The sequence below is a fragment of the Photinus pyralis genome, unplaced genomic scaffold (assembly GCF_008802855.1).
Source record: "Photinus pyralis isolate 1611_PpyrPB1 unplaced genomic scaffold, Ppyr1.3 Ppyr1.4_LG1, whole genome shotgun sequence".
Taxonomy (NCBI): domain Eukaryota; kingdom Metazoa; phylum Arthropoda; class Insecta; order Coleoptera; family Lampyridae; genus Photinus; species Photinus pyralis.
The window spans coordinates 44,763,292-44,835,380 of NW_022170249.1; the positions used below are offsets into that span (position 1 = coordinate 44,763,292).

At 35.5% G+C, this 72,089-nt stretch overlaps 4 protein-coding genes and 1 long non-coding RNA gene across 5 annotated transcripts in view; 1 reads left to right on the plus strand and 4 right to left on the minus strand.

Moving 5' to 3' along the window:
- Positions 1 to 12,246: 12,246 nt before the first annotated feature.
- LOC116174618 (tubulin beta-1 chain-like) lies at positions 12,247 to 17,175 on the minus strand. The gene is made up of 2 exons (XM_031492561.1): positions 16,968 to 17,175; positions 12,247 to 13,657 (listed from the first exon to the last, which is right to left on the minus strand). Exons 1-2 carry the CDS (start codon positions 17,022 to 17,024, stop codon positions 12,371 to 12,373), a joined length of 1,344 nt encoding a protein of 447 aa, XP_031348421.1. The 5' UTR covers positions 17,025 to 17,175; the 3' UTR covers positions 12,247 to 12,370.
- A 16,331-nt stretch (positions 17,176 to 33,506) lies between these two features.
- LOC116179064 lies at positions 33,507 to 43,088 on the minus strand. Its single transcript, XM_031498774.1, has 5 exons — positions 43,000 to 43,088; positions 35,724 to 35,778; positions 35,402 to 35,674; positions 34,231 to 35,333; positions 33,507 to 34,116 (listed from the first exon to the last, which is right to left on the minus strand). The coding sequence occupies exons 1-5, from the start codon at positions 43,042 to 43,044 to the stop codon at positions 33,721 to 33,723; spliced, it is 1,872 nt and encodes a 623-aa protein (XP_031354634.1). The 5' UTR covers positions 43,045 to 43,088; the 3' UTR covers positions 33,507 to 33,720.
- An 18,991-nt stretch (positions 43,089 to 62,079) lies between these two features.
- On the plus strand, positions 62,080 to 64,168 carry LOC116159556 (nucleolar protein 9). Its single transcript, XM_031472562.1, has 5 exons — positions 62,080 to 62,394; positions 62,441 to 63,240; positions 63,292 to 63,420; positions 63,474 to 63,806; positions 63,858 to 64,168. The coding sequence occupies exons 1-5, from the start codon at positions 62,205 to 62,207 to the stop codon at positions 64,128 to 64,130; spliced, it is 1,725 nt and encodes a 574-aa protein (XP_031328422.1). The 5' UTR covers positions 62,080 to 62,204; the 3' UTR covers positions 64,131 to 64,168.
- A 2,309-nt stretch (positions 64,169 to 66,477) lies between these two features.
- LOC116159901 lies at positions 66,478 to 68,370 on the minus strand. Its single transcript, XR_004143088.1, has 8 exons — positions 68,283 to 68,370; positions 68,103 to 68,231; positions 67,716 to 68,047; positions 67,309 to 67,663; positions 67,165 to 67,238; positions 67,067 to 67,116; positions 66,912 to 67,009; positions 66,478 to 66,862 (listed from the first exon to the last, which is right to left on the minus strand). It is a non-coding gene; the product is annotated as an uncharacterized LOC116159901 (long non-coding RNA).
- Positions 68,371 to 68,722: 352 nt separating this feature from the next.
- LOC116159994 (protein CBFA2T1) overlaps positions 68,723 to 72,089 on the minus strand; it is a 75,072-nt gene continuing 71,705 nt past the window's right edge. Inside the window, exons 6-8 of the mRNA XM_031473105.1 lie at positions 69,416 to 70,014; positions 69,272 to 69,369; positions 68,723 to 69,226 (exon numbers count right to left, since the gene is read on the minus strand). Coding sequence (XP_031328965.1) covers positions 69,023 to 69,226; positions 69,272 to 69,369; positions 69,416 to 70,014 — 901 coding nt within the window. The 3' untranslated portion in view covers positions 68,723 to 69,022. The remainder of the gene's footprint in view (positions 69,227 to 69,271; positions 69,370 to 69,415; positions 70,015 to 72,089) is intronic.

The window sequence follows — 72,089 nt, forward strand, 5'->3', positions numbered from 1 at the left end:
ATGTGTATTGTGTTACATACTGAGTGTTATGGACATAAAACTCTTCAATTCAAATATTTATATATGGTTTAACTTTTAACTGATACCCAACCCATTATGCAGAAATTACATTTTCCATGGTATTTTCAGACTATAGACGGTAAAATGTTTGCTTTTTTACTATTTTATAATTCTTAAAGCTTTTTTAAGAAAATTTGTGTATTTTTTATAGTTTCTTTATTTAACTTTCAAACATTTAATGGGCAATGCGTGTAATACTTCTATTTTACATTAATTACATTTATTTTATAGTGGGCGGAGTCTTAGCTAATAGCTACTTTCGTCTCTACATCCACTTTACAATCACAAATTCAACGGGGTTACGTAGAACAGCAAATAATGTCCTTTATTTTCTACAAAACTCCTTACCGAGATAGACATGGGCAAATATACAGTATACAATTATAAGAATTTAATCTGCTGACCGTGATATGCTAATACGATTCAAAAATTAAGCAAATTAATTGCTGGCCTTGATGCAAAGAAGAACAGCAGATCAGTACATATCAAAATGGCTTATTCGCAGATAAGGGGTCGAGAAGGACTATGGTTGGTAGAAATTGATTTCCTTCTTTGAGAACTTTCATTAGAGTACTATGAAGGATAAAACCAGTTCCACTCCCCCTTTCCCCCTCCCGCTGTTTTGATAAGGAGTCAGAAAGAAGGGCAGTAATTGATAGAAATCGGTTTTTTTCGTTGACAGATAAAATTAATTTCTACCCCCTCCCCCTCCTCCTAGGGCCCCGTCACTCGCTGATCTCATAAAAGAGTCGCACGGGAAAGTTATAAATTGTTACACACCAACTTATTTCGATGAGACCTTTCATTAGAATACTGGGCTTCACTAAAGGCATGCGTGTGCAAAATCTGAGATTGGTTACTGTATGTAAAAGTTATGCACGTTTTACTATCAAAAACAGCACCTCAGGTAAAAAATTCATGCCCCTCCCCTCCCCCCTTCCCTTAAGACAGCGAAATTTGATCAACACAACACATTCAAAGCTACCTATTGAACAAAAATCCAGGACTCCACGACCAGAGTTGGACTGGGTCAAGCATAGAGTGACCCAGTGACCCGGTGACCCAGTTAGTTTACTGACCCAGTGACCCGGTGACCCAGTTGACCCGGTGACCCAGTTTGACCCGGTGACCCAGCTTGACCCGGTGACCCAGCTTGACCCAGTGACCCAGCTTGACCCGGTGACCCAGCTTGACCCGGTGACCCAGCTTGACCCAGTGACCCATCTTGACCCAGCTTTACTTAGTGACCCATCTTGACCCTGTGACCCAGTAATTAAATTCTTGTTAGGTATCATCCAAAACAATTTCAAGTAACTTTTAATTTTAAAAAAAACTTCCTCAATAATATTCGCCAACAAGCACGTAGCCCAATTTCATTCAAGAGAACTAATACCTAAAAAAATCAAATGCATTTGTTTATAGTTTGTAGTCAAGTAGTCAATGAAAGTATTTAGAGAAAAGATTTATTTGGATTAAGCTAACTAGTAGAAGAAAATTAAATGTGAATGAACACCTGTAAGCAAACTGGTAAGCGCTGAAACAAAGAAATGAAGGAGGGAACTGTTTAGAAATAACATTATTCTAATACAATTCGGGACATGGAAAGTTTTTTACGGCAGTATTAAAGCAAACATCACAGAAATGGCAGTTGTCAAGCAATCGAGTATTATTTTCAACAAACCAGCATTTCATTTATTTCATAATCTGTACACTTGAACCGAGGGCACTGACTTAACTGCGTTATTCGATCAAACTAGGTGACTGGGTCGAATTGGGTCCCCGGGTGAAATTGGGTCGCTGGGTCAAACTGAAGTTCTTCAAAACGGCAGAAGTGGGTCCGGACAGACGAACGGACAGACAACACGCAAAAATAGCACATTTATTTTTAATTCTTACAAAAATGCGCTAAAAATAGGAGTCTTAGTGATTTTTCTAGCCGGATAATGCTTTCACTGCTGTCAGACTATCTTCGCCTTAAAATTGCATACGCAAATGTCTCGAAATTTTTTGGAAATCCGCTATGAACTATCTCAAAATAGCTTCATTTTGTTTTCGATGCGGTGTCCTGTATTTTAATGTTTTATGTTTTCTATACAGTGACCGTTGGTGGCGCTACCGAGAGTTGTAATTTGCTAGGAAACGAAGTAGGTAGGTATACTTGGAACTTCCGTGATACTGATATGGGTCTTCATGGTGTGTTGAAGCTCGTCTCAGGTGAGGAAGGATGTGGCGTCCTATAGCCACTTCTTTAGCTTTGGCGAAAGATTGAAGTTACTCACAGCACTAGGTCGCAGCTGTAAGCGAGATGATCAAAAATCTCCCACTAAAACCTCTCAAGCAGCTCGCGCCTGGAATGTTTCAAAGAGAAATGTTTGGCCATCCATGTCGAGATAATCTCCCCTTATCCCAAAGTAAAAGGGATGGCTAGGAGGGCAGTCCTTCCTAACCTGAGATGAGCTTCAAAACACCGTGAAGACCAATATCAATTCACTGGCGGCTGCGATCTTTGGAGTTGAAGAGGATATTGGAAAGCTTGTCCATCGACCATCGGTATATGACAAATGCCTCAATCAAACCGGTAATTACGTTAAAAACTAACCGAAAGTGTATGTAACTAAATTAATTTTATTCTACACATTACTTTCATTTTTATACCCTATTGAAAGTTAAAAAAAATACCCCTTTTACATCGATTCTGCATTGTTCAACGAAAAAATGCGCCCCGACGTCTATGTCTATGGTCAAAAGACTACGACAGTGTGACTATACGTTTGCAGCATGGCCAAAGGTGAATTAACCATAAGCAAGGGTAATTGCAGAAATATGGGGAACATATAACAATGCATGCCATTTTTAATCCTAAGGGTTTAATCTTTTAGTATTGCAGGTGGTGAAATTAATTCTCTTGCTGAATATTACCATGCTAAGTGTGTAGCTTTTATTACCACATAATGTGTACCGCCTAACAACACTTGTAGTTCAGGACATGATTTTTTTCTTTTATAGTTTATAATTTTCGTGTTCTTTTCTAAAATAAAGATGTAATTCTGTGACTATGTTTATAACGGGAAATACGTACCGACGCCTCCCCTCCGGCCTTCAGTGAGTAAGCGAAAGCATGGGACATAATAACAGAAAAGATTACTGAACGTCATCAGGAACTCCCCCTCAAATCATGTTGGGAAGGTAAAATGTCCCACTAAATCTTCAAATGTGCCAATAATGAATATGAAGCAGTTGAGTAGGTAGATGACAGTATCAGTTGATAACCTTCTGAATTAAATAAGCTGGATTGTATCTAATTAAGTTAAAATCGTATGACTATTTACTATGCCACTTCTGTCCAAAAACGTCGAATACTCTGGTTTGCTATTGGCTCTCTGGTGTATAGCAAAGAAATTGTTACAATCAAGTGACAAATCCGCACTTTAACCTGCAAGACAAGACAAGAACGGCATGAGAAAAAAATAACCATGAAATTATTTAAATCAGTCGTCATGTGAATATGCTAACAAATTCTAGTCTGCCAAATTTTGTAGAGACAAGAGCGAAAGAAATGGGTAGTTGCTCGAAAAGGAAAGTTGTTATTTAACAATATCCAGCGACTGCGAGAAATCCATGTAAGGTAATGGACTAGTGGAAATCTTTAAAAAACAAATAGCGTACGTCTATTCCTACCCACGTTTCTGAGATCGATGAGTCAACAAACCGCATAAATAATTATGGATTCGATTATTCCTATTAGAGCCACGCAACTAAGTTGGAATAGCAAGTAAAGGTTCGGCATTTTTTTTATTATAGGTAGTGTTAGGGGTGAATTTTCAAGTCGGTACAGTTTGCACTCGTTCGTCTACCCTGAACTTGTAATTTATTAAGGCTAATCTATCGTAAAGGTAAACGTGCTAGAATACGTAAGTTCACATTCTTAATATAGACGTAATCGTGAAAGTATTTTTATTGCATCAACGTAACAACGGAAATCAACCCTAATACGCTGACCCAACCATTTTTATACATGTGCAGAGATATATGGATGCCGTGATACGATGAAATCAAACCAAAATGTGATTGAATAAATGGATCATTTCTACACAGTCTCACGAGAATTTCATTAGAGGGAAGTTGTTTAATTTTGATCCACTAATTAAGATCAAAAATTTATTTGTAGCAGCAGCCCGTTCTTATGTTACATACGGTTCCTAGAGCTTTGTCCATATAATGGATTTTTAGCTCTCGAAATGCCAGTCAGTTTATTACCACCTGTTTCAATTTGGGCATTTTTTCCAAAAGACGTTATTGAAACCAAAATAGCCTTCGTGTGGCTTTTTCTGCATAGGCAGTTTACAAAACCGAATCGACGGGGTGAGTCAACGATGACAAAGTTCTACTTTAGGGATGCTCGTAACCTTTTTGTGGGCTTTATTTACAAATCGTGAATTGTGTATTGATCGATGAAACGGTTATTAAAAGATATTAGGCCAATGAGAATAAATACAGCTATCTCCCCTATTCACCAACAAGGAGTTGAATGTCAATGTAACTGGAAACCACCTCCGCTTTGGACTTTTCGAGGACAAAAACTATTCTGGTCGGTTAAAAATTAATCGCTACTGTCTAACACCCTGGCAACGTTGAAAGTTTTATCGAATTGAAGGGAAGTCAATTATATAATACATGATTCATATTAAATGTGTAGGAAGAATATAAACTTTCAATAGTGTATTTAAAGGTACAACCTAGGTGTGCGGAGTCGTCCTACACGCATAAAATAATGGTTTACCAATTCTGAATCGATAGCGAAATTATTACGCAACCGATGTGGATCAATGCGGATTTGCAATCCAAATCGCAAACACACTAAAACTTACTTTTCGTATAGAATCCTGTCAAGTTCTTTAATCTAAATGTTAAATTATTCAATTTCATGGGAGTCAACTTATAAATTCATTAGTTCTACGAAAAGTTTGCTTGGGTTTCTAAGAACGTACAACATTTATTATGTCACCTTGGTACACTTTTAAACTACAATTGACTTTTTAACGTAGATCACGTTAACAATTGCCACTGCATGTAAACCTTCAACATCTTTAGGTAAACATTTTAATGATAGTACTCATTAAGCAGTTATATTTAAATTTATGATCTACTATTTACATTGAAACTATTCCTTTATAGAAAAATATGAAATATGAATTAGGAGTGATTTTTAGATTCAAATATGAAACCCAAACCTGTACAGAGGCCAGAGCTCGAATAGTGTAAAGCAATCCCACTTTTTAATGCGTCATTTGGAAACTGCTTTAGTCCAGGAAGAATTTGGCAAGTTTTCCAGTAAGCTACTGTGATAACACAAGCATTGCCCATAACAATCGGCAATGGTTCTTCTAAATAGGGTAGCAAATGGTCTCCGAAGCACAAAAGAAAACTGTCCTTTTTCAATTTTCCCATGATAATCTGGATTATTGTTTTTGAAGCAAACATTAAAGATGCTACAGTAATAAAACCATTCACGTTTTCGGCATGTAAAACCACATATCTTAAATAGTTATATAAGATGATATTGTTCTGATCAATATTCAATACCAGTATGGTACCTGCGTCCCTCGGGTTTAATTTTTCTAACGCTTTTTGTACTGTCGACGTCGTCTTGTCATGACTTACATTTTCAAATACCCACGTTTCATCCAAAAAGACACATTGGCATCCATTTTCAGATTGCATACTTTTTACATGCGCATCTAAAAAATAAATTCTTGATAGTGAAATATTTGGTAACTCCATTAAACCTTTTCTTAGATTACCTTTTTGGTAGCGGAAACCAATATTCGCAACAACTTTTCTTAAGGAACTTTTGGGCCCATTAAATACGTCTTGCTCTTTTATAACTTGCAAAAGGGATTGAAGCGTAAGATGTTTTAAAATACAAACGCAAAAGATGACTAGTCAGACTGAATGTTGCCATATCATCCCTTATTACCGTGCAAGTAGATTACAGAGGGACGTTTCTAATGAAAGGTGAGGTTACACTGTTACATTAGTAATAAGCACTGACCAACATTGACCTTATTTAAGTAACTACTTCCAGATGCAGGAAGAGCCTGGCTTCACCTTTATCCCTTGGTTTTCATATTATCAAATCGGCAAAACCTTAATCTCAAAATCGGTAATGTAATCGTAATCGAGATAACAAATTCATCGACACATCTCTCTCCAATAAAACCAAATCGTTTAAACTAGCCACCCAATTTTCTAACCGCCCCTCTTTAGTCAACCCACCCTTCACTTCTCACCGCTTACAACATGCAATATTGCAGGAGGATTATTCTTTCAGACCCAAATACACCTGAACGTAACAACAAAATAGATAAAAGATAAAAAAAGAGCTAAATTCGTTTGAACTTATAGTGCATTATGCCAAGGTTTATAAAAGAGTGGAATGTAGGTAACCAGTTTCTTGGGTGGTGTATTAAAACACGACAGGAATTCACAATTGACAAATTGCTGTTCTTAATTTTGTGAAATCCTATAAACTACAAGGCAATATTAATAGCAATACTGTTATTTATAAATTTATTACAAACATTTATGGTATAATTGCCTGTCTTCATATAGGAAATATTAAATTTAAATAAAGTAGGTACTTTCCAAAATCTTAGTTGTCATTGGGGTCATATCTTATTTTGATTTTAATAGTCCTTTTAAATATCTTAGTTTCAAATTAGTGGAATAAAAATCGGTTATTTTTAGATGAAACAACTTTTTCGACTTCCTTATGCCCAACGAAGTGTAAATAAGCATGTCAACTATATTTAATGCAAGCCAGTGCTGACGTATGTTTAGAGTTCATCTGCGTTCGATGCAGTTCTAAATTCGCTAATATAATAATCGCCATTGAACTATATGTATACCTAATAAGACGCGGGAGCAAAATAAATCCAAATTTTCCGATACAAGCTTAACTTCATTTGACATACGAAAAATTGACGATTGATTTGACGCAATGACAAAGAAATAGGGTCAATTTCCAAAAGTAATTAAAAGAAGAGGTTTAACTTAATTACCTACTCTACTGAAGCGACTAATTACGTGAGAAACTCTTTATAATTGTTGCCGGCAAAACTATTTGTATTCTTCAACTTTACGTCTTATTGTATCAGTGCATCTTTCATCAAACTTAATTCAACTACACGTTACAGGTTGCTATAATCAATAAAAATACTTGGACTACCATACCAAGATCATCGCATATGAAAGTAAAAATAAACAAATATAATAACAAACAGTTCACATACATAGATAATTGTATAGTAATTGCAGTGTGAGCGTAGACCCAGACTATTAACTATTAAGACGCGTTGTGTATATTCTGATCACGTAACTACCTCAAAATAATTTGCATCAAAGGAAACTAATCTAAAGGTATTGAGGTCATCCACTCGATCACCGGATGAGAGAAAAACTACAGGATAATTAGAAATAATGAATGCATTTGCGAGTATGTCTTGTGGAGGATTATTCCCTAGATATACACTGTGTTCAAGATAAGAATGTCTACCATGGCAATCTCCGAAATCATAGAAGGTACGACGATGGTCAAATTAGAGAAAAGTTGCGCAATGAAAGAGTTCGAGTTAAAGAAAATCAAAAACGTTGGAAATTGTTGGTTTCAACAGGATGGTGCACTCGCACACAACGCCATGATCCTGCGACAATACCTATTGGTCATATTTCCTGGAAAATTTCTCTTACAGGTACGAATATGGCATTGTGAACGGGTATACCATCCTGTTGAAACCAACAGTTTCAAACTTTTTTTATATGCCGTGCATCGTTGTATTCATATTAAAAAATGCTACTCAATACAAGTATGTACTTTTTTTATAGATCATATAAAAAATCAAACGAAACGTTGTATTGAAAGCTCTCAACGGTGTCTTGTAAAGCTCAAAAAGTGGTAACGGGGAATTTTAATTTTTTGTATCTGCTCATCAGAAAAAAATAAAAAACCAAATCGGTGAATTTCGGTTTTTTGGCATATCTTCGGAACTAATCGGAATTTTCTAGTTTTCGTCACAAAGTTACTAAGTGGCCAAAGAAGAAGCCCGAGAAGAAGTGTCGGACTTGAAAGATGCGACGAAGCCCAAGCCAGAAGAACTCGAAGAAGCAGATATCGAAATAATAATAAATAACAAAGTAAAGTAAGGATGCTAAAGAATATCTGATGCTCCCTTAGAAAAAGAAAAAGAGGAAGCCTAAAGAGCAAAGAAATCTGAGGAATCGGAAGAAGTGAACTAAGTAAAAGAAGACTCGTTGTTATATTAGATGGATTCGATTGAAGGAATTTTGTTTTGGAGTATGTGCTTTCTGATTTTGCAAACATTTTTCCATTTCACGATGTTTGATCTCTCAATATCACTGAAAACGAAAATAACTAAACCAAAATTAATTTCCAGCTGCAATATTATTTTGACTTGCGTATACGCAACCCCTTTTGCGGTGGTCTATTTCAATATTCTTAAGGAATTTCGGCAATTTTTTTGAAAAAACGCATGAAGAAGCTATTCCGTCATTAAATACATAGTGTTCCCGCCAAATCTTGACGTGAAATATCGTGGAGCTGGAAATTAGATTTTTTCTCCCCCGTTGAGGATTTTACGAAGAGATTATTTTCTCATTTTTATTGAATTAGAAACATTAAACACCCTGTGTAATTTTTATTTTACTTACTGGTGTATCGTCGAAATTTTAATTCATTGTTTGGTTAATATTGTATTGTTATCAGATTGTTGATAGCTAACAACAAAGCAAGACTTTGATAACATAGGTACTAGTACAACAATTAATTCTATACCTTGCGCTATCGCATTCAACCTATGTTTGTACCCTTAACCTAGATACCCATACATAGATCTCAAAAGTAAATCAGTGTAGGTAGATGTGATTAATTCGATAGGCGAAATAATGTGGATTCATTCATGGAAACACAATCAAATCGAATACTATATCTATTTATTAAAATAATTAATCATGATCTGCTACGGTTTGTCGATCGGATGCAAAAGTATAGTTAATCTTAATATCAATAATTATTAATTAATGCACAGCTTGTTAAATAGTTCAATGAATAAACGCCAACTTGCAAGGTTATGGTAATTGTAACCTACAAATCGTACCAATAAAGTAGGTGTACAAGTTAATATTTGCTGACGTTAAAACTATACCTACATGTGAGTAAGCTGTATATAATAGGTCACCTACAATTAACACCCATCGTAAACATAGGTAATCCAAATATTATGAATTCAAGGGAGGAGATTTCCAAATGTTATTAGCTTATTACAGCGTATAGCAGCTTCGGGCCTCGCAAAGTGTAATTTGGTTCCATAATTAAACTATGCGTGTGCAAAAATTCAGGATAGGTATCTAATTCTGAAATGTGGTAATCTCGATTAAAAATCTGACCGGCCCGGGTATAAAATGAAAGACCAAACATGCACGCGCGTTTCCGAAAAATTGGCTGAGTAATTTTCATGTACGTAAAATTGCGTTTTTTCAGAAAATTAAAAATAAGACACCAAAACCGAATTGACATTCTACTTCTAACTTGTAAATGAATTATAGAGCATTAAGGAAATTGACTAATAAATTTGCTGGTTAGGAAATGACATAATTTAGCCAGGAAGATACAAACAAGAACTAAGTTTAACTAAACTATACAAACTTGTACCTACACAATCTTACAGCACGACAATAATATAAGGAAACTGTTTATTATAAAGTGAGTTCAAATTGTTGTTAAACACGCGCAATTAATTTATTGTTGGGGAGTAGGTATAAATATAAACTTACCGATTTCACCAACCAAGAGTGAATTGGGTCTTTTGCATTTATGTCATGCCCAAATCTGAATTGAATGTATTTTATCAGCACTCTCACTCGACACATCACTGTGGGATGTACGCAATAATTGTCATTATAACACATGTATAAAAATAACCAATATTAGTGGATAACAACAAAATATAAAATTATAGCATTTCGAAATAATATAATAGTTGCGAGTATTTATATGTAAAGTAGTTGGGTGCGATATTGCAGCCTCTTTCTTATTGTCCGTCCGTCCGGCCGTCCGTCCGAGGCCTTAGCTACTCCTACAGGTTCTTTTGATTCTTCAGTTGTATTCAATTGTTCTGTTTCTTAAGGTTTGCCTGATTATCCATTGTGATCCATATAGTTTTTTGTATTGTGATCAATTTTAGGTGTTGAGTTTTTCGAATTTTTCAATGTTAGTGTAAAGTGCAAAGATATAAATCCATAAAGTAGGATCTTAATTTCTTAGATTTCTGATATATTTGTTCCGTAATAACGAATGCCACCCAGACGAAATTTGGCTCAACGCCACCACAGTATGCCAAATTACGGTTTTGTATTCAAATCATCCTAATTCTTTACATTCTTCAAATTTATTCAGAAAACCACTCCAAACGTTCTTTCAATTCTCCATATGCTTTGGATTTGGATTTTTCGTAGCTTTCACACTTTTGCGATTCTTCGTTTTTTTTATAGAGATAATTCTTCGAGTTCTTTTAAGATAAAAGTTTAGAGGCCTACGGATTCTTCAGTCCTATTTGCTCCACGTGAAACTAATTGGCGTTTTGCTAGCTATTACCTATAACTTCAGCTTGCATATCCAACTTTGAAAGTCTCTGGGTTGGTTGGTTTCTTCGAATCTTTCAATCGCTCCCTTTAGATTTTTCTTTTTTTTTACAGATTCTTTAGATTCCGAAGATTATTCCGTTTCTTCAAATTCTTTCGATTTTTCAATGTTTCAGAGGTTGAGATTGTTCAGACTTATTCCCCTTTTTCAAATTAAACATTAACATTAAAATCCTTCAAATTGATCACGTTCTTAAAATTCTTCCAATTCTGCAGATTACTGCCATTCCCCCATTTGGTGGGTAGGCATTCAAAATCGTCAAATGCTTTACTGCCGTTTCTTTGAATCCTCTGGATTATTTAGTGCTACAGATTTTTCAATTCCTTCGTTGAGACCGTTCCGCATTTCCTACTTATATATCCACTGCAAACTGTTTCATAGACATACGAAATGCTGGATATATTATAGATATTATTTAAACTCTAATTTACTGGTCTCTAAATAGGTACCGATTGCGATTTAAGCGTAGGCCGAGATAAATTCGCCACTAAATACATTATTATTTTGTATTTGCAATAGCGTCAAATTGGTCATACGTGATCACATGGTGTTTCGCGTATCTGCCTTTTGGTCCAGCGACTTTCTTCCTCGATCCCTGCAAGCTTGTGGACTATATTGAACAAATTAATGAAGGTATTTCGATCCTTTTTACGATAAACGCTTGATAATGACAGCCAACGAAAATCAGTCGCAATAGCCACATGTTTGTTTATAATTAACATTGGTAAAAGAAAAGACAAATGTATAGCATCTATAAGTTGTGGGTAATATTCACATGATACTAATGCGAAAGCGTAAAACGGAGTACCTACGTCATTAGAGGGAGGCTAATTATTATCTGTGATTGGTGATCGTTTCAAATTTCACATTATCGCATCTCAAATCTAATGATTACCTTCTGAAAATAATATTTATATTTTTTTTCTTGAAGAGTTACCAGTTACATGCGATCCGTCACTCAATTGAAGTAGAAAAACTCATAACGTACTCAATAGATAGGTATTGAATTTGAACGTTGACCATTAATCGCCCTCGGCGATAAAATTTAAGTGTTATCACACTGTGCACTATTTTTTCAATTATTGAAAATCTGATTTCTTCAATTCTGGGGGATTCTGGGGTTAAAAAATTTCTTCCATCAAGACATCCATTTGAAGAACTACAAAATCGCTTATGTTAATGCAAAATGGCAATGGAAGTTTAAACTTAATGATGACATATCATATTGTGCAGTCATAGCAACATTTTAAGGATGGAGAGATAAAAAACATTGATTTTCTTTAAAAACAGATTAAACCAGTAGACCTTGGAGTGGAAAAATTAGGAATAACTTAATTTAGAGCCCATATAAATTAACGAGTAGGAGCAATTTCGTAAAATGGAAGTCGTTTAAAATTTTAATGCAATTTTCATATCGGAAAAATTACAAAAAAGTTACTATTATGAAGTAGTATAAAAGCAACATAACGTCAGTCTTGAATTAAGTTATAATTTGTATGTATAGTGTCTACACATGAAGAAGGAATGTAAATATTACCAAAACATGCGCGTACAAAAATAGTAAAAAGCGATTTCAGATAAAGTGCAGGACTTTTAATTCTCATCGACTTCACCTTCTTGTTCTTCATCAAATTCGGCATCTTCGTCGGCGGTTGCTTCCTGATATTGTTGGTATTCCGAAACCAAATCGTTCATGTTGGATTCCGCCTCAGTGAATTCCATTTCGTCCATACCTTCGCCCGTGTACCAATGCAAGAAAGCTTTACGCCTGAACATAGCTGTGAATTGTTCGGAGATACGTTTGAATAGTTCTTGAATGGCGGTCGAGTTTCCGGTGAAGGTGGCGGACATTTTTAGTCCTCTGGGTGGAATGTCGCAAACGGCGGTTTTGACGTTATTAGGGATCCACTCGACGAAGTAGCTGCTGTTTTTGTTTTGGATGTTGAGCATTTGTTCGTCGACCTCTTTCATCGACATGCGTCCTCTGAAGATGGCCGCTACGGTGAGGTAACGTCCGTGTCTGGGGTCGCAGGCGGCCATCATGTTTTTGGCGTCAAACATTTGTTGGGTAAGTTCAGGTACGGTTAAAGCTCTGTACTGTTGGCTGCCTCTGGAGGTGAGTGGTGCAAAACCGGGCATAAAGAAGTGAAGTCGCGGGAAAGGAACCATGTTTACTGCAAGCTTTCGAAGATCTGCGTTCAGCTGACCTGGGAATCTAAGGCAAGTGGTAACGCCGGACATTGTGAGTGAAACAAGATGATTTAAATCTCCGTATGTTGGTGTGGTAAGTTTGAGTGTTCTAAAGCAGATGTCGTATAAGGCTTCGTTATCAATGCAGTAAGTTTCGTCGGTGTTTTCTACAAGTTGGTGTACTGAAAGGGTGGCGTTGTATGGTTCTACAACTGTGTCGGATACTTTTGGCGAGGGTACAACGGAAAATGTGTTCATAATTCTATCGGGATATTCTTCGCGTATTTTCGAGATAAGCAGCGTACCCATACCGGAACCGGTACCGCCACCAAGGGAATGTGTCAATTGGAAACCTTGCAAACAATCACATGATTCAGCTTCTTTTCGTACGACGTCAAGTACCGAATCTACCAATTCGGCGCCTTCTGTGTAATGTCCTTTTGCCCAGTTATTTCCAGCGCCTGACTGACCGAATACGAAATTGTCAGGGCGGAAAAGCTGTCCGAATGGTCCTGACCGTACGGAATCCATCGTCCCAGGTTCAAGGTCGACTAGAATGGCACGTGGAACGTATTTGCCTCCGGAGGCTTCATTGTAGTATACATTGATGCGCTCCAGTTGAAGGTCCGAATCTCCATGGTATGCGCCGGTTGGGTCGATTCCGTGCTCGTCAGAGATTATTTCCCAGAACTGAAAGCAATAGTTAACTGTATTATATGTAAAAATGATAGATACAAAACACAAATGCAAAAACACAAAAGGCGCGATAGTGGTTTTTGTATGAAAACGTGGCTATTAGCAATTCGTATTGTACGGAGTCAAAAAGTAATATTTGTTATTGGAAGAGATAGGCCAAATAAAATAGGACCGCGGCGAAATGGAAAATTTAGTTGATTTAGTCGACTAACGGACAAAAAATCATTACAGAAATAAGCTATTGGCATCTGGATTAAAGTAGTAAAAAAAATTGCTATGGCTAGCACAGATACCACCCGCACCCCGCATGCGCGATTCAGCCGTTTTATGAATATGTGTACCAAATTTGGTTCCAATCGGTTCAGCCGTTTAGTCGGAAATGAGAGTACAGATGAACGGACAGACCGGCATCATCGAGATTTTGTTTGATTTGGATTCCTGGTAGTTCAAAACGTGTATTTCCATAAAAAGTGGGAGGTCATTTTTACCCCAATGCAATACCTCCCTTACAAACGTGCGGGTGGTAAAAGGACTCGGTGAATCGAAATGGGGAAAAATTGTTATTTGAATACATTAGCAACTGTAGACATTATATGAAATTACATACGATACGTGGAGCAATATTCTCTACAACAAAATTTTGTTCTACGCCAAAAATTCGCTATGAAGTCCAGTGAACCTAAATACTAGGATTTAAAACTAACTCAAAAATCGAAGGTTCGACAGAACATTCATAATAATTTACTAAAAAAAAACAGGCAAATGCCATGGGGTGTAGTTTAAAATTGTACTCTTGACACTTTTCTGATGAAGAAGTCGCCCATAAAATTGGTTTACAACGATCCTCTATGCGCCGTTTCGAAAACGCGGAAGCTATTGCGGAGACTGCTCCTGCATCCACTCCTTAAACTGTTTTTTGACAGAAAAAAAATAGATCAAGGTTTTGGTAAAAGATAACATAAAGAGTATCTTGCATGATAAAATATTGCCACCTTCCCGGTCCCTCATCTGTCTTTTATACATTCTTTATTATAAAGTATATATACAAAATCTTTCCGCCACATCCTGAATACTTAATGGAAGTCTAAAATGAATTTTTTTTCGCGAAGGATCCACGAGACCTTTGAAATTAGCGTTCAACGTACCAACGTACCAATCTCTTTCTAACAGCAGGCAAGAGCAATAACGTACATTGAACGCAAGTCTTTCTGTATGGGTAAATTTTCAAAAAGTGAGTTTAATACCCTTACAATTACGAGATCGTAGTTGGCAAGATGCTCTAGTACGCCCTGAGGGTAACTTCAAACCTTCTTAAGATGATAAAAAAGCACAATCGACAAGATAAATCGAAAAATAAATCCAAAAATTCTAAGAATAGAGACTAACGAAGAAAAAAATGTGTGGTTATTTTCCTCTAAAGGACGCAACTTAAAAATTAGGAAATTAAATGAAGGATTCAAGAAGATTACTACAATTCCGGAGAAATTAAGCAAATGGAGAGCTAAAAAGAATTCAAAAATTCGTTAAATTCCAGAATGTTAAGAAACAAAATCCAAAAACTCCAGTACGTGGTGTAGAATTCAGAAAAAATTAGAAAAATTGAAGGAAATTGCATAAACAAAAATCCAAATTGTTTTTTCCTCAATGTCAGTAAATTTTCAAACAACATCCCAGACCCACGTGGTCTTAAGTAATCCTTAACAGTTTGAGGACCGATCTTGCATGCTCCAGTTAAACTTATTATTTGTTTCCATGGAAATCAATTGTCAGATGTATGTAACGGTAAGATGAAATTCCGCAGTTGGACTATTTTGTTCGCGATGTACCATCTTGTACATAATGTACATCTGTACATACTGTTCACAAGTCGTTTGTATTGCAAAAATGAAAGAGAAATGAGATATATTATACCTAATGCAATACAATCCTTGAAAGAAAGTGTTTCCCACAATTCTGCGAAGCAAAAGTTATTACAAGAGACAAAAGGAAAAATTTAACGATTTGGACATTGAGTTTTTATATGAAATTGTACATGTAGCATTTAAACAGCATTTAAACGTAACTATTTACACGTGTACCATAAGTACTTTGCGTTTTGAATTTTAAGAAACCTATTTATCGATTATAAATTGTACAACCTATTCAGCCTGAAAATGTAAAAAAGCACAACGGCCGACAGGTGTGACAAGATGGGGGGTAGGATATAACAAATATTATTTATGGCTTCGCAAGTAGGGGTGATCTAAACTAAAGGGTTCGTATTTTAAAAGATGCCCTATAAAGTGTCATTAGGTAAGGCTTAAACCATGAAAATCAACAAAATCAAACTATGAGTAATACAACCGGAAGCAACCGTTGAAATTACTTAGGGTTGAGGTAAATCGCACAAAGGCAATAAAATGAATCATAAGGGCAGGCAAGTCAATAGGGGTGACTAAACCAGATAATTACTGGAGGGCGTGTTCGGCGAAAATAATCGGAAGTAATTTGTTATTTCAAAAATTACCCTTTCTGCTAGAAAAATGGTGCCTGTAGGTACGATGTACGTAAAAATCGATGCTAGACAGAATAACAGCTGTGTCCTACATGTCTTCCCCCAACCACCCTCGAAAATCCCTTACTCCGAATACCTAAATCAATAGCCAATGGAATGAAGGACATTTTTCAAAGCCAGACAAATAGTAATAATTAGAGACGAGCGATGTGAAGTCATACCTATTTTCTATGCTAAGTGGGTTACGTAATTCATCTCTACGTAAAAGTAATTTGTCAAATGCGGGCAATAAATACTCAATTACACGTTTAGATAGTTGGGTACGAGTAGGTACATTGAACTTGACTTTCAGAATCTACAAAATCTCAAAGTAGGTTTTAGAAGGTAACGGGCGTAGACGTGAAATAGACCATGAAAATTGATGCGAAATGTCTTTCTAAAACTAATTTTCGAGTCATTTGAGTTTTTACTATCAATCGAATGAGAAAGACTAAACACATTAAACATCACGGCCAGTTTGCATGTTACTGGAAAGTAGTGCTTGGCAAAACATTACAACCGCACCCAGTATGTAGTTATTGATTAAAGCAGAAGACTAATAAGAGCGTGGACGATTAACCCTTAATCGTCCACGCTCTTATTTTTAGGAAGCATGAAAATAACGACTTAACATGCAAATTTGTATCTAGTCTACACTTCTACAGCTTGCATTGTACAAAGGATGGCGTGTCTACCCGGCATTGGCTAATATAGTTGTCACCGGCGTTTCCTAAACCAAGCAAGATAATTAGGCAAAATTTAACTACTCACCTTAGCACCAATCTGGTTTCCGCATTGACCAGCTTGGATATGCACGATTTCCCTCATGATTAAAAATAATTATTTGTCTGAAATAGTAAAAAAACACCGAAACTATTGAGTCTTGCAGTTACTCTGAAATACGTTGTGCTTGGTTAGGAGACGGTTATATACCCTCCCCTCTCTAAGGGGTCGCAACCCAACTGCTCCTACCTATACAACGTATTATGGATAGTGCTCGCCGATAAATTCATAAGGAGAAAAGTTACGAGATTTGCATATAACCGTATTTGTAGAAAATTTGTGGGTTGAGGTAACACGTCAGTGTTTATGGACCACCTTTTATTAATTAGGAACCTGATCTCATGAAGGACTCCCACTTTTGTTTTCAGGCGGACTAATAAAACAACCGTTATCTTATCAAAGCACCTGTTATTGTAAACGTTGTAGCTTGTACATCTCTATAATCTGGGTGTAATTGGAAGGCGCGTATTCGCAGCATAAATTTCGGAATCGCTAGTTGTCAAAATTTTATCCATAAGAACCTTCCCCCGATCAATGTCGGCAAAACGAGTAAAATTGCATAGACTTCTAGACGATTAATTAAAAGCCAGGATACTCTACTACCTACTTGAAACGTTTGCATTCCAATTGAATGTAGGTATACATACACATTATTACAGTAAAAGTACATATTTTACTTTAATCAAGTATAAAATGCCGCAGAGTGTTAAATTGTGGCAATAAATAACTAAGTAATTTAGCTACTTTTCGGTTATTTATTGGGATTATTAAGTCAGTTTTTTTTTCAATGATTTTCAGTAAATGAATCGATTTCCAACCCTTTGAATTTGTGGGGAAAACATTTAACTCATGGTTCCTAGTGAGGGAAAACCTATATTACTGTTTTTCCTTTTGATATCGTTAAAACATGTACTGAAATTTGAATTTAATTTTATTCCGGTGCATTATTTTATTTGTGGGGGAATATTTAATGACACGTAATCTCAGGTATGGGAAAAATGGAAGAATAAGCCAATGTTTCAAATTTTAAATAGATTTTAGATTTTAGTAACGAGCGATCAAAAATGAGTTGCTGTCGAGTCGCCTTTGGAAGTTCAAGTTAAGTACGATTTCCCATGTAAACAAAAATTCCAAAGGTGCGACTCGACAGCAGACAAACTTTTCACCCTGTATAGTAATTATTCATACATTATAATATTTCTCTAATCTCTAATACCGCATAATTTTTCTCGTAAGAATATACAATGCATTCGATTCCATTGTTCACTATTTCTCTTTGATGGTATCTTCATCTTAAATACAGACCTACACCGGAAACAATAATTAAGGGGAGATTCACTTTAAATGTTCAAAACTCTTTTATTGTTAAGTAAAACTAAATATTTGTTTATATCAGTTATTTGAAATTGAAATCCTTGGTTTAGGGCGGTATTAACAGGCAGGTAGGGTATACAATGGCAAAATGAGGTAGCGTCATTGTGAAAGTGGGTTCCCTAATGAATTGTTAAAGATTTTAAAGTGTTCCGTTTGTCTTAATTTATGTAAGGTAGGTGACGTTCCGGTGTGTCGAGAGCAAATTGGTTTCCTGTGGTTCAAAATGAAAGAACAAATGTCAGGGTCAAAGTCGTAAAAATACATAATCTGTTAAATCACCGGAGTTATTAGGTAACAAATTAGCTACACAATATTTTGTTAGAGTACTTATTAGCAGTTAACAGTCAGTATCAAATTCTCGAAATAATTACAGAAATTTCGGACGGATTGTTGAAAGTAAAGAGTAGTTTTTTGTGCCAAGACAGATTAGAACAATTTTTTGTTAGTAAATTTTCGAAAAGTAGGGGGCTTTTATGATACTAGATTAATGTTTTAGTCTCTTAGTACTGTAATCATGGCCCCTAAAATATTAAGTATTTGGATCATCGGAACGCCGCAATGACCATAACGATAAGGGATGAAAAGATCAGTGGAGCAATTTCTTCGTAAACGATGTCCCTATTTCGACGAAACAACAAATGTAAGTATGTACCTGTTTTTGGGATCAATGGAATCAATGAGATCGATCGAATGTGGTTTTAGGAAAATCTAAAAGAAATTACAATAATATTTACTCTTGCTGGAATCGCTGGAAATTTGTAGAATTTTTGACCATTTTGGCGCCCCTTTTAAAAAATATTAGCGGTCTGTCTTCTAGTTTCAAATTTATGGCAACCAAATGCGAAATATTTCTGAAAATTTGCATATAAAGGTTATTGAGAGATAATTTCACCTAAAATGTTTTCAATATTATACGACTACTTGTGGGTGACTTCGTTATTTTAAATGGAATACGCCAATTGCTATTCATTTTTCTAAATCTACGCTAAAGTTAGAATAAACCACGCACGTAAACCGCAGGGTTTTTGAGCTATAAAAAATATTCGAATACTTTGAAAAGTATTTCATTATCTTACTTTGAAAAGCATTCGAATACAGTAAAAAATATTCAAATACTTGTCACTCAAATACATTAAAAATTTAAAATAGTATACTAGATAAAAGGCTTAATATTACTTAAAAAATCAAGTTATACTTTGTATGGGGTTAGCTTTTTTATATTTCTATTGTTATATACAAATTTAAGGGGAATAAAAGCGTATTATTATTATTATATTATTATATAGGACGTACCTACTAGGTCCTTTCTTATACCAGTTATATCCTTAAGAATACGTGTACCAGTTTTCAAAGCGATCGTACGTCGTGCACATGATACGTACGCCTTTCTGAAATTAATCCTAGCGATTTTGGAACAGATCCATTTTTGACCATCCGTTTGTCCGTGTGCATGATAGTTTATTTAGAAACCTGCGATCGCTTTGAAAATTGGTACACATGGTTTTAAGGATATAAGAAAGGTCCCTATTGTTTTCAAGTTACGTAGACTATCGAGTTCGGTATTCATATGTATCGGATTTTTATATTTGATTTTGTGACAATGGAAACTTTCCCTCAACATTTCTAAATTGTTCTCAAATAAGTATTTGAATAACTTAAAAGTACTGCCTTTTTTTGAGAACTGGAAAAAAATTGTCATAATTTCGATAACACATAATTTCAAACAGTTTGAAGATCGGGCTACTAGTTCAAAAGTTACAGCCCTTTGAATATTCTTTCGAAATTTGTTTTTTGTCCATAACTTTTTATTGAGAGGTCTAATCGAAAACGTACGAATTGTTTTGGATTCTACGCACCAAAATTAATAAGAAAAAGTGTTTTCCCGAGAAATTTTGGTGTAGTCGAGTTTTGGTAAAAAAGAAAGGTTATACACTGCCTTTCTTTGAGGCCCGCAAAAAAAAATTGTCTCAGATCGACCCGGAAAAAAATTTTCTTATATAATGTGACCTGTAGAATCCATAATTTCAAACAGTTTCAAAATTGGGCTACTATTTCAAAAGTTACAGCCCTTTGAATTTTCTTTCGAAATTGGTTTCTAGTCTATAACTTTTGATTGAAAAATCTAATCGAAAAAGTACGAATTGTTTTGGATTCTACGCACCAAAATTAATAAGAAAAAGTGTTTTCCCGAGAAATTTTGGTGCAGTCGATTTTTGGTAAAAAAGGAAGGTTATACACTGCCTTTTTTTGAGCCCCGAAAAAAAAATTGTCTCAGATCGACCCGGAAAAAAAATTTTCTTATAGAATGTGGCCTGTAGAATCCATAATTTCAAACAGTTCCAAGATTGGGCTACTATTTCAAAAGTTACAGCCCTTTGAATTTTTTTCTTTCGAAATTGGTTTCTAGTCTATAACTTTTGATTGAGAAGTCTGATCGAAAAAGTACGATTGTTTTGGATTCTACGCACCAAAATTAATAAGAAAAAGTGTTTTCCCGAGAAATTTTGGTGCAGTCGATTTTTGGTAAAAAAGGAAGGTTATACACTGCCTTTTTTTGAGCCCGAAAAAAAATTGTCTCAGATCGACCCGGAAAAAAATTTTCTTATAGAATGTGGCCTGTAGAATCCATAATTTCAAACAGTTCCGAATAGTTACAGCCCTTTGAATTTTCTTTCGAAATTGGTTTCTAGTCTATAACTTTTGATTGAGAAGTCTGATCGTAAAAGTACGAATTGTTTTGGATTCTACGCACCAAAATTAATAAGAAAAAGTGTTTTCCCGAGAAATTTTGGTGCAGTCGATTTTTGGTAAAAAAGGAAGGTTATATACTGCCTTTTTTTGAGGCCCGCAAAAAAATTGTCTCAGATAGACCCGGAAAAAAATGTTCTTATGGAATGTGGCCTGTAATCGAAAAAGTACGATTTGTTTTGGATTCTACGCACCAAAATTACTAAGAAAAAGTGTTTTCCCGAGAAATTTTGGTGCAGTCGATTTTTGGTAAAAAAGGAAGGTTATACACTGCCTTTTTTTGAGGCCCAAAAAAATTGTCTCAGATCGACCCGGAAAAAAAATTTCTTATAGAATGTGGCCTGTAGAATCCATAATTTCAAACAGTTCCAAGATTGGGCTACTAGTTCAAAAGTTACAGCCCTTTGAATTTTCTTTCGAAATTGGTTTCTAGTCTATAACTTTTGATTGAAAAATCTAATCGAAAAAGTACGAATTGTTTTGGATTCTACGCACCAAAATTAATAAGAAAAAGTGTTTTCCCGAGAAATTTTGGTGCAGTCGATTTTTGGTAAAAAAGGAAGGTTATACACTGCCTTTTTTTGAGGCCCGAAAAAAAAATTGTCTCAGATCGACCCGGAAAAAAATTTTCTTATAGAATGTGGCCTGTAGAATCCATAATTTCAAACAGTTCCAAGATTGGGCTACTAGTTCAAAAGTTACAGCCCTTTGAATTTTCTTTCGAAATTGGTTTCTAGTCTATAACTTTTGATTGAGAAGTCTGATCGAAAAAGTACGAATTGTTTTGGATTCTACGCACCAAAATTAATAAGAAAAAGTGTTTTCCCGAGAAATTTTGGTGTAGTCGATTTTTGGTAAAAAAGGAAGGTTATACACTGCCTTTTTTTGAGGCCCGCAAAAAAAATTGTCTCAGATCGACCCGGAAAAAAATTTTCTTATAGAATGTGGCCTGTAGAATCCATAATTTCAAACAGTTCCAAGATTGGGCTACTAGTTCAAAAGTTACAGCCCTTTGAATTTTTTTTCGAAATTGGTTTCTAGTCTATAACTTTTGATTGAGAAGTCTGATCGAAAAAGTACGAATTGTTTTGGATTCTACGCACCAAAATTAATAAGAAAAAGTGTTTTCCCGAGAAATTTTGGAGTAGTCGATTTTTGGTAAAAAAAGGAAGGTTAAGTATTCAAATACTATGCGAAGTATTCGAATACTTCTCAAACTATTTAAATACCTTGCGAAGTATTCGAATACTTTACGAAGTATCCAAATACTTTGCGAAGTATTCGAATACTAAATATTTGTGAAAGTATTTGAGTTACAAAAACAAATACTGCTTCCATAAAGGTATTTAATTACAAAGTATTTGAATACTTTAAAGGATTTGAATACTAAAAAGTATTTACAAAATCGAATACTGCCCAGCTCTGGTTACAAGGCGATATTTTTAAAACGGTTTTAAATATTTTTATGTTATTTTGGTGTCTTAATAAGGATTTGGGGGTCAAATTTTAACATATTTTTAAAATTTTGTTCGTGCCTCAATTTTGAGGGGTGGGGTGACTTTAACATTTTAAATGAGTGAGAGTCTACATAAAAAAACTACGAATGCGCTAATATTTTTTGTAAAATGCACAATAGATTTTTTAGGAAATCAATTAGGCCAATTATTGACAGATCTTGACATGTGGATAGGGCTCCATCGTATTATGCAATACAGACCGGTAATTATTTACATCATTGTATCGTGCGAAAACAGTTCCTGATTCTCCCCAGATCGCTAATAAATTGATTGAAATCTTCATTACTAAAATCTAACTGGCCCATGTTTAATGGACTTTTTGCAAAAAGAGTTAATTTTAAATATAACTCCTGATTACAAAAATTGAATATATTTTCCATGGTAGCAAAAAACTGGTGGTGCTGAAAAGTCATCGCACGGAATGTTCTTTGCACGAAAATGTCCTTGCGCCTAAATGTTCCATCCAGTTTTGCAAACCTTCAGAAATTTGAGTACGTTTCCGACTCGGCTCGTCGTTAGGCGCACCCTATTTGTAACTATTTTAATGTAATTTATGTTGTTAAACCGTATCGATATACGTACATAAACAAGTAAAATCTGTAATCGTATGTGATTAACAAGACCAAAATTTCGGACCAAGTTCCAGAAAAACGTGCCTAGTTGGAGAAACAAACCTGATTTTAGAAAACGTTTATCATTTGTTTATTTCAATTTCAATTTATTTATTTCAATTTCAATTTATTTATTTCAATTTCAATTCTCCACAGGACAAGCCCAATTACGGAGAACACAAAGTGACATACTCAAACTTAAACTTACTAATATCGTTATACCTACATCAACTAAATTAACTTAATCTTAAAAAAAAGAAATAAAAAAACATTTTTATTTTTATTTATTTGAGGTATTCAAAATTTCTCCGGTAATCTGATGAAATTGGTAAAAATTGCTCTGAAACAAAAGATAGTGGTGCATTGGGGTATAAAGAACTGAACCCAGACAGACATATGAGCGGTCAAAGCGACATTTGGGGCCGAAAATTTCATAGAACTACAATCAACCTCTTAAAATTGAGTTTCAAGCACTACGGCTGGACATATCAGCCTATCAGCCCCTAAGCAATACCGTATTAGGACTTCTTTCCAAAATATCCAAACGTGAATAGCTAACTGTGTAGTGTTAGTGATTTAAAACCGAGCAGTTTTTTTGTTATGGATATGATCGGGCGTACTGTTGATACACTTTGGTATTTCTACATCGATGATTGTTTCCATAAAGAACACATATAAAATATTGATAGTGCATATACTAAGAAAAAATAAACTAAATGACACAGCATTACATCATAATTCATAAATGATATAATTTCCTTTTATGTGTTTGTATTCACTGTGCGGTTTTTCATGTTATAATAATTGACACAATTTCTGTTTCTCAAACTTTCTGTTTATCAATTTTAATAAATCATATTAAACTGAAAAGTTTAAATATTCCGTGGTAAATGAATTCTTTTGTATCCTTTATGATTATGAGGTATAGCTGCAATGAACTGTATTGTGTTGTCGAAGATACTACCATAATAATTATTAATGTCTGTTTTGTTGTATTTGAATTGACTATTTAATGGAATTGAATATAACAAAAGAAGTTAATAATCCCTATCACTAATTATCTTGTAGTTTATCGCCATTTGATCAACATGAGTGAAGAGATTATTAATTGCCCTCTCATTGTCTAAGAAAATAACGCAAATCTATTTTTATATTAATAATACTTGCAACTCTATTCTTGCAAATCATTTGAAATTTATAACTGGACATTCCGTATGTGATCGTTCTGGAGTGCAAGTACGCTACGTTAAAATTGAATTTCGTTTGAAAGTCGCATTCGCTACCTTTCAAATCGTGCAACCAATTTACTTCTGGCAAGTGGCATTAATTAACAAACGTAGAGATCATCAGTGCACAAGTATTCAGAATTATCCATCTACTGTTGATGATTACACCTTTGCTGTCGCAACTTGTTTGGAATATTATTTTATTACTTATACCACAGATCTACACATTATATCTGTATATACTTACTCGTACTTTAAAAGATTTTTTTGAAGATGGGGCTCATGATGGGACCTACCTTTAAGACAAATAAACAAGATACGAAGATTTTCAGTATGGAAATTTTTTGCCATTCAGTTCGTATTTGGAAACCAGGCTTTTAATCCTTTAATCATTTCTTTCGAAAAATTCCCGCAAAAATTACAAAACTTTACCTGCGAGGTCTGATTTAATTTTAAAATAGCAATGGCTCGTATTTTATGTGTTGTTCAATTCAATTGACTTGATTTCTTTTTAGAAATACTTGTAAAATTGTGCCTTTTGGACTATTCTACTGCTTTTCTCAGAAAATTCTATATATAGAATCTATAGATTCTGATGGCTCTGAAAGTTCTATGTTTTCAAGACAAATATTCCACAAGAGATTTTTAAAATTATACTGAGCAAATCATAGGTGGCTCTAAAAAGATTATACGAAGGCATTGAGAAGGATTGTAGTAGGTCTGATGTGATGATTTTTTTTTGCGTTGGATCCATCGTTCCTCGAAATGGGGGTTGAAATATATTGTGTGATCAAAACTCTCTAAACCTTCCCCATATAGTTTTTATTCGTTGAAGTTTTTAAAAATAAAAGCGACTAATAGTTTCGGCGTACTGCCATCATCAGGCGACTAGAAGTTCTAGTGTATAAATGAACTTTGTCTAAATCTTATCTGTAAGGAAAAAATATTAAATACATCATTTCTCCTTTGCTACAAATAAAGAAATTAAATCAATCATCAGTACCGCAACAATGCAGCGATATATTGGATCAACATTCATACTAACAGTAGGTACCATATGGCCAATATATATACAATAGTGCGTGACCGTTCAGAACAGACCGGTTGTCAAAGGAAACAATGAAAAGAAAATGATTGATTGAAAAACCTGCAGCTCTTTGAGATTTATAAATTAAATTAAACCTTGACAACGTCATATTTAATCCATTTTCTTAAGCTAATTTTCATATTTGCTTTATTAGGTATAGGTCCGCATAGGGCGTTACTACCGTAATGTCTGGGATGATCATTTCTACCTACAGCTTATCCTTGAACGTAAATGAAATTTTAGAATTTACCTCGGCTGAGCTACAAAAAATATTATTTTGTTTTGGACTTATATGCTTAAATCACACCCTCATTCTTCCTTCTTAGCATGATCTATGAGATACCTACGTAGATTGAACAGCTCAAGGTGAAGACTAATATAACGTGGTTTAAAGTGATATAAATTAAAATTTGCCTGCAATTGCATTGCCCTAATGAATGAAAGTAAATCTATTAATAATTTTACGTACCTAATTAGGTATGCAATACTTCCCCAAAATGCAACAAAAGATAAACCTTTTTTGTCCCAATTGAACATATATGGGAGAATAAGAATAACTGGATCTTAACGTTAATATTAAATTGCAATTTATTCATACAAATTAAAAAGTAAAGAACTCCCACAATTTCTCCACAGTCTACGGCAAGATGAGTCATGCTGACGTCATATGGGTGGTTCCTGCAACAAAATTGGCCGCAGAATTGTCAATACTTCGTCTGCTCTGAAGAAACTGCATTATTTTTACCGTATAAATATCATAAGTGAAAGATTCACTTTGATAGTATTTCAAATAAATCGAAAAATTAAATGCAGCTGCACATAATGATGTATAACTCTACAGTCAACCTACATGCAATGCCTCAATGAACACTTTCGATGTGTTCTTAGTCATATATGGAAAGGACAAGTATGCACTTACAATGTTTGCAAATGCTTAATCTAAACATTTTTTCCGCAAAGGAAAACAGACTAAATGCAGGGTTAAATAAAAACGTGTGCCGGTATTTTATAGTCAATCTAGATATTTCATATTAGCTATGACACGACTGAGTCACCGTTATAAATGTACAGAAGTTATTAGCACTAATTGTAAATTATGTTGCATAATAGGACGAGTTCCCGTTCTCTTTACCAAATTTGGTGATGTTTTTCTTCGTTTTCGTTGGGATTTCTCTTTTCGAGGAATTTAAGTTAAATGGGGTTAAAATTGCATTTCTATAAATAGTAATTAAATTTCATCATTGAAGGTATTTAAATTTGTAACTAATTGTAATTAATCTTTGTACTGTGAGAGGATGTGTACCCAACGTCTACCAAGTATGGGTATACTTCAGACACGTCTGCACTTATTTGGTTTGCGATCAGGACCTATTTTTTGTAAATGTTTTCAGAATGTTATCTATAATGTAACGGTTGTACTTGTAGGCATTCCGGTATCGCTTCTGGAAAATACGCCCCGCCATCTTTGATTATAGTGATATTCGAAGCTCGGTACATTCATTCCAAAAATCTCACCCTCCGAATATTCGTCACTGGAAAAATTCGCTATTGGAAAATTCGTCACCAGAGAATTTGGACTATGTGCGTCCAAGACAGCCACTATAGGAAGATCCGCCGCCTCCTTTAAAAAGTCAGACTTATATAATCAAAATTGGTAGATATAGGTAACGAAATAAAATTAAAATATATACAAAAAAGTACAGTATACTACTATAACTATATTTATAAGGTGTAGCTTTTTTATTTTTCTCCTATAACTTAAGCAGTCGTAATAAGTACCGACGAAAAGCTAAAATCAGAACTCATCAAGACCAGCGGATTAGACAGTTACTCGAACGCGAATACGCGGATACCTCCAAGGACTCGCAGGATCATCCGTGCCCGACAATCTTCTAAATCTAAGGTGTATATGGTACATCAGACTGCCGCTAATATTCACGCCCTCCATGGCGGTACAGCAAAAGCCACCCTGAGGGAGGCGGCCAAACTCGCCCACACCATACGAGCTCACACGCAGTAGACGCATTCCAGCACCACACCTGAAGATTACTCTCAGGAATTACCGGGAAAAGTCATTTCTTCCACCATTGACCTGGCGAAGGTGTACCACCAGATTCCAGTCACATACTGGAATGTACCTGGCCCCTGGGTACATCTATAAGTAAAAGCGTTGAGTGAAATGATTTCTTATTCAATGGTAGCCTCGCACCAGCAGCCGGTCCATGTTGTCATCAAATAGCTTGATAAATGGTGCCAGACTTTACAGAACGATATTGAGCTCGCGAAAAAGGGGCGCGTCACATATTTTCACCAACAAATTGCATATTTTTAATAGCATTCATCAGCTATCCCAATCGTTATTTATGAGTCTTAGGAAGTCAGTAAACTTCAATGAAAAATTGCCCCAGAATATTGCACCCCTCGTCAATTTATTTTGTTTCAATTAGCAACGGTAGTGACTGAATTGATAAAATAAAATCGATCAGCAAAATACCTGCAAGTGATAAACTGATAACTCAATAAAGAAAAGTCGTCACAAAGCATCCATCCACCAGTTTTAGAGTAGACACCACATACATAAATCCACAAAATCGTGTGGTACTGTGACTCGTTACCCATTTCCATATTTGTTTCTGTTTTTCAATTTGATTCATTTAGTCAATGCGATGATTTTTAAGATTTGACATGGCAAATCAAGGAAACCAATAGTTTTAAGTACCTACCATTAATTAAGATTTCTTAGATCTTGACATTCGAGAATTAACGTGTACAATTGTGTTTTACTGTTTTTGAATGCTTATCTCAAGCAGATTCTTTATCCGATTGTTTCCACTGTGTGTTTGAGTAATTTAAGATGGCGCCTAAAGCGGCGCCCAAAAATTGAAAGTCTTGTTTCGACGCGATATTATCATGCGGAATATCATTTTATTTTGGTCATTGATTTGGTCAAGGAAATTATAAGAAAACATATGCAACAGTTTGGTTTTATAACAGATGGATTATTGTGATGTAGTATATGGTCCGTGTATTGATTTACAAGATAAAACCAGGATCCAAAGACTTCAGAATGCATGCTTACGGTTAATATTTGGCATACGGAAATTTGATAGAGTTTCACATAAACTGAAGGATATTAATTGGGTAAATTTGTTAAACAGACGTTATATGCACTATTCAGTTCTTTACTTTAAAATCTTGTTACTAAAAACTCCACCTTACTTATATCACAAAATTACATTCAGAACAGATGTATGTACATAACTTAAATTTGAGGTTTAGGGGCCACATTACCATACCACGGTTAACCACTGAACTCGGTCGATGTCGTTTTACTTACAATATAGTGAAATGGTGGAATGATTTGCCATAGAACCTCAAAGTGCCTTCATTACCTGCGTTTCGACATATAAGCTTCGTACGTTATTATTGTTCGGACAAAACTGATTTAAAATAGTTCAATACCTCCCTTATGATTATTTCTTAAGCGTACAGCAGTGGACATGCAAGACCAATAATTAAAATAACAACAAACGAATTATGGGGTTAGGTGGTAGAACAGCACGCGGCTAACGTGAGCTGAATCTCGCCCCATGCGATGTGTGATATATTGTTACAAAATATATGTGGAAATAAAGACCATATTATTATTATTATAATTTTTGGTGAAAAATTAATTTAAGGGAAATTTTAGTGAACAGTTGGGGGCAGATCAATCAATGATAAATACGCTACCCCATATATTTTGTCTTGATTCTCGTATGTATGTATGTGTGCTTTCAAAACTGCAACCTTTTTGGCAACTAATAAAGATAATACTTTCAGTGCAAGTATTCCTTCAAATGGCAAAGAAAATGATGGCATTGGAACTTTTTTAGGCCTTTTGTACCTTTTATTGTAGGTAACATCCGGCTCTCAAGAAAAAGTAACTTCATTTTTCCGCATTCTGGTGAGTATGGTTATTTATTGTCCTGCATTTACAATGTATTGTTGATATTGAGATACTCATTCTCATTTCATCGGCTTGCTTTCGGAATCGACCTCAAAATTGTCTCCAACAACTTGAACAGTGCCTTTCCTTTCTTTAAGAATTTGCAACAATACGATGGATAATCTTTAATTCACTTAGGAAATGTAAAAATGTTTGACTTTGTTCAATAATCAACTCCGTCTCAAAACAATCTTGCAATTTTTGAACAAATGTCCTGCTTGAAAGAGTAGATACTCTTTTGTCTAAAGAAAAATGATGAAAGTCCTCGTGTGAGATCGAAGGGACTTCAGCGCATTTTTGTGTGGCAGATCAGTGTTTTATTAGCCAATATTGACTCCACCATCAATAAGATCTTGCCGAAAGCTACCACGTTCACTTTGTCGGTACCATTTTCTCACTTACCGTGCACTCGCAATTCGCGTTTGAAGTTTTGACTCCACCATCAGTAAAATCCTTTGGGGGTTACCATATTCCCTTTGTCGACACCCACTTCTGATCACCCGCAACAATTCGGATTTGAAGTTTCGACTCCGCACCATCAGTAAGATCTCGTCGGGGGTTACCACATTCCCTTTGTCGATACACAGTTCCGACGTCCCGTTCATTCGTAATTCACATTTTGGTAGATTTCGCTAAAATCCCGGCATAAAATCGTATTCAACTTTTGGGTACTTCACATAGCTCGACCTTCTATTAGTGACACGAGAAAGAGAGACCGCGATTCGCGCTGTAAGAAACTTTTCGGCGCCCAAAGTCGACTACCCCTCGAAGCGCGCCGCGCAAAAGGTGGTTTATTTCGCCCCTAGGAAAAAAAACAAAATTCGGCCACGCAGGAGTTGTGCGCGTTGACAAGATCTTACCGACGACACCAATTTGAAAACAATCGGAGAAAAACTGTAGAAGAAGATAGATAAAAACTGAAAAATCTCCAGGTTAGTATAATACGCTCGGGGATGGCGTCCAAGATGTCGTCGACTCCAAATCTTGTAGCCCCATCCCTAACGTTCTTAATTACACGGTCCCGATAATTACATGTACACTCCTTGTCTTTTTACAAGCGTTTTTCTACGGGCGCGCATTTACTGCCAGCCAGCCAGCCAGCCAGCCAGCCAAAGTGAGATTAAAAGCTACTTTTTACAAAAAAAATTTTTGCAAAAATGCGCTAAAAATAGGCTATCTTGTCTGACTTCTTACTCAATGATAAAATAAACTCCAGATCTCCCGCCTGGTGATACGGCAATGAACACTACATATCTGTTATACCTACTCGACTACACGAGTGTCTCATAAAAATGTGTTTTACCATTGAATAACAATAATTTTTCACTCAACGGTTTTGTACATTAGAATATTTTGAATCGACAAGGACAAAAATCACAGAGGCGCTTACCTTTAGGCATTAGACACTGCTACAGTACTTTACAACTCTAAAATTGTTTCTATTAACCAATTAAAATTAAAGCATACTCAAGTGATAGTGCGTATTTAAATTATTAGCCGACAATTGAGGCATTGACATAATGCGTTGCTACCATTTCCCAAAAAAATTGGAATACAAATAAGGCTTTTAGCATGTTATGATTCAAATAAACCAGCAATAGATACTCTAGTTCTGTTTCCAATTAGAAATGGTATCATAAACCAACCTCCTCCAAGTTTCTTTTCTAATTATTCTGATAACCATTGTACTCACCGATCTTTCACATTATAGGAACTTATTTGTAAGATTTAAGATTTAACAATAATATGAGTCTATAACGTGAATTTTTGGGTTTATAGTTGGAAATGCAAACATTTTTTAGCGTAACATAACGAAGTTGAGGTAACGAGTTTCCGTCGTCTGTCGGTCTGTCTGTTCCCTCGAGATCTCTGCCCCTGGGCCACCTAGAGACTTCAGGTTTTCTCTAATTAATAGCTGCTATTGTCTATACTTTCCCGTTACTCAGCATTTACCGTTGTGTTAGGTGGCAACACTCATGAGTGGGTTTTGAAACATTTTTTTTAAATTTTCAAGTAGCAGTAGCGACATAATTTGAAGTTCACGGAAGTATGGTTTGCGGTGAGCTCTACATTGTGCCCTCACCATTCTCTTCATCCCTATTTTTGCGTAAAAAAGTCTTGTTCCCATCCTTCGGATTCTTAAATCCTTCCACTTCTTGAAACTTAGGATTTTTTAGTTTGTGTAGGTTTTTTAGTTCATTCTATTGTTTGGGATATTTGACATGGTTGTGATTTTTCCCTGTCTTCAGATACTTACTTCGGATTCTTTTGTTTCTTCGGAATTTATAACGTTCTTTGAATTATTCTTAGATTTGTTAGAATTTCCAGTTTCTTCTTAGTAATCAGTTCTTGAGACTACTTGAATTTTCAGATCCTTTGTATGCTATTTCTTTATCTCCATCAGATTATTTCATTTAAAAAAAGGTTTAGCTTAAATTGTATCTATAGGCGCCCCTTGGTGTAAAAACCAGAGATCTGATGTTGTTAACTGTAGAAGTTGGTAATATTCCTAGTGTATTCGCTAACAACATTGTGAAAATTTTGCTTCCTTAAACGTAGGGGCGTCTACTTCTACATACTATCATGTTTGCTAATCCTAATATCCTAAATAATAACACATTGTGATAGCAGATTCAAAGATTGATGGTTAGTGCGATAAAGAATAAAATTATTACTATTTTTAAAAAATAAACGTTGAGAAAAATACGCATCACGCTGCTCGAACGCTGGGAATCTATCACGATTCTTATACGAGTATCGAGCGTTTCGATTTTTTTCCATATCGCTGTTCTTTTCAGATGTAAGGTGTGTTGCCTAATCGGAGGGGTATCTCACCACAATCTGATTTACTATTCTGACGAAATATCACAATTCCACTCTGTGAGTTTTCTATTCGCAAAAGTTGATACCGGTCTAATTCAATTCCTTTTCACCAGTTAGGGACCAGTCTTCGCAAATATACTGTTAAAATTCAAGTCAAGTTCAGCATTATCCCCCGCTGCAAAACCGGACAGACAATAATACCGTAGTAGTCCCAGACAATACGATCAGAAAAGGGGCTAGAGCCTAGAAATACAAATCACTAGCCCTCTACTTCTGGTGGTACGCTTATTATACTTAGCTACGCGGATTGGCCTATCGCTTTCATTTTTTAAAGTTTATGAGTGTACTCTCGATGCCCTCAGTGGTTTATTACATAAAAATCTAATCGAAAGTTAAAAAAGGTTTACTGTTAAGTATACTAAACAGTTTATCATTAACTTGAGAATTGTGGTATATGCACTATATTTTTGTAATACGAATGTAATAACATTTTGTATGTGGATACGATACGAGGAGTCTACTACGTGCTTTATTCACAAAATAAGTCAGAAATCCTCCTTTTGAGATAGTAGATTAAAAAGTTGATACCTCGCCCCTAAGCTTCTTATGGGGATTTAGATTAGCCTCATTTCCATCTAAAATGATTCCAGCATTACACACGTGTTGAGCGCGGCCTTGCACTACTTCAGCAACAACCCCACATGAAGTTCGGTGTCATCATTTCACTATCTTATCATCCAAAAAGATTACATTTACAAGGGTTAAAGGTTTAGTCCTAATAAGTTGAGTTATAAATACCACCATAATCGAGCGTTCAGTTCAAATTTCATTGGTTCAGCTACACTTATACGCTATTATAGTAGGGATTATATTTATATCTCTATACACTGATCCTGCCACCAATTTATTTATGACTGTAGACCCATGTAATGATAATGCCGATGAACCGTAAAAAGGTACTTAAAAGTAACCAAAAAACGTTCTTCTTTTTTTTTTGTAAAATGCTTTCAATTCCAATTTAACTGTTTTTAATAGTGCTCCATGTGAATCTAAACCTGATATCCCTCTTATCACCTTACGTGTCGTTAAAGAAGCAGATAGATACATGTAACAACATATATTTAACAAAGTACAAAAATAAAGATAGGTAACATTTAAAATAATACGATGCTATTAACGTGTTTCACAAATAAATTTCAAATACAATTACAGAGTAGATACTTCTTTTAAACTTTCTACTTTTTGAATAAATAACTAGTCTAAACTGTGTAAAGTATGATCACAATTAACAACTAATGGACAGGATACCTATAAGAAATATTTACAGAAAAGTCACAATCCAAGCAATAACAACTGGAATGAATTGTTTAATACCCATATTTTTTATACAAATCAGATACTATAGCTAATGCACCGCCAGGAATAAATCTGACAAAGTTATCACCAGCTAGTGGACCCATCGCATATAAATTATTAATACCTGTAACGGAATAATTTAACTTATTTATGTCAATGTTGTTTGCTTTATTGTCAATTGGTAGATTCTTGTTGACTCCTAAATTGAAGTTGTCTGGTACAAAACTAAGATCTGAATGAGCGCCGATTAGAACTGCCGCGAATGATACGTTGAAGGTTAACTTTTCTCCAGATTTCGTTTTGATTGATACTATCCTTTTCTCACTATCTATGTCTGTTAGTGTACATTCCGGTAGCGCAGTGTAGAGAGGGTAGGTTGAACCTCCATCCTGCATCATTTGATGAACCTGAAATGTAACAATCATTTAATTATTTGGATACACTTCGTGTTCACTAAACGATGGACCACACACGCATCAAAAGATATGGAAAAAAACTGGCTAGACAAGAAATCAATTTACCTTATGATACTCCGGGTACATGTTTTCAGGGAGTTTTTTCCCAAGATCCCCATTCTTATGCCTAAATAGATGTAAAACCGGAATATCTCGACATCTTGTGGCGATGATGGCGTCGGCCGCACTCAGACCTGCACCGATCACCAATACAGGTTCAGGATTTGAATTAGTAGCCGCGTGTCGGTCCAAATTCAGTTCCAAACTGCGTACATCGTGTACCATCCAATGGGGACTTCTTTGATTTTCCGGCAATGATAATCTGTTGGGTAAGTCGCTGGTGCCATTAGCCAAAACTAAGTAGTTGCACGTGTAGGTAACGTAGCCGCCAGTGATTGCGTCATAAGTTTCCACTAACCATTTCGGATTAGAGCCGCGAAATGTGGCAGGATCACAGTTTTCTTTCAGTCTGTCAGAATCGTTATCACAATTATTTAAGAAGTGAGGCACCGTTGAGGAATGACACGAACTTTTAACTTGATTAAAAAAGCTACCGTGTTCGTTAAAAAATTTACCACAAAAACTATCACATGGAGATTGAAAACTATCAAAATCACAGGAAACGTTTACAGATCTATTTACAGGAGAAGAGTAAGAAAAAGGAACAGTTTCTAAAGCTTCTTGGCACCGCCAATTGATTTGATTAGGAGCTTTTAGTACAACCTCGCGTATTTTTCTATCGGGACTTTGCTCATTTTTCACTAAGGCATCTCTTCGTCGTTTACATTTCCTATTCGCGCGCAAACGGATGAAATTAAGAGCGTTGGATAGAGAACAGATCTTCGGCCTTCGAGGTTCGCCATCGGATTCCATTTTCTTGATTTTGCTCGGTTCCGGGCCGCAAGTGACTGACGGTTCGTCTAGCTGCCTAATTCGAGTGACGCATATGCCCGTTTTGAAGTACTTCTCCAGTTGCATTTCTTTAACGTATTGCGAGTAGTATTTAGCGACATTTCCGGCCGAGGCGCGCTTTTCCGAGCCGTCTCGTGCGCGATATGGTAAACCGGGTAGTGCCATCCAAGTGCCAAGGGATAAGGTTAAAATGTTCGGGTCCATATCGTGCCAGGAACCACCAGGAGGTCCCTTCCCCAACACCACGTGGTCAATCTAGAATATCATTAGTGGTAAACACGTACAAGTATCAATTTGAAACTCTCACCTCATTTCCCTCTTTTCTCCATTCCCTCTTTTCTCCATTCGATTAATGGTGTTAATTCTAGTCCCATATCGGCGTAAGGTTGTGCAAGTGAGTCTAATAGCAGCGAAATTGGGTTGGTCGACCTTCCTTCTAGGCCGTTAGCCAATTCAAGTAGATCCTGGTGTACTAAGCTGTTACTGTTGATCGTGCCAAGGCGCGCAGACAACAAGTCATCTGGATGAGACGTTGAAATTAAATAGGGTATGTTTCCTGATAGCATGTACGAAAGTGCCAGCCCGCTTGGCCCATTTCCTTAACGGAAAAGAATATAAAACGGTTCAAAAAACCGTCTTCTACTTACCGATGATCACCACGTCCTTATGAATGACTTCTGAACTTACGTTTTTCATTGTGGGCTGTAATTATAAAGAAAATTAATCACTAAAGATATACAGCGAAAAAGTCCAAGTCCTTCCGCCGGACGAATGCGAATGAATGAGAGAGTTTGTGGCGTTCCGAATGTAAGCTGCTTAAAGATAACGTTCGCCTTATCATATTTCCAAATAAGTTACGTATTGGTTAGATTTTTTAATTAGGCGTCAAATTTTGACGTAGGTACGACATTGTGGTGAGATTTTTTTGAAATAAATGGTGGGTACCTATATGATTCGTGCTATCTTACTAGATGAACAAAAATATTTTCCCGATACGTCGGGGGGGAAATTGGTGGCTGCTGGGGTCAACTACTTACGTTATCGGTGATCATAAACATCTTGTGGTCTTTTTACATAAACACAGAACCCCTACTGATCTATTACCGATGCAATAAACAAAATTGGAACTTGAATCCCATTGTGGATATCGTGGAATGCCCAGATATGGATTTGCCCATTATGACATCTATACACTCGACTAGAAGTGAGTCTCAGTCTCAGTGCTGATGACTTGCCAATTTTATATTAAGAGATAAGACGTAGTAAACATAAATGACCACTTAATGATAATACCATTGAATTTAAAATTCAATGATAATACTATTTTATGCTGGCGATGACTAGGTACTTCTTATCAAAAGCACGATTGGAAACCGAATCTTGTAAATTTCCATATCAAATTAATTTTCGTCAAGTCCTAATTAAAAATAATGTGACTAGACTTAATTGCGATAACGCGTCAATATCGTTTTTTGGGTTGTAAACCTCACTACCGGTGTTTCAGTGTACATTGTTCTCGAAATAGTAACAGTACCGATCGATAGTAGATAATGGCCCCCGCAAAGTTAATAAACGATAAGTTCACGTAATTACTTCATGAGCTATTCCAAAGAATGCTAATAGAAACATGACCTGACATTAGAGCTACATGGATCGAAAGTAATAATTTATGTCAGTAATGGCCAAGTATTACGGACAGAATCAATACGACAGCGTCGCGACGCGGCAAGGGCGATGTTATACGCGGGTCAAGGGGGCGCCCATTTCATAATTAAGTAAACTAAGAGCTTTTCTTTGGGGATAATCTTGAAAATCGTCTTTATTAAGAGACCATCAAAAACCAATTTTACAAGCGTGATTATTAGAAAACTCATTATGAGAATAAGAACGATGTAATGATACTGTTGCATGTACATTTTATAGTTTCATGGTTACTTCAATTATGTATTGTCATTTTGCAAGACGTTATGCTGCAAATTAAGAGTCACGAAGGGTTTACGTTTGAGTTTTCCCATTGGAATTACAACAGAGCCACTACTCACTTTTACCTACCTACCACTAGGTACACTGAAAATACAATGCGAAGGGCGTCAATTAATGTACTGATGTACTGATCAGCACATTGGCTCTGTTGCATAATTTTGGAATTTTTTACTCTTTTTACTCTTCAGAGCCGAAGTATGTATTTCTAGAAATAGGTATGTTACTACGCAAAACAGAATATGAATAGCTAGAAGCCAAGTCGTACCGAAAGCCTAGTAGGCTGAAATGCTTCATCATGAAGTCTGTCTCTCTGTCCGTTTAAGTCTACCCGCCACTAAAAACTCGAAAATCAGTATTTTCTATCCTGTTTGTGTCAATTATTATTGATAGCTATGATCTACCGCAATAATTTACAGATCTCCTTCATCACCTGCTCCACAGGTTTGATTTAGTTGTGGCCGTTACTGCATGCTTTGCTACAAAAATTTATGCATTAAAAAACACTGTTTTGTAGACTAAATTTTGACCATTTCGTGGAACTGAAACGCGTATAATAATTACTTGCAAAATACAAATCATTGAACTGTATAATCGATGATTTTAACATTTGCGACTTCTTCCTAATTACATCAGTATAAAGCTATTTTTAAATTTGCTTAATTTGATTTGTAAGTTTGTATTTAGGCATCAATTATAGAGGTCGTTCGCCAAACGTTTAGTTATTTTGCTACTTGCCAAATTAAATGTTGTTTTTATTGATTGTTACTACTTAAATTAATACGTTGAGAATGAATGAACACTAACAGGTAATGGAATGTGGAATCCTTTTATTTTTTATTTATTTATAGCCCATCCTCTTAATTCTGAAGATTGTTTATTTGCACTCATTCTTTTCAATTTGGCCTTCAGGTAATTTTAGAGACACACCATTATAAAGAAGGAACTAGGAAATTTTGTGATTAACACCTTCCCTATAGCCAACATGCATTAATGTTTTTGTCGATGCCATAAATAGTTGTTTATCTGTAGTAAACACAGTGGTTATTAATTTTCCATTGCCTTCAGATCCTGTGTAATGTAATAAAGTTATAGTATCTTAATATATTTACAAATTGAAGATAGATTGGCACACTTAACCAGTGCAAAGTAAAACATAATGACCTTCAATTATTATTGCAATGTCAGCACCGCAGGACCATGTAAATTATACATTTTGGTTTAAGAGCGTTCTGCAAACGGTCAACAAAAACTGCCTTGTTTTTTAAGCATTTACAAAAGCGTCCCTTCGAAAATTATCTACATCTTTTAAAATGGACCTAATGTAGAGATAGTCATTGTATTCATCATTTTTTAACATCTTCAGTTCAAAATATCATGGGAGGTTCAATGATGTGTAGGTTGAAAGAAAACCATTGACCTATAGATCATCAGTTGATCATCAAGGGTGTCCCATTAGGAGTGAACTAAGCTGAGTTTCTGAATATCCAAAACACTTTTTTGGTATAAAGTTGATACAATGCAAAGCAAAGTTTGCAGCTTTAGGGTTAGGGATCGATTAGCTCTTAAGATGGATATCGAGAGGGTGTTAAAACTACATGATTGTCATTCTTATGTTAAATACTCCCATGTGAAGAACTTACTATAAGGCACAGGTACATAGTTTTCTTTTCAAGATACTTAAGGGATGGATCTCTACCAGTAAACACTAGTCATCGAGGTAAATCGGTATAGTAACACATAATGCACAGTGTAATATGCATTGAAAATTACAAAAGTACACAAACTAGTTTTCTAAAAATAAGTAGTTGGCACGCCTATTAGATGCATCAAATTGCATTTATTAATATCCGTTTTATTCAAAACTTGACTATAATTAGTTTTTAATTCGAAACGGAACTTACGTTTAAATAGTGACGTCAACGCGCAGCTTTCTAAGACATTAGAAGAATGATCGGGTCGTTTAATTATACATTTTGTCGTTTTTTTACAAATGTCAAGTTTGACGTAAGCACCAAGTAGATCTCACCCAGAATTACAAATTAATTATAGAAGTGCACGCGATTAAAAATTAAATATTTCCTTTTAAAAAATTGTGTTCGAATGTGCAATTTCTTCGCATAAAACCAGGCGAACTGTACAAATATGCATTCAAATAAATGGGCAGTTTGCCAAATTCCATATTTTCAGATAGACCTTAATCGAAAAAGTAAATTCCAGCAAAAATGATAATAAAAATAGTTTCTCTTCTCAATATATAAAGAAGTGAACATTAAATTTAATAATAAATTAATCTTTATCCTTACTATAGTCGGGACTGAATAGAATTCTGCTTCAACTAATAGAGACATATTTTCATAGAGAAATTTAATGTTTGGTTTATTTCAACTTTTTACTAGGCAAAGACAAGTTGAAAAAGGGAATTTGTAGCAAATTAAAAACAATGCGTGTCTCCGAACTGCAATATCACATACAACTTATGAAAATAGGTGTATGGTGTATTAAATAGGTACTGCACAACAAATTACTTTATAGCACGAACTAAGGGTAAACTACTTTTCCGAACCACAGCGGGAAAAATAAATGAAATTTTAAGGTTTTTGACTTAATCCTTTTAACAAATGGCATATAATTTTTTAAATATTTATCAACATGAACATCAAAATGACAGGATCCCTGATTTTGATGTAGGGCGATGGAAGTGGGTGCGTATGGAGTATAATTGATTAGCAATGCCCACAGTAAGTAGCACTAATAGTGAGAAGGATTTGCGCTGCGTCATTGATTTATGAATCAAGTTCAGACGTTTATCTATCTCTACTGCAACAACGCGTAATTGTGCGAAACCTGCTTAAAAAACTTGTCCGACATTGAGTCACAAATCAGTAACGCAATGACTATAAAGTTACACCATTTTATTTTGTGTTAATCAATTATTCATGTAAGCATAAATTAGAAATTTCAAGCGAATTTTGCTTTATTGTTCTGCAGTTTAGGGTGGTATTTTGTAACTATGCAGCTGTGTTATTTATACATCATTTTTTTTTAATGGCGATCACTTCCAAAATATAAACATTGAGGACGGCCCAAAAAAACGGAACGTCGAACTTTAAAATCTAATTATGCCAGCTTGTATGGAAGAAAAAGTTGCAATGAGAACTATATGATATGTTTTCAATAATCTTTCCAAATAAAACCACAAAAAAATAACAAAGAAACTAGTGAATTTCGGTTTTTTTCCCGGTATTCGGGATTCCTTCACGTTCGAAGCAGTTCGACCCCAAACTGCGCAACTGTGCCTCCATTTAATCTACTTATGATCACAGAATTTGGGACACTTAATAGAAGGATTAGGATCGTAACTAAAGTCTGGCGGGAATTACCGTAGTAATACTGAACTATAAAATTAAAATTTGTTATAAACTTAAAACATATGCAAATAATTGAATAAAGACAATAAAAATTAAATTTTGACTACACTACACTAAATAAATAACTTGAATAAAATAATACTAAAGTAAAATATCAAAACAAAAGTTAAGGTTTACATCGGGTATTCGAACTAGGATGGTCTGGGGGCATCAGGGTAAGAGATAATGCTAAAGGCGCAGGGACATCATCGTACTCCCGACAAAGCAAGAACCCGATGGGCGTTCCCCGATCGTAATCATCTTCTCCCAATTCTTGTAAAACTTGTATAGCAAAAAACTTGTTCTTTTTCAGGTAGCTAGATACGATTGTCAATTTTGCAACCGAATTGATGATATCTCACGTCATGTGAGATTTTCCCTAAATTGACCGACCTGTCTAACTTTTTTATTACATACTGATACTGACAAGTTTCATTGAATGCTCGACCACTACGCGCACATTGGTGTTTAGATCCATACAAAAAATTATTTCTGTTCCTTCAGCTAAGGCGTACCCCATCTTTAAGTTATTTTAAGTAGGTACTTAACAAAAAAGAATGATTTTGAAAGAAAACAAAGAAACATCGATATCAGTTATAGTTGCATAGCTAGAAACTTTTCTGTAAAACCAAGGGGCATTCAAGGCTCCTTACAATTCGGTTAGAATATTTAATGGAGCATACCAAATATTCGTTGCAAATTCGCAGGGTTTAGGGGTAGGGGCGCAAGTCATAAGCTCATTTTTTTAACGACAAACTATCGACTATCACAAACTTCGATTTGATGTGGGCAACCCTAATCATCGCACATTAGTCAAGCAATATTCTTCACAGTGACAGTATATATTTATATACATATATTACACTAATTCCATCCCATCCATCTGCCTTAGGTTGTCGCGGCATATTACCAGGGTAGCCGTTAGCCTCGACGGGCCCCGGGAATATTTTTTGACCGTGCCCCTATAATTGAAATTTTTGTTGTCCTTCGCCCTTATCTTAAACTAGACATTTTCAATCTTGACTCCTTGGATTTGAAAGGAGAATGAATAATTTTCATACAGACACAGCAATTTTCATAATTTATTATGAATTGTTAGAATTCAAATAACCAAATTACAACTTAACTATGTGAATTTTCTTATTAGCAAAAGTGAATATCACTCGCTCAAAATTATTTTCTCTAGCAAGCTGAGCTTCAAGAGCTTATGTGCCGAGATTGATCTAACGATCTTGACCCATAGTAGATCTCAATTGGTTTTTTACCTAGCGAACCTTCTGCCACCGTGACGTAATTAGGAAATTTTGCTCACTGGTATGGTTCTTTAAATCTGCTTTTTTTATGTTCTACTCTCTCATATAGAGATATGCATATGCAGATTTCTGTTAAAAAATACTTACAATTAAAAATCAGGTTTCAAAATCTCTTTTGGCCGGGCCCCGTGGCAAATGCCCCAGCTTACCCGCCTTATCGGCGGCCCTGCAATGTTCCTAGCCAAATAGAAAATGAAATTTATTTTCAGGTATTTTATTTTTTAATTATGTACCAATTGCAATTTTCGCTTAATGTTGTTGAAATAGAACATCCTACTCCCTACTACGAAATACTATACTACAGACAGCGGGTAAAGTCTATGCGTGTGGCGTAAGTTGGAGAGTTGTGTCATTTATAAATAACGATCGCCATAAATAAACATGAATGGAGAAAGCGTGATGAATTTTTCGCGTATTTTTGCATGTTTATCTGATAAAATTGCATTACAATGGTGTAACTATTACCACTACTGCCACAGAGTATCCTTATAGAAATGGGATTGCAAATATGCATTTAATGTCTACGTACCTACTCTCGTTTTATAATTGGTTCAGACGGACGATATCGCCTGACGGCATATCATTTGAAACTGGTCCAAAAAAGTTAGATAGGTCAGCTTAAATCCTATCGACATGACGATCCCGCGTTTAAAAATAGCACTGATTATGAAATATTGAATTCTCGAAACTAGGAAATCAGGATCTTCCTATGACAGTGCTCGGTTATGGCAAATAGAATTCATCGCCAACTTAAAAATAGGACAATTCGGTTCCCGTAATTTGAACTGTGAGTCAGTCATAGAAATGTATTCCAAGAAGAATTGCACAATCATTAAATACCAAATATTCCACATTATGTTGAATATTGATATAGAAGTGCAAAGACCGATTTGGCGATACTTTCCCAGAAATTATATTTCTAAAAGAATGATCAAAGAGAATTGTAAAACGATCCTAAGGAATTTCCAAAAATATTTCAAGATCTAATCTTTGTTTACGATATAAAACGTATGAGCGTGGCCGTTTCGTAGCGAACCCGTTTCTTACTTTTTCCCAAAGGTGAATCATATTGCTTGAAGGAGATTATTCTCTAAAAAAAAAGGTGTTGGGCGCCGTCTGGACCGCATTCAAATTTGGCAAATCGAAATTCTCCACAAAATTGTTCATAACAATGGGCCGGGACGACCCTGACCACATTGATATATTCACACCACCCTCACCAATAGATGTGTCTGGCCGAGATGTTTGATTTTCTCTTTGTGCATACGCTCCTCCGACACATCGTTCTTAAGATATTCGCCATCACCAATAGATACCTATGTCTCTTCCAGACGTTCCATTTTATCCTTATGAGTAACTGATTTCGGTAGTACCTAGTTAGAAATAAATTCCTTCCGTTGAGACCATGAAGAGTAGAACCAGTGTTTTAAAAGAGGATTCTAAGAATACATTGGTATATGTAAGAAATATTTATCAGGATAACTACTTACATCAAATACTGGCGTGAATTCAATCCGCCCATCTGAGTGTTTGGAATCTCCGCAGAGAGGCTACATAGGAAGATTCGTTTTTTTAATTTAACATGTTTCAACACATAAGGTATAGGCGTAACGATTAGAGTTGTAAAAATTTGTTGTTTAGGGTACATGTCAATAGCAAATTAAGGCATAAAAATTTGGTTGTATACTTGGCGGATCTAAAAAAACGACAGAGCGCCTCTATGACCCTACGTGAAGATTACGGAGGAGCGCATTGCTCGCGTGGATGGTAAACGTTCGTCAGACACATCACAGAGGACTATATTGCCACTGTTATCGGTTTTCTATTAAAATTACTTTTTGAGTACCTAAATTTTGGGAGACCCTTTATATTATAATTCCATAAGACTCTAATATGAAAACTATTGTTGTTTCATACTATTTTTTTATAGTCGTTCCCGGCGATTTCGTACCGTCTATTAGTCAATGTCAATGTACACCTGTACGCTTTCAAAAAAACCTACGCTTTAAATGTCAAGTCTCGATCTGCTGAAGTTTCGACTTTAAAACGTTAAATCCCGTTTTTCATCATTCCCATCCCGTGGGAATTTCGGAAAGTGTTTTACTAAACTAAGAACCTGTACTGTAAAGTCAAGGCGGACTATAGTATAATATGACATGATTGTACGGGAATGGGGGCGGTAATGGCATACCTTTCGACATGAAAATTTTATTCTCTTTAAGAAATAAGAACCTTACAAAGATGATCACTAAACCCGACTAAACCCATTCCTTCCGAAGATTTTTATTTTAGTTAATCGCTCCTCTCCCCCTACCCCATGCTTTGTCCTGCTCAGTATATGGGTAATTCCATCTCTTTCTGAACTTTGAATCCGAATTATGGAGAGAATCGAATCTTTCGTGTAGACTATTAATTCGGGACCAAAGTTTCTATGAACTGAACAAATTCAAGTGATGATCTGAGTTCTAAAGGCTACTAGGGTTGATGTTAAAGTAACTAGCTTATGATATGATATGATAGTAGATCAAGCTCTGGGTGTAGCCAGGCGAATGTGACAAAAGACAGTATTGTATGCCAATTTTATGAATAACCATTACAAAATCAATATAGCAACAACTTTGAAGCGTAATCATGAAAAAACTGATATTATCATTATAAGTGAGTAGGAGTTTTTGTAGAAATTATCTGTGACTTTGTAAAAAGTTCAAAGTGCCTTTGTATACTGCAAATTTCTAGCATCTGATATTTTAATCCACTTATATCTACTACTGGATAATTTATTCTCGTCCAACTTTCACGCGACTATAAATTAGACAAGTGATAGGTATTCAAAGTCTAAACAATTTTTCAATTTGTGAAAAACGTAATTTTGCAAAATGTAACACATACCTATTACTAAAAAATTACGATCCATCCACTCACTTCTAAAACTAGGTTTTAAAACCACATGTAAATTTCTCTACATCGGCACTTGCTAACGATGTGACCACAGAGATTCTGTGAATGAATGAAGTGACCGAGTAGAATATTCTTAGATTTGATAATAGTCATTTGTGAATTACGTACTGCACACATTAAGTTGACAGGAAAGCCTAACAATGAATTATCATCAAAAGATATAAATGCACTTCCCACGATCAGCCGATTAACGATATCGGTGGAGATCCCTACGTCACTTTGGTGTATTTTAGCATTAATAGAGGAGACAGTCAGCCTTGAAAAGTTGCGCGAAAATTCAGACAGAAAAATTTGTGGAACTCGTTTACATAAGTGCCGAGTAAGTAATTCGCAATTATGCAAATCAGAAGTGGGCGAAATTTCTCTCTGGGTTTTACCTAGAACACCTTGGACTCCAGATTCAGGAAACGGAAGAGAACTTCTCAATAACTGCCACCAATTACTTCAATTCAATCGCAAATGTCCTTGTAATTATCGTATACTTTTTGCCAGTATTGAATTGCGGTTAAAAAAAGATAGTAAAAGTTTTGAATTAGCAGCGGATTACGACCTCCACAAGTGACTGGCCGTGCACCTGTGCCAAAACTAAAAAAAGACGGAAAAAGTTCTTAGCCTTCGTTATTTCTTATCAACGAAATTCCGCCGTAACATGTGGATAGTTTGATGATACTGTAATACAAATACCACGATAAGCGATATCACGTTATGACAATAATCAGCACAAGATCGCAACATTGGGTAATATATACAAAGGTCAATTAAGCGATTACTTCATAGGTGGTACTTTAATCAATCATTAGGTGAACGGACTCAATTAACTGGTTTACAGATTGCTTTTTTTCGAATTAATTTAGTTGCGTGACGCAAAATGCTACACATGGTTCAACCTAGTTTGGGAATATACATGAGCACGACAATCCTCTTCAAGAAAGCCTTGTGGACTTGAAAATGGGGACACAACCGTGAACCGTACTACCGCTGTCATCTAAATATGATAGTTCCATTGCAATATCAGACATGGTAACGTTTCAAAGAAACGATTTCAAGTGCAGGAAATGCTTTGAATAGCGAATTAGTAGCAATTTCAGCGGTTTTGTTTAATGATTTGATGCAGAAATTTTACTTTTGATGATGATGGTGAGGATGGACACACGTGCCTAATCCGAGGCCTAATCACTAATTTTCTTCTGTGTATAAGATCGAAGAAATATTACGATGTTAATTTCGACCACCAATTCTTATATAAATGTAAGCTTGCATGGTGAAATGGAACAAAATGCGTGGGGTTGAGTTCCAGAGTACTTGGAACATTGACGTAGACGTAAAGTTCAAGAAAGTAGTGTCGTTGGCACTGGGTAGAATTTTGTAAAAACTGTTTGCTTTCTAACATCCATTTTTATATTCCGGTTTACTGCTTCAGTGATGTGAAAATAAACGTATCAAAAAAAACAACAATACAGGTTCCCATCCACAGAGTTGTATATAAGTAAATAGAGAGACAGTCTTGTAGCGAAAAATTGACTCCAATTGAACCTTGCGCAGGCCGTTGGTGAGTGTGCGCAGTAATCGACAACAGAACCGGCTTCAAATTAAATGATCCTTAAAGCAGGTTCGGCTTGAGAATAATATGGTTTCTCATTGCAACAAAAATTGAAAAGAAATTCAATGTGTGGTGAATGATGTTGTTAACACTGTGTCTTGAATAAATAAGAAACATTACAATCGTTAAGAACTTTTAATACAGTAGACTACAATACAAAGCTGGTAAGGGGCTTACAACATCAGAATCGAGAGTTGAGATTCTGGTATAAAGGAAATCGTATATTTGTCGTGCGATCGAGTTTAAAGATCTATTTATGCTCAGTGAGTATAAAAATAAGCAATGAAAGAATAAAATAAGTTGAAATTTTATTTTGGTGCGGGACAAAATTTCAGGTGTGCAATGCCGAAAACACAGTTTGAATACGGGTAGCCACAAAGTCGACAAACCTCAAATGCCAATAACTCAAATATCTCAAAAATGGAGCATCGGCAGAAGGTATGTACAGTGGCACCACGCTCAGAAGGTTCCTGACAGGGCGTGTCCGAGGACGTTGGAAATTTAGACTGTACATTCTCATGCAATATTTGACTCTACTAAATATAAATAAGTGGGCCACGCGATATGAGTTGCATTACTTCAAGGGGAAACAGTAAAATTAATAATTTTATTTCTACAAAACGTAAACACATTTAAGATTGTTAGATGTTCATGTTCAACACAATTTACAATTCTGATGCACTTCTGCTGTGTAAATATGGACAGTTATTGAAACAATCACATTGAAATTAATAACACTCACATTGACTAAATTAACACACAACCTTTAACTTTTTTCATTCATTATCGTCACTTGACCACTAATCATCATTGGAACTGCCGGTGTTCACAATAAATTGTACATTGTCAATAAATTCATTTCTCGTAGGAATGTTATTTGCTTCTAACCAAGAACGTATCACTTCCTTACGATTATTCATTGTTGGTGGCTTATTTATTTGAACACTGATAAGGTGCGTGAGTTTGCTGGTAAATTTGGTATAAGCTGCTTCTCTAACCACTGCATAAAGTTGGTATGATTCATATCATCGTAATAATCCCCCGATTTACTGTGCGACATCCTCTACAAAACCAGAACAACTACCAGCATACTACGATGTACCTCTGACCAGCCCTATTATAAACTTCCGATACTTCATCTGATTGTTAGCATTTACTCACTTCGTACGATGGGTGAATATAGGTTTCGTCCAAGTATATAACGGGTTAATTGTCACATTCAGGTTGTTCATTTTCTTTTAATCTTCTTAAATAACGAGATGCCATACTACAATGTCACTTCTTTCCATTACCAACCTACGTTTGTCCCGACACTTCTTGTATCGAAAACCAAGTTTCAACAATTGCTTGCGAAGAGTTTTCCTTCCACCCATATATTTGATCTTTTCTTGCACTTTTCTAGGAGCATTTTAAAATATCCTTTATTTATGTACAGATCGTCGCCTACTAAACATTGAAATGGCGGTAAAGAGTATAATGTAATGGGCATGCTTAAATTATTACTCCAAAGCGTCTGTTTATTTACAAATGAATCTGAAGCATCTGAAAAGTTATTGCTGTTTTGTTTTGTGATTATGTAACTGAATGCACCCAAAAATTGTGCTGACTCCCTTTCACGCACTGCGCATGAGTCCCAACGGCTCCGCCATTAAAAGTTGGCCACTGTAGTTGGAGTTATTTTTCCACGCGCAGGTCGTATGTACTGCCCCTCTATTTACTTATATACAACTCTGTGTTCCCATCATACAAAATGTTTTTTGCCATCTACGTTATTTGAAAATCTGCGATCATTGTTTGCAAAAACAATTTGAAATTGTTTACAATTTTGCTTAGAATTTTGTAGAACTGTCTAAATTATAGTGAAGAAAAATTAAAGTAATAGCAACCCATAGATACTCCGGAAGGAGTTGAATATGTCGCAATCAACTGAGGGCTTGGACACACTACCTATATCCATCAATTGAATAAGTCCGTGTATTTATGTTTTTCAATAACTGTTTTGGCATTTCTTACACATTAATACACAATTTTGGTACAATTACAGTTATAAAACCATTAGCATAAACAAGACGCTGAATCATGACCTAAACAACAAATACCATAACTTTTTACTCACGACTGTGAAGTATACGCTATTGAACTACATTGAAAAGGATTGCGTCAATATTGTTGCAAAAGTAGAATACTTATTTGTCATTACCTACCGTAGTGACTTCGCACTTTTTGAAAGTCACCGACAGTAGAAGTAATAAAAATTCTGTACCTACCTTTGTATAATAATTAGTAATTACTCAGAAAAAAACAACTGTTAGGTAACGCTTTTTGTGGTTATTATACCTTGCCATTAATGCATTATATAATTTACACCACAAAAATCTATCAAATATCCAGGTAAATCGTGTGCCACGAGCACCACAGTACAGGTGTCATTAGCATTACCCATTCATCGATAGAAATAACATAATTATCATGATAAAGCATTTTCTGATAGGTCTTCGATTTTTTATCCACAATTTAACAGTTACATTGCGTTCCTTGGAAGACGGTGAACAGAATTGTGGCATTCTTCCACAATTGTGCATTATTAGTGTTTCTGCTGATGCATTCTGATTTCAAGAATGTAAATATCACTATTTTTTAATAAGAAATGGCACGCCACTATTTATTCCTAAAAACGCAAGAAACTACGAACATACACTACTCAAGATAAAGTTTGCCAGGCCAAAAACAAGATATTTAAATAACATTTAAAAAATAGTGATGTTTTCATTTTTGAAATTAGAAATGCTCTATCAAATGACACAAAAAGTAAAAATGACTGCCACAAGAAGAAACAAAGTTGATGATGGTTAACCGAAGACGAAAGGCTAGACTTAAAATTTAAAATTAGCATCTTGTAGATAGAGGGAAAAAAGTGGCCACAATAATCTGTCACTTATTTTGAAATATCTTTTTAAATAACTTCGATAAGAAATAAAAACGATTTTGCAAAATTTCGTTTTTTCCGGATATCTCCGGAAGTAGTAGGAATTTTTTCACTTTCAACACCGCATTTTGTTAAGTATCAAAATACAGAACTTTGCCAAATTTAAACTACCTATCTATCTCTTACAGTTTCCTAGATTCCCATGGTGGCCCTCGAATTTGAATCAACCTGTGAAGCATTTTGGGTCCTATGTTTATATGAATGTTAGTTTTTCGTTTAACGGCGAATTTTTATGTATCGACTTGTATGTTACATCTCGAGTTTAAGTTCTAGTACCTGCTCTTGATTTTTTTAGATATAAAATAGAAATCATGCAACATTTCAAAGCTGGCCTAAATTGGCATTTTTCTAAATAATTTTGTGGGTTATTTTGAGTACGAAAAATGGATAAAGCGATATAGTTGAACTATGGCAATACTGCCGGAAAGCTTATTAAACAGAGCCGCATTTCCTGTAAAACTTTTCTTGGTGATTTGATTTGATCGTATCTCGGGTCGAATTACTATCGTGCTAGAATCAAAAATGGTTCAACAAAATCTCTAAATATGATGAACCATTCATGCGTGTAGTATGATCTTTGATTCATGGTATTTTCAACACACTATGCGAGGAACGTCATTTCGCATTATTCGTCATTAATGCTCTTAGACATCAGAAGAGAAAACTACACTGGTTGTGTCTAAACTTAAACAGTGAACCTTTAATATTCGAATTATAATGGAAAGATTTATTAGGTAAATATGAAGTGCCGATGAAAACCTGATTGCTGTTATACTATTAGCCAAGGCAAATTACAATAAACAATAACTTTAACATAAACAATGAAAGATATCAGAATTTCGCATTAAAAATTTAATTTTAATTAATTCATCGTTTATTCTGTATAACTTGGATAAATAAACCGTTAAAAGACGTCTATTTTCACGCGTATCTACCTATGGGGTTATTTTTGCTAGTGTGCACTATGCAGAGCATATTTTAAGCTATAAAGTAGGCGGCACTAGTGAGGAGACTATGTAAAGACTTTTTGTCGCCCAGTAATGTGTAAGGATACCAGTAGCAAAAACTTTTCAGCTATCTTTCAAAAGCAAATTGCTGGTCTGCCCGAGAGGGGTCCTAGTGCGGTGTCTGGGCCCCCAAAAATTTTATACCGGAGTGGAGCCCTCAGTATGGCACACCGATGCTGGGTTCAGTGCCTAAAATACGCTCCGGCACTATGGAGTACGGACTAAGCGACGATATCTGGGACATTGTTTGTCAAGAACTTTGCAGGTTTCTACATAAACGTGCGGAATATATACCTCCAAGAGGAAGGTGATCATGATAGCTTGCCTTCAAAATCAATTTCGACCTGTTTTCCGTTAACTGAAAAAAATGATAAAATAATCGGAAAGTAGCCACATAGACGAGTTCCCAGAAGAATCTCTACATTTTCAGAAAGATCCGTTAATTACCAGAAAGCGCTAAAATATAAGCTCCTGCAAACGTTTCATGAATTTACAATATACTCTGTATACCATAATTAATTGTGATAATTAATTGCATTAGGTACGTGAAATAAATTCAAATGCTGAAACTTTGGCAGTGAACGAGGCAGTGAAGCTCAGCCTCAATTGCGGCACCTATCAAGCCGCCACTGCATGAATGTTATGTGTCACTAAATTGAAAAGCTCTTCAACTCACTTTCGTTAACGTAGGTATGACATGTAATTATAGCTATTAAGATAACTAGATGTTTTCTACGTACTTTACACATGAGTAATGAACTGCTCACTGTAAATCCGAGCGACTGAAGGTACCTAGCGAGGTTTTAATGAGTAATTAGTGTTATCTTCAATATTTTTTATAACACTCGCGTCTCTTATTAATGTTTTATCATAATAGTAAAATGTTTCACAAGGCTAGCATAGGTGGCAACCATGGTAATAAAATCAACAAAATTAGGTACGAAAACTGAAGCAGTGTAGATAAAGGACGTTACCATTGACGACGTACTTTATAAAGAACAATGCATTTTAAAGAAAACATAACAATCTAGATTAAATTAATCTTAGAAATGGTTTAAAATGTCAGTGTTATAAAAACTTGATTTTTTAAACATGTTTTATCATATGATGTTTTTTTCGGAAATATGCCCAGACACGGCGATTTGTATTTTCAACTGCGCTTTTTTTAATGTAATAAAATTTTATACAGGGTGTCTCAAATCTTCATTTTTTAATTAACTGACGTAGGTATTATTTTGACGTCTTTTATCACAATGATAAGTAAGTTATAAAAATAAATAAGAAGTGTAGCATCGCAATGAACGCATATTTGGTCACGAGACTCGAGAGGATTGGCTGTTGTTCACCGATTGTCGAAAAATTAGACAAACAATAAAATTTTGAAATTTTGCACACATATGTAACTAGATATACTTACTCTTTACGAATACTCATAAAAAATTAGAGTTGCCATATCCCAAATTTTTTTGAATACGTTTTTTACCTAATCCACTAATTGTAGTACCTGGCACACTAATGGATACTTTAATTACTCGATTTTACTTTCGGAACTATGATTAGTTTAATGGTGATCAATGAAATGGAGAATTGTCATTGCCAGTGATCCCATTTAGCATTTATCTTTGTTTTTCGGAATTGAGCCTACATTTCAATAATCGAAATGGAAATCTAAAAATTAGAGCGCTTCAACCTCACGATGAGAAAAATTTACATTCCTATCGTCTTCCCAGCATCAAACCAAAAAATAAAATGTTTTGACCATGTAGACAGAATTTTTAACGAACTTATGAGCTATTAGATATTAGAAAGTTAACCCATTAAAAGGATTAGTCTGCATCCCTTTCCGTGAGCACCAGGTAATTGGCTAGAAGAAAAAGATTCGTCTATATCGATTGTATAAATTGAGATTTCATTTAAATGGAAAACACTTTGACAGCATTGCTATATCCTATATCGTAGATTTTTGCCTTCTATAAAAATATTATTGCCTATGTATGTAACCTCGTATGTAACATTGTAAAATAAATTGTGCAACACTTTTCCGGTAGGTAATTGGAAATCCATTACTCATTACGACGGCAAAACAAAAATGTTAAAAATAATTGAAGATATAGCCGGTTAAAGGTAAAAAAGACTGTTAAGAATGCAGATGGGTAGTTTTAATTTTGAAAGCTGAAATACTGAAAATAGGTGGAGCGCATTTTTTACAGCGGCTGCCTCCTACCGTTTGCCGGCATTTCAATAATCAATGGACAAGAGGTGCGCTGATTATAAAGTGCAGCAAATGATAAAAGCACGAAAGTGAGGTCAAAATGAAAATAAACAATATTGTAAAATTTACCTGTTTGAAGTGTAAACACGTCTGATTGTAATGAGAACAAATTTACCGAATAATTATTAATTTACTATGCAGAAGCGCGATGTATCTCTGATAACAATATTAGTTTAAGTGACGAAATTTGTAAAAAGCGAACCCTTTTTAATTTTATCGTGGAAAAAGCTGGCGCGTTTGCGATAAGCGAGATCAGATCACTGGCTTGGCAGCTACTGAAATGACTGAAATCTAAATTTCTTAACGCCGGGAAAAAAGAGGTAAATTTACGCTGTACGAACTTCATCGTGATTTGTCGGCACATAGCACACCAAAGCCAAAGGAATGGATCCTTTGCGCACGCACGCAGTAGGTAGCTCGATGATTACTGGAAAATTTTCTAAAAGTGCGTGTTTCAAGTTTCAATTTCAACACAGAGCTTTTTTTTCACAATTCCTAGCACGAGATCGTGATGAAATTCAGTAATAGTAGTATACTAACTCTAACATTGCCGACCTTGTTAACATACTAATTTATGCTCGATCATTTGCTAATCAGGGTTTTATCTCTTCTTTGTTACTAGGAAGTATATATAATAACATGGAGCGAAACATTTTCAAAAAAAGCCCATTATTACATAATCGAACATTTTTCTGATAGTTGTGAACAAAAATTACCGGGAGGAGGGGGGCAATGGCGGTTGTGGCCCCCTGGCCCCTATACTTAATGCACCCCAAGCAATACAAATTTACCCTTTTGGCCTGCATCTGAATAATTTATTCTTTTACTATTATGAAATGTTTTCATTTAACTCATTTAACATTTCGAAGTTCACAGGCCATGGCTGAAGCCAGATTGATTACTAACATTGGGAAAATAATGTTTCATTGATATAATAAATCAACAAATAGCACATTTTCCAAAGCATTTCGGCTGTTTAACATCGGCTGTTTTGCTGTTTAACTTCCACCTAAGAACAGGTGTGCCAACTAGAGATATTTTCTTTGCAGGAAATGAGGTGAGGGCACAGGCAGGCGGACTGATTTGATCATTGAGATCTGGCCGATCTGGGTTTCTAGGGATCTAAACAGTAGATTTTTTAAAAATAAAAGTGGGATGTCATTTGTAGACCTCCCTAAAACTGATAATAATATAGGTACATGGAAACGCACAATAAACCTTACTCTTTAATAATAGAAAACTCCATCTGTCAACTTGAACCTAAAAGGCTAAAACACTTTCTTAATTAATATCGTCACTTAAAACCTTTTTATCTCTTTTTTTATTAAATTTTTGAACAAATACTTTCTTTAAAATCCAAGGTTTCAACGTCGTATGAGACCTTTAAGTCCCCGCACTATCAGATGTATATAAGTCGGGCGTGTTAAAATGGAAGTGAAAGCACAGAGTTCACGAATTTGATTATTTTGGAGAGTTTCATTCGCGTCATCTTTTGAGGATCTATTTGCAGTGAGCGCTGTTCAAACTCAAGCCCACCGCATAAAAGGCCAACTAGCGGTGGGTTGGAAAATAAAATAAAATCTGTCACAGTTCGTTCTGGAGTCTGGACATATGATCTTCACTTCATTACCATTTACCAATAGAGTTGAACGCCACTCAATTTCTATCTGAACTCTCCCCGTATGAAATTTTTACTGGGTCGCAGTTTCAGTCACAACACAATTGACAAATTCTAAATATTTGCGTTTCATGCCACAGCAAACAAATGTTTCAGAAAATATTCGTTATACGAGCTCCAGCGACTGGCAAAGTACTACGTCACACTTACTAAACATTTACTGTGTGACTTGTATTTGGCAAACACCAAAGGAAAATGTATGAGGTAGTAGTTTAAGCAAATATTTATCAACACGCTCACTTCTTAGCAATTTCAAATAAATATTTGTGTGATAACACCTAAAGAATAGTTTCCCAAACGCTTCCCACAGGATATTTGAAGATTCTGTGCATACAATACTTTTAAGAAGATTGCTTAGATGATTTCTAAGGAAAAGGTTTTCAAGAGTAAGCACAAGATTTCCCATTTCAGAAGAAAATTTCTAAGAAAGTTTCTCAGGTAGACTTCAAGAAAGACCTTCGAGATAAAAAAGAAAATATAAGAAAATTAGGAAGACATTTTCGCTGAAGGTTTCTAAGGAGGTGCTTGCACTAAGACGATTCCCTGACAGATAACAAGGTATAACTTACAAGAAGACTACGTAGAGGTTTTCTAAAAGAACTTCTAAGAGGAACACGATATATTCTTCCTGAGAGAGATATGTGCATACTGCAATTATTAAGATCTTTAAGCAATCTTTAATCATCAGCATATTTTAATCTCTTGAGTTAATTGATCTACAAAATCTTGTATTTTAAAAGGCAATCTGAAAAATATTGCGTTCGGTTCGTGATTTTAAAATAGAGACCGTTTTAAAGCTGTGGAATATTCAAAGTGTTTTTTTCCAATCTCAACTTAGGTCGAAATATAGGTAGGTATCTCACGCATAACAGTTGACATGTACTCGTAAATGTACGATTATTTATATTTTATTAGGGAATCCGACTTCGACTATAAGGTTAGTTCACTGCAATTTATGAATACCTACGATTTATTTTAAAATAAAATGAAAGAAGCGAGAAGTATTTACGAGGTATTCAGAAATAGTCAACATATTCTTAAGCATTTCTTTAAAATTAACCTCGGGATTGAAAGCAATTTAATGAGAGACGTAATTCATAATCTTGGAACGTTAGTCCGATAGCTTGGAAAATTGATACACATTTTCTTTAGGATTGGTATAAGAAATGCCGCTATTGTTTCTCGGCTATACGTACATTAACGGGCCAAAAAGTTCCAGCCCAAAAACTGTCCAAACCTCCAAAAAAGGGGGTCTTTTATAACTCTTGTTACAAAGAACATATGAATGTCCAATCTGAATGTCTATGCAGATAAAAAAAGTCGCGCGTGCGATATGCGCAACCCAACTTTTCTATTTGCACAATCCCAATTTTTTTATTGGTTGAGACATTTGAATGAAATTTTGTATGTGCATACGCACCTCGAATAAAAGTAAAACTAATGTGGAATCAAAAAATTTATTTTACAAGCTATGTTGATCTGGTGGAACAGAATCAACCCCTTAAAGTGTGTTGTAAAAATGATGGATGTGTGAAGATCTCGAGGATCGTTCGGTATTCAGTTGTATCGGATTTTTATGTTTGGAAAGAGCAAATGCGCACTTAAATGGCAATGCGTATACCTAGCAGCCGTCTTTTAGTTTCAATCATATAAAACTATGATTGTTTATGGTCTCACGACGATTTCTATGTTTTTGGTTTTTGAAAGTGCTCGTTTAATGGGCCCAAGAAGCAACGTTGTAGTACATCACAAAATCTTTAAAAGGTATAACTATAATTTTTCTAGGGCACGTCCAGCCCCCGCCACTATGAAAATTTCGAAATTCCAAAGAATTAATTAACACATTTTTAATTAAGACCAAATGTAATTCTGGTTAGAAAATAGAAACATTTAAAGACTCGCAGAACATTTTCGCGGTCATCGTTTTTTAACCCCAATCGACGCCGTCTTTCCTTTCAAAACCTCATTTTGAATGTGACTGAAAAGTAATAGCATTCGTTTTATCGAAAGGAAGGGATAAAGTAGAATATTTTGAAAATCAATAAAATAAGTTTTTCTGATATCTGAGTAGTTTTTATAGCTTGCAGAAATGTTCAGAGTGACCTAAGTAATAAACGTTTCGGCCCAATCACCAAAGAACGTTCAAGAAGCATGAAATGAATTGCAAATAACATGTAAATAATTATTGATCCATAAATTTATAAATTTAATAGGAATTGCCTTGAATCACGAAGTGGGAATGTTAAGAGCAAAAATGAGAAACCATGAAATAGCGCAAAAAAATCGTTAAACCTAAAGTTACACTATGCTATTACTCGTAGGTACGAGGTTACCTAATTTAGTACCACTAACTATTCGTGTCAATGCCAAAAGTATTGCGGTAATTTAGTAGGTATTCAGTTAATATTATTTTCTACTCAACCTCAAAAAAGTGTGTATAAATTAAAACAATGTGCTAATATGGCAACACATATTATATATACAGGGTGTTCGTTTGAAAATTTCCCACCACGGATTTATCGAAAACTACTGATTAAAGAAAAAGATTTGTCAAGGAGGACAACTTTTTAACCAAAACCCTACTTCACCCCACGGGGGCATTCCCTAAATTTTAAATGACAAGTGGAATCGAATAATTATTGCTTCTTTGAAAGGTCTTTCGAAGTCCTTTTGGTGTTTGATTTTTTAAAATCGGTCGATTCCTTTTCGAGAAAATTAGAAAAATCTTTATTTACTTTATTTAATCAACCTATCTTAATTTGTTCATATAGAAAACAAAAACAAACGAAAATATCACTTATTTGTTGCTAATAAAATTATACTGGACTGTCGTTTACTATTATACGTGTTCAAATGTTTGCAATGTGGTGTTCTGTCGAATAATGTTTTTCAACTACCCTTGTGAAGTGCGTATCTAAATAATTAAAGAGAATTTTATATGAATCATGCACTTGTAGGTAGCATAATCCAGACGTGAGCGTCTACCGTCGCAAAATAGGCACAAAGACTTACCATGTGTAAAATGGCTAAATGCGCTCTAAATATAACAAATTATTTAAACAAATCCATCGCAACATGCTACCAGACTTCCTTCGTTCCGCTTAAGATAAGTACACTCACTTTTACACATTTTTAAGTCACGTGGCTTATAAGAATGGTTGTTGAAGGATATCCCACGAAGACTAGGCATGTAAAATTTATCAGTACTGATAAAAATGTTTGACATGAATAGAATGCAAGCGATTTTAACATTCATTGTTAAACATTACCTCAACGATTCGCTATGGTTTTATAACATTTAAAAGACAATAGATCTGTTCCAAAAAAAGTGAAAAAGTACAATACAAAAGCACCATTTTTTACACATCAATCAACTGGGGAAAGATTGCCCATATGCTTTTTGAAATTGCCTTTTAATATTTTGTAGTTTAGCCAACAACATAATATTGTCTGTGGTTTAGCTTAGCTAATAAATATACCTATATGAATATAAATACCAATTTTGTGACGAAAACATTCAAAAGCACTGTCTTGGTGTCTAAGTCCATTCTATTTTTAAATTTCATGCCAAACTATAAATAAACAAAACAAATAAAAAAAGTTGCTAAAGAATACTGTTCACCACAAAGGAAATGTATCAAATAAAACGTTTTTGAATTTTACATATTTTCAAGTTATGAAGTCAGTAACTTTTCTTTTTAAATGTAGCACGCTGTATTACATCGGTTATTCCTCCCAATAGTCGATCTCTTGTGAAATGATAAACTTTAGCGGTTTACACAAAGCGAACACGTTAGAGATGTTTTTCATGATGGTCAATCAAATTTTGCAAACAAACAACTCAAATATCTCCAAAACCGTTAACCTGACATCTCTAAAACTGTATCTCATTTGAAAAGGTAGTACATATTAAGACTAGTTTAAATAACCGATAGAACACATAGTGCTTCATTTAAAATAGCTCCAAGTGACGTCTGCATGAAATTAGGGTCGGTTGAAGATACAGCTCTGCCAGTCGACAATAATTTCAACATATAAAAATGTCTTTATGAAATATTTAGCTGTAGGTACTGCAAAATGTGTAAAAAGATTAATTTGAAACGGTTGTTTAAACCTTAAGGTCAATTATTCCATACCACTCATGAGATACCCAGACAAATCGAACATCCTTTTATTTGGTGGGTCTAAAACAGGATTAGTCCCATAAATAAAATATGGTGTTTAATGCTTTTGGACGTAATCTATAAATAGCAGTATAAATCATTCAGGTGGAATTACCGACACTAACCTACTTAAATATTAAAATGCCAAAATGTCAGCTCAGCATCAGTCGAATTTTCCCACTAAATATACATCAAATTAAAAAATGTCTATTAGTCCTTTTATATTTTTACATTTTCATAAAATATTTTGGCTGATGCTATGTTGTTACTTGTTTATATTGGGTAGTTAGTTGGCTCTAAGACAAATTGTACGAAACCCATTCTGTATATGAATCAATGAATGTTAACGTACCAGTTAAAAAAACGTTGAGCCGTCAACAGTGACGGTCGAGAACCTTTTGGGTCGGAAGCGATAATTTTTCCCATGGTCTTTTTTGTCAAGTGTTCTTGTGATCGTAGGTAACTAAAAACAAAAAATGTGCAAAATGAAAAAAAAATTTATACGTTGAGGGTAGGTAATATAAATAAAAGTAAATGGAGTACCGAAAATAATAAAATTTCACCTTTTGCCAGTGAATTGTTTGGCATAATGCCGCCCTTAGTATTAGTCGGAGATATTTCGAGGGCGTGTAACAAATATTTGGGTCTTAAATACAGAAATTGCTGTGGGAGGGGGCGGGGGTGTCATATCCGTGACTATTTCTCAGTATGTGAGAAATTATAATGACGAATGCACAATAAATCGATAGGAATGATAAAAGATTACTACTTTCATAAGGCCATCCATACCCTGGCCAATTCATACCACGACTCCAAGGTATCGGCTAAGTGCAGGTAAAAGTAGTATTGTGCTGTTGACCTGTGTGTTCCATTCAATTACTCAATTTGGCACATGTCCAACAAGTTTTTTTTACTGAAATAAGATACACATTCAGTTATACAGAATATACTGAAAAATCACAGACGACGTACAAATTTAGTGTGCTGATAACGTCACTTTGTAACAATTACAGCACCTAAAGAACATACTTATACATCCAGGAAATTTCGTGAAATTCTTATCACTAATTCTTGTCCGGGCAAGAATTGCGTTTTTTGTAATTTTCATTGCTGATTCCCCATATTCGTATTAAAGGACTACCAATTTCGTTACTCCCAATTGGGGATGCGTAACTTAAGGGTAAGAATTTTGGGAAAATCGGATAAGATATACCCAATGTTCTAAAACAAGATGCATTTTATAGTCATAAGGAATGTAAACTTGGGGACATCTTTAAGGGTAGCTTCCAAACTAAACATTTGGGACCCCATTCATTCGCAAAAATCCTACTTCGTATTGGTAGGAAATATTCAAACTTTATTTAGAATTGTATGTAAAACCATAGTGTAAAGAATAGAATCTTACACTATGGCCCAAGGTGGTTATGAATCCACCCTGGGTGGGCCTCTGTACCGAAATTCTTGTGACGGATGCCACTTTTACTGCGTGATAATGATAATACTGTGGCTCTATATTTACCTATGCGAATATAACAATGTGGGTAAAGTGAGGCAGTTTCACTTTTTTTGTTGTACCTCGCGTGGTTTAATAGCCATTTTAAAATAACGAAAACAATTAATTTTTTGTTTCATTCAAAAATTAGACTAAAAGCATCTCACTGAAGATAATTACATACTCTAATAACATACCTATGGGCCATTGTGTCGTAATAACAAGGTTGTGGAGGCCACTGAGGTAAAAAACAAAAGATAATTGTGATGTTTGCGTTACTTTTTTTGAACTATAAATTATCCATTACAAAGTTTAGAAGTAAACAAGTGAACGACCATCTTTTGGATCTTGTATTTGGTGTGGTACAGAATTACTTTCATATTTTAGTTTAACAAAAAATAATAAAAAAGTTATGTCAACCGATACTGTCTTTAGTTTAAGTTGCGTTTACATTAATATTAATCTGCTCCACTAGAAAAAGTTGAAACTTAAAACCTTCATACGGACAGAAGGAATTGCTATTACCTACTTGTATTTTTCGTGACAAATACGCTAAAAATATACGGATAAACTCAATTAGTAGCAACATAAGTAAGTATTGTAAACGTCGGTATAAGAAATTATCATAATCCAACCAAACTAAGGCTTAGATAAAAATTTATTATAGTAATAACCTTATCCTAGTCTTTTCCATTCTCTGTTTTGCAGAAAAATCACTAAGTAATATCAAAATTTATATTTTCATTTCATTTTTATGCCAGGAAATTTTTGTATCCATGACAGTGGCAGTAACACTTTATCTGAATACTTTTTTTGCCTCCCGTCACTTTAGCAGGCTATTCATAACAATTTCTATGTGACTATCGAAATTTTATATTAAAAACGGCGATTTCGGGAAAAATATCCTTGCAATATAAAACTCGTCCGTCAAATGATACTGCTTGACCGAAAAATAATAAGGTACTTGGCCCCAAAGGATCCTAAAAGTTCAAAAGGATCCAAAAATATTAAGGATGTTCTATAGAAATTCTAGCAATACCGTAAAACGATTGTACTAAGATTGTAAGGCGTAAGTTTTTACTATTTGGTCATTTGCTATGAAGGATACAGCCTTATAATAATCTCCCGGGGAAGATTTTACTGATATACCGTGTAATATGAATGTTGAGAGCTAGCCACAGTTCCGCCATCTTTCCGGTAGTGTAGGAACTTGGACAAGTGATTTTTAAAACGAGTGGCGAACTAAAGAGGTGGGAAGTGGGATAATTGTAATAATTCCAAACATATTTAAAAATCACTCCTTCCTACGCTTAAAGAATGCAACAACGACTTATATCCAAATTTGTATAAATTGATACAGATATTTTGTGTTTTACCTATGACAGTTGCGGAGCAGAGCGCAGCTTTTGAGGTTTAAGGCGCCTTAAATAATTTGGTTGAGGACGACAACTTCAGAAGAGAGGTTACTGGGGTTGGCATTGTTGCATATCCATAGGGACACAAAAATTGGCACGGAAGATTATTATAAATCGTTTTGGTAACAGCGTAACTAGACGCACTGAATTGCTGTTTAAGTAAACTAAATCTTTAGTTCATAATGTTATAAGTTGGTTTCAGGTTTTTATGACGTTTCCTACTGAATTTGGCGTCGTCATAAATGTTAAATTGTTTAAAAACACTAAATGAATACTTTTTTGTACCGCAGGTACCTACAACAAAATTATATATACTTCAATTCAATAATATGTGAGTTAGGAATCATTGCGGTAAGGAACACCGAACGACGTAAATCAGAAAAAGAGGCATTTAGTTCCCATAGTGCATCTAGAGGTACGAACACATAATAAATACATTTTCAGGCGACGACTCGTAAAAAAGCTCAAATGAACAGATTGTTCAGAACAATAGAAGAACAAGGTTCCGCCAGGGAAGTAACACAGAAGAAGATTACGTTCATTTTACATCAGGCAATACGGACATCTGGGTATCAGCAGCCTAATCTTAACAGTATGGTGGCATCTACGCTATCGGCATCGAATGCTCCTCTGTCCACAATATATGTTATCAAGGAAACCCATTTGATTATAACGCTCTGTATATAAGCCCGTGATGCTAAGGCAAACGAGCCACGGTAGACGAATGGCGACGCTATTGGTAGTAGAGACACGTTCATGTTGACAATTTTCATAACCTCGCATTTTAACATAGAATTATAGCTTCAATCTTTTTAATTTTAATATTAATAATTGGGCTATAACCAGAGCTAGATATGTCTGAAGATGCTCCACAGCAACAACGCTATAAACGCAAACGTAAGAAGAATTTCTTAAAAAATGCCAAAGGTTTTGGTAAAAAAGGCATGTACGGAAGGGGAAGTCAGTTGGATGCAGAAACCTATCAATATTTCATACGCATTTTGGACGTGTACAAAGAGGGTTTTCCTTCGGACGAAGAAAAAGGTGAGCCTCCACATGCTTTGGAACCTAACCTCATTTGCTCTTTTAGCCCTGTTTGTAAACAATGTTTTCCAACAAACTGAAGATCAAGAGGTGAACTGTTGTTGTAACCAAGTTGGGTGCCGGGTTATACAAACATTTCTTCCGTTTGCTAGTCAAGAATATCTCGAACGATACATGCGTCTCCTTACATCAGACTTACGGCCACTGTGTGCGGATCCTTTCGCTAGCCATGTTCTTCAGACATTGCTGGAGATAGCATGCCAGAAATCACTAGATAATGAAAATGAAGATTTCAAAGAGCAGTGTAATGCAGCCACAGTGAAGATAAGCAAATTTCTCTTGAATAATTTGGAAGATTATGTTTGGGACACATACGGTAATCATATTATACGAACTGTGTTGAAGAATTTGGGAAATGCAAGTGAAATTAGTGACTATATCTCAATTGTGAAAGACTATGGCAACCGTCTACTAGCGTGGCCACAGTTTCTCGATCTGCCTTATTCAGAGTTAACATCTGGGCTTCTGCAAGTACTGTTAAAATCGTTGCAGAATGTCGATGCTAAACTTCTTGATGCCTACATGAGTAAACTGCTAAATGAGTGCTTTACTAAAGTCAGTAGTGTTGATGATTATCAAGGTAAAAGTTACAATCAACTGCCCGATGCATTTATGTCGAAGCCAGTGATGATGCTGTTAGAGATTTGCCTGGAAGTCGCTTCTCCTAAACTTTACACACAGATCTACGCTAAATGTTTTGTTAATAATTTAGTGAGGCTATCGCTTATTAAGAACACTAATTTTTCTGTACAAAAGCTGCTGGGGAATTGCAAAGAAAAAAGTGAAGTAAATTAAAGTCGATTAAAATTTCTTTATTATTAATCAGTCTAATTACAGTTTGAGGCAATGTTTGATGAGCTTTCAGAAAGTTATAGCACAATCTTGGAATCTGGCCACTCTGGTGTTGTTTTAGCTGTGGGTCAAGGGTGTAAACGTCTTCTGACAAAGCAAGGAAGTTTTGTACAGGTATTGTTGCAAATTACGATGATTTTGAAAGTACAGATAGTGATTGTTTGCAGAATATAATGAAAGTGTATGAATGTTACGAACCAGAGTCACGTCAGTTGAGTATTGTATTGTGTTTGTGCAAGAATTTGAAATATGACGATTTGAACGATCGTAAAGGTGAAGATCTTCAAAGTGCAAAATTAAATTTACATGGCACACTCATGGTTCAATTAATGCTCGAATTTAATAAGCCAATTAAAATTATCAACAGCATTTTGGATATTGACTCGATTGACTTAAGGAAGCTGTTTTGCAATCGTATGGGAAGCCATATTGCCGACATTTATGTGAAAAGTCAATATGTGGGCGAAAAAAGCCGCGATAAATTGTTTAAAAAGTTACAGGTTCGTCTTCTTGATTGTACTAAAATGATTATTTTGGTAAACTATTTTTAGGGCACTTTTCAAGAGTTAGCTGCAGATAAATATGGATCTCGTAGTTTTGAGGCAATCTGGAATGTTACAAGTTTAAAAAATCGGAAAACTATCATGAACGAACTGTCACATAAGGATGGTGCTTGGTCGAATACGCAATTTGGTCGAATTATTTCGGCAAAAGTGAATTTGACCATGTACAAAAGAAATAAAGAGGAATGGAATAATTTCATTTTGAAAGAAGGTAGCAAAAAAGATGTAAAAGAATTATTTACAGACATTTTAGCAAATTAGGTTTTATTGAATAAAAAATAAATAAAATATTGTTTGTTCTTATCTTTTTATTGTGACACCTCCAGCTCTTACTTCTCTATCCTGGATTATCTCTTTGCTGTATCTCTCGCTGTACGTTATTCTAGCCTAGTCTGTTTATGGCATGGGGTAACCAGTGTGATTATTGATCTTTTTGAACTTTGCATTAAAGTAAAAGTGTTGGGATTATTGTATGATGGGCAGAATTCATTAAATCCGACAAAGTCTCCATTAACAATTGAGTTTTGACAACAGTCGCGGCTTGTGACGCATAAATTTAGTGAGACACACTGTAACTAGGGGGGCCTAGAATACTCTCCAAAGATGGTGGTTTGAACACTTTCCACAGATAGCTGCGCCTAGCAAGCACTGAAGGGTACCTAGACTTGGAAAGCGGCAAAACGTAAGGGTTTAGAAAGTTCCGACGTAGAACAGAAACCCCTGGAAAGTGCCTAGGGGCATGAAAGATTCTGAAGAATAAAACCATTGAGTGAAGAAATACAGATAGGATAGAGGCGCAACGCCTATAATAGTAATCGTCGCGAACGTAGGATCTGAGATTTACACAGAGCTTATGGAATCTCAGATCCCGACGGCAAGTTTCTAGTCGGCGTTTCAGTGTGTTGGTTAGAGAAGGTGCAATGAATGCTTAGTAAGAGATAAAAGTGACTACGATTTGTCTTATGGAGATTGCGTCTCTACCTAATTAATTCACTAAACAATAAAACTTTGTAAAGAGCCTAGAATAATGCTCTCAATTCTACAAAATTTGATCTGTGACTTCTTTAAAAACGAACTGAGGGAAGGGAAATCGAATGCTCTAGAATGTTGTTATACACGTTCTTCAAAGCACAGCTGAAGCACAGCTCTAGAAACGCTTTAAAAAAGGCCTAAGTATAACTATAAAACCAATTCATGCATGCATGTGAAATGCAAAGCGAAACTCATTTAAAAAAGTTGTTTTTTAGTCTTTTCGAGAGTAATGGAATGACATTATATAAAGCTGTAAGTACCTAGATGCTTAGGATGCGCCAAAAAGGCACTGTAAATGTTGAATCGATTAGGCATTTCGTATTAGGTATATCGCTAAAGCTATGCCCGATTTGAATGTCATGCAATTCGATTCATAACTAACGGAGATGTCAAAAGGGCCTGCCTTATTTTTCGGCCTACATTGCCAATTCATTAACTCCGATTTAGAATAAAGATAAAGGATAAAGAATCCACTTGCAAAATTTCGTCGTAATCGGTCCATTCGTTCTGTTTTAAATCGATAGACATGCGAAGCCATCAAGCGAGCGAGTGGCGACCGATCGGACGATTGGAAGAAAGCATAAGCGTCTCACCATTGAGTAATTAAATACTAATCCTTCACTCAAAGGTCTCACTGAATAACTCTATTTAAAAATGGTCAGACGCTGTGCGCATGAATCTTAGTTAAGTAATGGCACATTATGTGCAGGCGTAGGGTGCGAGGTAGGGTGTCACTAAGTAGAGTTGGTGGAAGAAATTCGGTCTGCTTCATACTTCCAAACAAAATGTTTTCAGCATCATTGGCGGTCTTGGGTGTTTTGATCAACTTGTTTTGATACAGATTTGAACTAATAAACCAGTTAAACAAACTCTTATGTACTTTTTTTTACTCAGAAGTTATGTAGGTACTTACTTGGAATTGTATCGTACCTTGTATAATAATATTGAACGAGGAATTTTGCAACACTCTTTATGACAGTTTCAGTGAGAGGACCTTTGCGTAGTCAAGAGCATAGTTGGTTTGGTTATTGAGGCAAGCTGACAGGTTGTATCACATCATATATCATATATAATTTTTGGCACGATTTTGGCCCAAATATGTTCACTTCCAGTCTCCTTTTTGACCCTTCACTCGTGTTCTTTGACCCCAATAAACGTGGATCCGAACTGTAAAATTTGGCATTTTAGACGGAGGATACGCCAGAATTGTCCAAAAACCGCCATTGCGCGCCATCTTGAAGATCTCCCTTCCTATCCATTTGCAGATCTAGCAACATGCAGAATCTGATTCAACGGGGTGGATATAAGGAGAAACCACTTGTAACTCAATTGTTACACGAAATATTTCTTGTATGAGCAAGGAGAGCTTTTACTGGAAAGTGGCCCAGACTATATTTATCACTTGCTGTATTTAATGCGCACATGGGGGACTTCTTGAATCTTTTTTAAAGCTGCTAAGAACCTTATTACCTATGTGCACTCCCTAAAACCGTATCATCATCGAACGCTTTGAAAAAGGCGTAGAACGCTTTGGTGGGGTAGGGAGCTTTAACAAACCGATATAGGAAACCCTGCCTAAAGAATTGTGGAAGAAGCTTTGTAAAGCATTGGAACTAAAAAGTTGTAATATCTTCCTGAAAAGCTCCGGAACAGGCCCTATAAAAGCCTTACCAAAGAACGCCTCAAATTACTTAATTACCTCTGATAGAAACCCCAAAATATCAAAGGTTTACATAATAGCTTTTCAGAGACGTTTAGCGCTTTGCATAGGTCATTTTTTAACTACAATTACTCATTATATTAAAGCTATAGTGTTACGTAACGTCCCATATGCTTAGGAGTGAAACATGAAAAAACTGTGTACCAATTGTTTTATGCCACCAATAGTTCTTTGAGAAGTAATTTCTTGTAGTTTTCATGATGTTCACTTTTTAATTGCCACCTGACCCGATCGTATTGGCCTGTTGGAAATGTATAAGTAGGTATTAGAATATTCTATAAAGCACTTACGTAAATGATTTTCCATCAGTGTACATGCGCTTACCAAATCTTCTGGCTTGCAACCCTTTCTAATCGTTGGAGAGAAATACGTATATGGCATCTAACATCTGAAAATACCTTTACTTTTTTACCTGCGACAATTGCGAACATTTTTGATTACCTACCCATAAACGATAATTACAATAAAATTGGGAACGACCCCGTCCTCCTGTACCTATGGCGTCTAACATAAAGCTCCTATGACGATTAATCAATTTCTTACCATATAACAATAATACTGGCCTACTGGTACCTAATGAACACGCAAAATGGATCAATGCATTGGAACCAATCCTCCTTAGGTTTTTGTGTCATAAAGAGAATCATTAGTAGGTATAAGGGTTACATTGCCAAATTGAATACGTACCTATAAGTACATTGCCGTGACAAATCGATACCGCAAGCCAATAGCAGTAGTCGCTGGAAATCAGGCGCCGAGATTTAATTATAGGTACATTATCGGAAATTTTTCACAGAGACCTAGGAGATTCCCAGAAGGATCTCTACATTTTCAGAAAGATCCGTAAATGCACAGAAAAATTTGTAAATCCTTGAAAAGTGCCCATAAAACTTCTTTTATCAAAGTAATAATTCTAGCTAGTATATACAAGCATGAAGATAAGCCTGTAACTTTTTAAACAATTTTTCGCGACGTTTTTCGCCCACATTGCCTCAAAACTACGAGATGCATATTTATCTGCAGCTAACTTTTGAAAAGTGCCCTAAAAAATAGTTTACCAAAGTAATCATTTTAATACAATCAAGAAGACGAACCTGTAACTTTTTAAACAATTTATCGCGACTTTTTTCGCCCAAATATTGACTTTTCACATAAATGTCGGCAATATGGCTTCCCATACGATTGCAAAACAGCTTCCTCCAGTCAATCGAGTGAATATCCAGAATGCTGTTGATAATTTTAATTGGCTTATTAAATTCGAGCATGAATTGAACCATGAGTGTGTCATGTAAATTTAATTTTGCACTTTGAAGATCTTCACCTTTACGATCGTTCAAATCGTCATATTTCAAATTCTTGCACAACACATTACAATACTCATCTGACGTGACTCTGGTTCGTAACATTCCTACACTTTCATTATATTCTGCAAACAATCACTATCTGTACTTTCAAAATCATCGTAATTTTCAACAATATACCTGTACAAAACTTCTTTACTTTGTCAGAAGACGTTTACACCCTTGACCCACAGCTAAAACAACACCCGAGTGGCCAGATTCCAAGATTGTGCTATAACTTTCTGAAAGCTCATCAAACATTGCCTCAAACTGTAATTAGGCTGATTAATAATAAAGAAATATTAATCGACTTTAATTTACTTCACTTTTTCTTTTGCATTTCCCCCAGCATCTTTTGTACAGAAAAATTGGTGTTCTTAATACGTGATAGCCTCACTAAATTATTAACAAAACATTTAGCGTATAGATCTGTGTGTAAAGTATAGGAGAAGCGACTTACACTCATTCAGATTTTCACAATACAATTTTTCGGTCGCACTCAAAAACCATGTGTCAAAAGAAAAGAGAATTTTTAACCTAATATGTGAAATAATTTCAAATAAAAGCGTTCTAATTTTCATGTTTATATTGTCTTGAGCGTGAGAGCTTTGGTTCCATCTTTACTAGCGATGCCGATTTGTAAAAAAAATGGTAGGATATCATAAACAACAGTGTCTAAGGTATCAATAGTGTTTATAATTGAAAACAATACAGCATTAATTGTACTTACTACACATAAATAAATTACTTATGTGAGTGAAAACATTAATGAATAACAATAATTACTTAATACTTATTTGCTATCAACTACCATGTAGCAACAAAAATTTAATTGTGGAATAAGTTACAACAAATTAGACTAGAAATTGTGTACAAAAAAAATAAAGTAGGTACATCGACATCTAGTGTAAGTATCTACATAATGATAGTCTTTGGTATACATCAGGAACAATTAATTAAACGACAATATTAAAAACGTGCGAGAGTCCTCAGTGCCATGCCAGTAACATAACACGCAACTCGATCAATTACTTTTTAGTTTTGCGCAGTTTTCTTGCATGTCACTTTTTGAATTTCACTTGGTCAACGGAATTGATGTGCGCCGTGGTGCTTGGAGTAGCGGAGCGTATGGGGCGGTTTTTTTCTTTCGAACAGGCCTGATGATGGGTTTCCCAATCTTTGTGCTGGCAGAAAGGGCCGCAGTAACGTGCGACGTTACATCCTGAACATGTCTCGTGAGCCTTTCTGCCGCAATTCCAGCAGGACTGTAAGTAGGGAGGTAATTTGTGGTTGGAAATTAGTCTACTTACGCTTTGTTGTGATGTGGCAGATGGGGTGGTTTGTGGTGGGGAGGTACTGTTTTCGACCGGTTCGGTTGTCTGATTTTCGTCAGTCTGCTTTCGTGTTTCTGAAAATTGAACTGAAAATGTTTGAGCGCAAGGGGAACAAAGTACCTAATAATAATTTCTCCATTTTGGCCCTCTCGCTTGCGACCAGTTCAGTTGCTTTTGTTTCGGCAGCTGCTACCGCTTTTTGGAGTTCGACAACAGCTTGTCTTTTCACATCATTTACCGCTTCTTCGGCTCTTCTTCGTACTTCGGCAACACGATCTTCCGTTTGCCTAACCGCTTGTATCATAATTTCGTTAGCGGCCTTTTTTAGATCAGCCCCAACGTCTTGTTTACGTAGCCACTCGTTCGTGATTTCTTGATTATTCCTCTGTTGCAAAATGGAAAGCGCGCGCTTCGTTTTTTCTACCATCGATAAAATACAATTTAGCATTACGTGAATATTTTTCCATTCCTCATCTCCACGATTCGAATTTCGCGAATCGTTATTGAGGATGTCATCTGCGCGATGTTGATTTGTATAGAGATGTCCGTGTTGCGTATAATCAAAAACGTGCGAATTGGAAACGGACGAATTCATATTGGGAAGAAATAGGCTTTGGTGCGCGAACATAAAAGCGTTTTGGGAAGTTAATTGCCGTTTAGCCGGCAAAAAATCTTGAGAGTCTTGATGTGATTGACCGTTTAATCCATTTTCGTATATACTGTTGAAATCGAAAATTCAATTTAGTTTGCTCTTTGATGTATTAATGTATAATTTTGGAGCAATAGGCGAATTAATCGAAAATTTTATTAACAAGTTACTACAAGCAACTCAAGATCATAAATTGCATATTCAGCACACAAACTAATTTCTAAGTTGAACGAAAAATACAGAAATTGATTAACATGACATAAACAAGCATAAATTAACATTTTCGTCCTACAATTTCAAAAGTTTACGTCAGTGTTGTAATTAAAAGGCAAGGAATGCCGTGTAAGTGACGTGTAGGGGATGGGGTAAGTAAAAAGCACGCTGTTCCGACCAGATGGCACCAGAGGCGCCGGGTGTACCCGGCGACCAGAAAGAAACCATTATTCATTTTAATAAAACGGTCGCAAGCAGACTATTGAATATAGTAGATCGACCCCCGGATTCCAGAAATCGCTAAATATTTGTTTCTATTTTGTTTATTGTACAACCAATTTCCCGTTAGGTACACATATTTATTACTGTGACCTAGGAGTATTAGAAATGAGACGATGAATGGAAGTAATTTTTTACTTACCCCTTTTCTGAATCTAACGCGGAAATTATTCTATTGTAGTTTCTTCTAATTACGCGCCAGGCACATTACGAAATGTGTTAATTTCTTAGCAAATGCAACTAATTAGTGGTAATTCATGCCATTACCTACTCAAGCATATGCCTTATATTATTTCATTCTAAAACTTAGAACAAAACATTCATTTTGAGAAAAATCGCTCCAGAAAAATTTCCATGGCTCTTGTAGTATTTTTTGGAAGTATTCATCCCCATAATGTCGTCCCTGGAAAAAGTATTCGGTTCAAAGAAAAGTTGCTCTTGAAGGTTCGCGCATAAAAACCACTCTTCGGAATGTTCTTCCAAATGAGAAATTGCGCCCTTCGGAAAATTCGTCCGTCAAGAACTACACTCAGCGGAAAATTGCACCCTGGGATAAACCATACTCACGCAAACTCACCCTACGGATGTTACTCTCAAAATTAATTGTGCACCCAAGACAATGTAAAAATATTTGCGTTCATGAACGCTCAATCAAACTCTCCTTGGAAATAATTACTAATTTATTTATTGCTAGACTGTCAAATCTCCCCCCATATATTTCTTGGTAAAGAGATGTCACTTGTCAGTCGTGTCAGTCCATGTAAATTCGTCCAAGGAATTCTCGCTTCGTTATGTCACCCCCGGGATGGCCGGAAAATTCTTTCGCCATCGGAATATTTGTCATTAGGGAAACCTGTCCCTTTAATATTCTCGTTAGCGTAAACCTGACCTTAAGGTACATTAATCTCTGATCCTTCTGAAGGCTGCTGCTGGGCAAAGTGGGAAATTGCTTTCCTAAAACCACTCTGGTGGTCTCGAATGACGATGACGAAAGAATATTCATGATAAGAAAAAGTTAACTCTTGAATGGGGATAGTTTGTGTACGTAACATCGGTTGTAGGAAAAGCTGCCCTGAGTACAGTTTCCAGAAAATTTGCCATGTACCTCTTAAATAGCCCTCTACACCTCTACTGTGAAGTATCAACTTCTTGGGAAATTCGTATTTCTTAATTCCGCCCTTGGAAAATCGACGTGTGTAATAATCACGTTCAGGAAGCTCTATCATAATGGAAACTGCCCTCACACGAACTGACTATTAAACTTTTTTAAAGCATAATTCCCAACATTAGAACAAGTATCGTAAAATTTGTCTTGATATATTTTGTACCGAAAATTCGTCTAGGAGGAATTTCACTTTCCACCCGCAACCCCTAGTAGAAATTGCCGTCACAGAGCCTGCTCTAAATTTGTAAAATTGTAAAATTGAAATTATAACTGTATATCTACCGAGGGGTTTCTCACTTCAGTAAATTTGTACATGTATTGCGCAAATCTTAATGATTGCGCTTGATTTCCAACTGATTGCGCGATTTCCAATGATTGCGCTAGCTGTGGATGACTGCACGCTTAGAGCTGGGGATTTACATTGATTGCACGATAGTGGATTGCGCATTCACTGCGCATTGATTGCGCTACTTTATATGCCCAAATAG

Bases quoted from the DNA above. Each gene is read 5' to 3' on its own strand.
- LOC116179064 (XM_031498774.1), bottom strand. From the start codon at position 43,044: ATGCACAAAGAGAAAATCAAACATCTCGGCCAGACACATCTATTG. The intron at 35,779-42,999 runs GTGAGGGTGGTG...TTATAATTACAG, and splicing joins TCGGCCAGACACATCTATTG to CCCACAATGAAAAACGTAAG. The intron at 35,675-35,723 runs GTAAGTAGAAGA...TTTTCCGTTAAG, and splicing joins TAAGGACGTGGTGATCATCG to GAAATGGGCCAAGCGGGCTG.
- LOC116159556 (XM_031472562.1), top strand. From the start codon at position 62,205: ATGTCTGAAGATGCTCCACAGCAACAACGCTATAAACGCAAACGTAAG. The intron at 62,395-62,440 runs GTGAGCCTCCAC...TTGCTCTTTTAG, and splicing joins TCCTTCGGACGAAGAAAAAG to CCCTGTTTGTAAACAATGTT. The intron at 63,807-63,857 runs GTTCGTCTTCTT...AACTATTTTTAG, and splicing joins AATTGTTTAAAAAGTTACAG to GGCACTTTTCAAGAGTTAGC.
- LOC116174618 (XM_031492561.1), bottom strand. From the start codon at position 17,024: ATGAGGGAAATCGTGCATATCCAAGCTGGTCAATGCGGAAACCAGATT. The intron at 13,658-16,967 runs GTGAGTAGTTAA...TATTGCTTTCAG, and splicing joins GAAACCAGATTGGTGCTAAG to TTCTGGGAAATAATCTCTGA.